We start from the raw sequence: 67,292 nt of genomic DNA on the forward strand, positions 1-67,292 counted from the left end.
CAAGGGCCTTCCCCACCTGTCTCCCTTCTGGGAAGGCAGGGGTGCCCAAATCCCACCGTTTCACCAAATGGCTTCTCTTCTTGCTGAAGTCAAACCACCCCACATGCCAGACTGGCATCCCCATAGGCCTCCAAAAAAAAAACCCCAAGCACCCCAAAACCCCTTCTCCATTGGATGAATTCCCCATTTTGCAGGAAGAGAGAACTAGAGACAGCCCCGGTCTCCTGCAGGGCCTCTTGATGCTTATTGGGTGCTCTCTCTTTTCACCCAACACCATGACACCCTCCCCAAGCCACCTGGCAGCTGTCAGGGGTTCAGCTGTGTGGGACCCAGGCCCCCGCAGCAGCATGGGCTGGTAAGACCATACAGGTTTACATCTTGTGTTTATTTCAGTGCTGCTGGTTTTGTAATTACCATTTGCCATGCTGTGTATGTAGGTGATGAAAATGTTAAAATATTGTGAATATCAAGAACCCAAGCCATTCAGACATTCTGCTACAGCAGACTTCATTGCACTGAAAACTGATAAGTGACATATCACGATCTCAAAGTCTCTTGTTAACTCAATAAGCAAATTGAGCTGAAACAAAACAAAACAAAACACCCAAGACAGATTAAGTTTTAGGAAGAAATAAGCATTCTGCACAGAGCTAATCACAATACAGACAGGCAATACTGTAGCACTGAGCAGACATGAGAGAAAATAACCTGTTTTCCAGCTGAACATCAGTGCTGGACCTGTTCAGATAACAGAAATGAGATGTTATACTATGGCTGAAACTGGAAGGGTAAGCAGTGGCTACACCTTTAGCTACAGACGAAGCCTGTGTCCATCCGACCCGCGGAGATAGTTTTGTTTTCAGTAGGCAGAAAGCCATGACAAAGGTTCCACCTCTAAGCGGAAAAGCTGGCTTTGTTCCAGGCACCTTTCCTAAACCAGCAGATAAGTTAGGATTGATTTATTTGCTAACAGGTCTAAGGAGCTGGAGGACATTGCCCTTTTTGCATACACCCTCAGTCTATAATTCATATCCCAAAGCAGAAGATTTTAATTTTAGGAAGAATCAAGGCCTTTAACTTAAAAGCAGTCCCCCATTAAAATCGTGCATGTCTGGCTCTTTGAATTGTGCAAGAAAGAGGATGGACAACCTAGCCTGTCCACATGTCTTGTATAGCCAATCAAGGGAGGTAGGTATTTCAGAGGACCTGCAGAGGGGCTTCTGGTCCCTTTGGCTTCGGTGCTGACCCCTTTCCAGCTGACCATACAGAAATACAGGCCCACCCACAGCAACAGCAAGGGCACTTTAGGTTTTATATCTATAGTGGTAGGTCAGATTTCACCCCCTTTCACTTCCACACACTCTACCCACAAGGCTGAAATCTACCTTCCTCTTCCCTGCCTGGCCCAGCACCTTGACTCCTGCATTCCTGCCACTACATCTCCAGTGAAAGGGCAGAAGAGGGCTCACCCTGAGAATCAACACATAACCTGGCAACTAAGCCTCAGCTACACCTTCAGTTAATTCCCTTTGGCCTGAATCCACGGCTTCCCACATCCTAGCACTGCTCTACTGCCAGACTTGGACCTAACACTTACCAGGTCAAATAAGATTAGATGCAGGAGGCTCCTACTAGTCCTAAACACACAGCCTGAACAGCCACAGGCTGTTACAGGCAGGGGGAAGCCCCATTATTAATAGGTGCCAAACACCTAGTTAAGGTCAAAGTCAGCAGTGACCAGAGAGTCTGGGATAAGGACACAGTGTTCATCCCAAATGCAGTAGTTTCCTTCTTGACCCTTCTATGAGAGACCTCCTGTGCTAAACTAACAGCTGCCCAAACAGTTAACATTTATTATTGGATACTGGTACTACAAAAGATAACATGTGGATTGACAATCACATCTTTCTGTCACATTCAGTGCAGTTTTTAAATATTAATGTCTGTTTTCTTTTTTTTTTTTTTTTAATATTTCACCTGTGGTGGACTTTGTTTGAGCCCTGAGCTTGCAGCCAGTTAACAAGGCTAAATCTAAGCATGATTTATCCTTTTCACAAAGAAACTATGCAGACTGTATCACTGGGTTCCACCTGCACCTAGAAGCCTATTGACCTGAAGTTTGAACTTAAATTGTTTGTGCATTTGCATTCAGAGGGATGGACACGACCTTGTTACAAAAATGCTGCTGCACTTATTCTGAAGTTATCCTGAAGTCATCTGGCAGTTCAAAACTGCCCGGTCACTGCGTTAGGGCATTTTTATTTCTAGCTCTACAAAACCGTGAGGGAAAGCATGTTAAAATCTGTTTGAAATAATAAATGCCTACATTGTATATAATGACATTTGATTTTACCAGTGAATAAACAATTGCAGCATGCATGGTATCAGATCTACAGCATTCTGTTTTAAATTTCAATCAAGATTGCCAATGGCACCGTGAAGTAACAGAGGCGAGTTTGCATTTTTGAATGTTTTCACAACACTAAGCTTTACCCCATCCATCTGGACATATAACAAGTAAAAGTATACGAGTATGGAGAACACATAACTGCTTTCACTTGCCCAAATAATGCACGCCTGCCAAATAGTAATGTAATAAAATGCATTACAGGCTCTCAGGCATTAAAGTCTGGAAATACAGAAATAATTTGAAATCTGGCTTTATCTGTGTTTCTGAACTGTTTGCATTATCAGAAGTGCCACACAGAGGAAGACAGACACCTGACATGCTTCAGATTTTTGTGTGAATTTTCCACACTGTGAAACAGGCATTGGTCAGACACAGGGCTGTCCAAAAACTGTACTTAGCATGTGTCAAAAGTCATCTGCATTTTGTTCAAGATGCACAGAAGCCAGGTCCAGTCTCATCCTTACACTTCTGGATAATCAGAAGCATCAGCAGCTGTAAGTTGGTGCTAGAAGACAGTTTTAGCACGTTTGGAATGATACTGGCCTGAGGCAAAGCTGTGTTACAAAAGCTGAACACTTCAGGAGGTGTCAGAGATTAAAAGTCTTACTAAAAGTTTCTTTAGAGATGTAAGAAAACAACTCAAAGGTCTATATTTGTTTTAGTTAATTGTCTTGAACAATTAACAGTATCAGCCAAATCTAACATGTATAAAATTTGTCTAGAAGAAAATAGGCACTGATTAAACCGGCATCAACTTTGGAACCAATAAAACCACTTCAGATAATTCAGCAAAAAAAGGAGGACAAAGTCTAGCAAAGCAGTTGCTCATTTTCAATTCAATACTTGGGTTGTTCTTGACAAGTGGAGTCCAACTGATCACCTGTCCTCTTCTGGTTCCCATTTTCAAAGCTGCAGAATTCTTAACATCTTTGCTAAATTCCAAGTTAAACATATTAAGTTCCACAACATTTAAAAGCAACTGTACCACTACCCATATAACTAAAGGGTTTAAGAAATACCTTATGGTAACAAAATGTGTGCTAGAGTAGGAAAATATTCTTGAAAGAAATTCAACCATTATATTTTTCTTGGAGGTCTCTCCTGGTACATTGTAATCTCCATATTCCGCTTTATATCCCATCTGTCTATATACATCTGTTGTCTCTTACTCTGTACCTAGACCACAAAGTTTCAGCCAGCAAAACATCTATTTTGTGTAATGTGCCTTCATAGGGCTATAGCAAGCTATATATTAAACAATAATAAATTTTTCTAATATTAAAAATTAAAAAAAGCTAGCTCACGAATTTGTATTGAAAACCATCCAGGGTGGCTTATTTCAAAATGAACAGAGATAAAAATACGACCGAACTGCTCCTCTGAATGCATCATATTGTATTTTATTTGGTCGGATTTTTTAAAATGAATGCACAAAAGGTCAATGAATTTAGACAAATAATTTATTTTTGTTTTATTTATTCAATATTTTATGTACATTTGGCATTTTGCAATACTGTAAAAGGGAAACAAATTAAGTGCAAAGCAAAATAACTATTATAGGTTGAATATATTTTAACACTTTTCTGTCATCTCTGAATTAGCAGACACTGACAACTCAGTGAGGACATTAATTTCAACTTCTTTATACAGGCAGTAACAGAATAAAACTGCACAATACCGTATTACGACAATTTAAATAATCCAACATATCAGAAGAAAAACAGACTTAATTTATTAAATTGAAATCAATGGTTAACTTTTTTAAGATAAAAAGAAAGTATCTTTGAGTTAGCAATATAAGGCATTAGATAATTTCTCCATAATAATTTAAATCCTTCATAAATATAGCGTTAACATCTCTGTTTTTTGTATGTGTGTGTTCAAGTAAACCCCTACCTTATACCACAAAAACATGAGTCAAAGGCATTCAAATGAGGAGGAGCCTGGTATCCATGCCTCGGCTATGCACAGACACCTTTGGGTTTACAAACCTGCTTGGTTTTGCTAACCACTGCCTTCACCATACTTTAAATATGCTCTTATTAGCTTTTCTAATCTAAACCTCTCAACACCTGTTTCTCAAAGGATTTTTGTTGGGGAATTTATTGAAGCCAGTTAGGACCTGCATGTTCTTATATATTCACAGTAGCATTTTATACTTTAGGGCTTGAACCACTATCATGAGGTGCAAATGAACAACCTCCCTTTGGACATTTTTGTGGCACGGTACTGAGGGGAACTATGTAAAAGTTAAGAAGCTTTGAATCATGACGAAGAGTGGCTATCCTCGTTTATGCTAATTTTAATTAAAATATTTGCATAACCAACATACTCCCACCTGCTGCTTGTTATTCTTTTAATTGAAGATAAATGCCCCTTTCCTTCGGCTGGCTTAATTACCCAAATTGGGGGGGGGGGGGGGGGAAACAACTACTAGAAAAAAAAGGCTTTCTAGTTTTAGCCAAGATATTTTGTAGGGAGCAATCAGATACAGTTCAACGACCAGAGCAAAGAAAGTTGTGGCCTTTGGTGGAAGCAAGTGAAACTAGGGGACTAATTGGGAGCACTGAAAGGTAAGCAACCTCTTACTCTGAATCCACTCAGACTAGCTTCCAACAGAAATTTTATATAGTCTATATAGACCTCTGCTTCTCCAGAGGTCAATTCAAGACCTCAGTTTAATATTAGTCTCCTAGGGTCTTGTCACTGGGTAGATAGGTTCTTCTACAGGGTAATTCAGATCAGGATATCAGTTTCCTAACTTTAGTACCTACTCTGGATATTTAAAAAAATATCCTCCAGCTACAGAAAATGTGCTTAGAGGCAATTATCCCTTTTGTCCTCCTCAATTTACTACAAAAAGGCATAATTTGCTTCTGGTGCTTACTGGCATAGCATGCACAGCACAGCTATTTACAAACAGTGTCCAGAACTATTCCCTCTATTGCTGCTCTTTCACCTTTTATAGAAATTAGTCTTTAAAAGGTAACCCAGTAGGAGTTTCTTGTTACATTACTCAAACTCCTATTGTTGCGACAGAAAATGGAGCATACTATTAAATCAAAAATACAATGCAAGTATTTTGTTGCTGGCTAATTGATGGGGAGCAGGGAGAGACCTACTATTTTTAAATTAATACAGGTGCTGGGTTTAGGTATTTAAATTTGAAGGTCTGGAGATGCCATTCCTTCTCATTCACACATAGAAATAAACATGAGCAGGAAATTTCCCCAGGCAATTCATGCACCTCACTTACAAACATCAGGCCAATCTCCACAACCCCCAACTCCATTATCTGCCTGATAAGGACATGAATGCAAAACACCACAAGATGCTAAAGAGCTGCAGTGGCTTTATGCTCACTAGGTAGATCCAGAATGCTCACCATCATACAGATTTCTCTAAGATGGCTCAGGGGCAACTGTAATTGTCTGTATGCAAAAGTTAAATCACAAGCTGTAAGGTCCCCCTGCGAATACATCAATTCCTGGTTGTTTTAATTCACTTTTAGTAACTATGCCAAAATAACTTTAAGCATAGACTAGCCATTAGTTTCCAAATCACAACTAAACCAGGTATTTTTAATTCATCTCTATTACTTTCAGAACAGTGTATATGTGGAGAAATCTGTGGCACTGCCATGAAGAAAATAAATCTAGAGCAACCAAGGTCTGACAAAAGGAAACCCATCTCCTGATGGTGAGTAAAGGGCTGTACCACCCAGCCATTCTTGCCAATGGTAAAATAATAAATAAATACAAAAAAGATGGGAATTCACCACAATTATATCCATTATCTCCCTAAAATGCTCAGACAGCTCAGTATTTCATAAACTTGGTCCTCTTTTTCACCTGAATTCAAACGTTCATGTTTAACACCATGAACAGTTAACTACTGTACTCAGTTCGCAATAGAGTAAGCAGGAATAACTGGTATCTAAACAATGTGTAAGATTTATGTAAACAAATACTAAAGATATTAAAACTAAACTGTTTCTAATGTATTACATAAACTCAGTTTCTAAACAGAAATTATTGTCAGTACCCAAGAATAGGGTTATTTATCTTAGTCCTTGGTGTAGCTTTCAGACTTTGGAGTGATCACACTCCTGTAAACTAATTGTGTGTTTTGTATGTTACAGAACTGTATGTTGAAAACAATATCAAAATTTTACTTCAATAAGTCACATTTAGCTTTTCCTTAAACCGTGAAAAATGTTACTTGTCTTAAAATGACAAAAAAGGAAATTAAGAAGATTCTTGTGGCTGTTCTCAACATCACAAGTTCCTATCTATTCTTCCTTTTCTCCCCTCCCTACCTTCTTCAGCAATCAGTACACTGAAGCAAACAAAACAACCACAGGGCATGTCTCGAATCACAGAATGATAGAATGTATGAGGTTGGAAAGGGACCTCTGGAGGTCAACTAGTCCAGACTCCAACTGCTCAAGCAGGGCCACCTACAGTCAGTTGTCCCCGACGATGAGTATCTCCAAGGATGGAGATTCCACAACTTCTGTGGGCAACCTGTGCCAAGGCCTGGTCACCCTTACCACACAATATGTCATCTTGCGTAAAGTTAGAGACTCCTGTATTTCAGTTTGTGCCCACTGCCTCTTGTCCTTTCCACAGGCATCACTGAGAAGAATCTGGCTGTCGCTTCTTCATTCCCCACCCTCCATCAGGTATTCCCACACATTGGTCAGATTTCCCCTGGGCCTTCTCTTCTTTAGAGCCTTCACTTTAACATTTTTTCCTCCAAACTGCAGTTTATTTGTCCTCAGAAAAGGACCAATTGCAAAGAACCTAAGCAATTAAGCACCTGAGTGTATATGCACAAAATCATTTCAGATTTTAACATAAAATGTGCCTGGGCAGTCGTAGGCAAAGTAAAATATTTTTATGTAGTTCATAAAAATGAAACAAAGAGACATCATTAATTACTGCACAAATACGTACATGAAAGCCTCTAAATGCTAGATCTTGACTTAAAAGTATGAACATGTGATATTATGTGGGAAGCTACGTTTCTGGGAAAGATAACAGCTGATCTGGAGCAAGGCACTTACTTTCCTGACATCTGTAAATAGCTCTGGCCACCCTTCCACTAGTTTCCAGATAAATCTGGCTGAGTCCCCTTTCTTTCTTTTCTCAACTTTCTTGACATTTGCATCACCTCAGTAACCGATGAAAATGAGTTTTCTAATAGTTGAGGGTATTTTTATTTGTTTATTTTTAGAAAAGGTGAACAAAACATGCAAGAGAAAAACTTCATTCCTCACAATGGACCCCTTTCAATTTAGGACATCTGTCCTAACCGTGCCATTTATCATTCTTAAATGAAAACAAGACAAGGAGAAACTATAGCTATATAACTCCATCAAAAGTAATACTGCTTAGTCCATCTAGCTAAAAAGGAAAATCTCACCACTGCCTGCTAGTACAGAGGCTGAAACTTCTTAAAAAGAGCCACCTCCTGCTGAGCCCTTCTTTGAAGCTCATGAGAATCTGTAACACACAAGACTCATTTCTCATCCCTTCCTAATGTCAGTTACCACAATTTGTCCCATGCCCGGTAATATTTAATAAAGAGCACCTTCTGGCATTTCATTTTCAAGTCAGAAATCTAAAAATCACAGAAATCATCATCTCAGTGAAGGACAAATGCCTTCATTTGGGAAAAAATGTTGACTGTGTCTAACACAGTAAATTCAGATGCACTAAACCAGGATTTTCTAAGTAATTTCAGAGCTACAACTTATGGAGTCATTGTGAACGATTAATAACGAACACATAAATCAATATATATAAAGTCACTCCCATAGTCCTCATAATAAAGTGCTACATTTTATCTAGTTTTTTAAAATGCAATAGTCCTGCAGATGTAAATGGGAAATATATCCCATAAAATGCAATCAGTACACACAGTAAGAAGCAGGACTCTACACACAAGTTTTGCAAATGCACAGTGGGTAACATTTCTGATGACAGCAGAGCAATTAAACTACTCAGTCTTAATTATAGCAATATGAAAGAATATCAAAATAGTGGCAATATATCAATTACATTTGCCTGTTACTTTCATGCATTTACAGAACTATACATATAGACAGTTAGGTACATGAGATTTCAGAAGTGGGAAAGGGGATGCATTTCTAAAAAAAAAAAAAAAAACCACCCCAAAACCCGACAAAAAAACCCCGAAAGACATACCACAGGCATTGGCAAGGGGCAGAAGAAGATTATAGCTTTTAAGTTGTCAGAATTTCTTTAATTTGCTTCTTTCTGGATGGAATTTGAAAGATTTTAAGGTTTGGGGATGGATGTTGTTTCAGGCTTGTTTTTCAAGACAGCTAGTACAGCACTGGATAGAATTAATCTCAGTTTAGTATCTGTCCTGAGCTAAATTACAGATTCCACAGTCTCCAGAGAGGCTCTCCAGAACATGATTAATTCTACTTTCCTTAAATATCTATCTTAGGGGGTGATTAATATCTCTCTAGAGGTGCCCAGATTCCTCCCGTAAAGGAGATGCCTAACTTTAAGAGAGCTAACATTCAGTGAGGTGAATTCTACTCACCGTGTACCATGATTACTGGACATCTTGTATTTAGAAAAGTTAGCATAGGAGCTCTAAGGAAAGAATCAGACAGAAAATACTAGTTTTTTAGTGGTTTCTGTCGGTTGGTTTTGGGGTTTTTTTGGTCTGCAATTTGGACCTCCAAGTACATGGAGATTATAAGGTCCAAACTCCTATGCAAAACTGTTCTATATAAGTCGTGCTCACTAATGTACTTAATCAGGTGTATAATTTAAAGAACAGAATTCCTATCCATTTCAATAGAGCTATCTAGCCAGACAGTTCAGAATTATGAATACAAGTAAGTTCACTATTGAATTGAAGCCTTGAAGAGAAGAGGCTTTAAACGATAAAGGTATCATACTAGTTTTTAAAATTACCAAAGGAATTACATATTTACCTACATGCCATCCTGCATCAATTTCATAGATGGTATGGAAGCCCCCTTCTAGTGGGAGAGCAGTAGCAGTTCAGAGCAAACCTCTTTTTTTGGACACGTGAGCCATGGTTTTTTAACACTGGTTGCCAAAGCACATCTTTTACAAAGCTTCAGAAAGACAGACGAGATCAAAGGACAAGATTAAACAAAAAGAATATCCTTTAAAGCAAAATTTAGATAATGTGACTGAGGGATGGTCTAGTGATGGAGATGACAATACAATTCAAGAATAATTAAATTCCTCCAATGGAGGAATTGCCATCATTCATTTTGGATTAAATGAAACTAGAATATAAATTTCCTGCTATATGACTGCTTCACAATGAGACAGTCCACAGTAGTTACCGGACTTTGCATTCACACTCTTCATACCCTGTAACACCTTTCATGTGTAGACAAACCAAAAGGCACTTTGGCAAAGCAACATAGGAAATCCAGCACATCTCTTGTCCAGGCTTTTTCTGCTGCATGGGTGGAGAGGAATTCAGTCTCCAGGTACAGTAAAACAACAGTTGAAAGTAGAATTGCTATGAAACATTTTTTGCTATTACACTTCACAAAAGTAATTCCTAAATGACAAACTTTGAGATTTATACATATATGTTTAAGTATGTACACACATCCAAAAAATTCATATATACACATGAACATACATGTGTACACATATAATTTATGTATACATGTGTATAAATAGGTAGATCCACTTAAGTACAAAATAGCAGAACTAAAAAGACAGTGATCTGTTCTTGCTTCTTTGTGACATATAAGGAAGGTCTAAAAGCATGTTGTTTTCCTTATTCCTACAAGTACTACAAATGTAGTCTGGTCTATCTTCTCTTTGCTGGAAGACTTCTTGGGACTTATAAGGCCATAGCTAAAAGAGTTTCTTACTCTCTGATTGAAGGCTGAAGTCTAGAACTACAGATGGAAGTCACTCCCAATCACTTCTCTGCTGTTTGAATTAATTATTTGTTGGCAAAAGCTAAGTTTTAAACAGTCCAAATAAAAAGTTGACTTCAATTTATCTTTCAAGTGACAAGAGAATTCCTCAAAAAAACAACATGACATAAACAATAGAAAATACTTCAGTATGAACAAAATATCAATTTAAACCTCCTTCATGCTACCTAAGAAGCAACAGAGAATGAAATTCTTTACACATACGTGACTACAAAACCACTTATTTGATTCACTGATGCCATAGAATTTAAACTGTATTATCCACCAAGTTGACCAGTTTGAAGGCACAATGGCTATCATTTCACCCACACCCCATTCTATTTACAGTGAAAAACAAACAAAAAGGATCTCTTCAGAAAAAAAGGAGATAAACATAGATGCACCCCTGAGAAGTGAAATTTTACAACAAAAAACATTTGTTTGGAAACACTGTTCTTTGTAAACTCCCATTATCTGAACTTGTGTTCTCCTATAACTAGAATAATAACATTTAATATTCAATTACAATCAAATATATTACTTACAGATAAAAAAAGTTTAAAAGTTCCAAGAACAATAAATGAACCCAAACATAATTGAAAGAAATGAGATCTCACACAGAATCATACCAAAGTTGACATCTTTCAGTGTGGAAGAAAAGTAAATCAATCTAAAGTTCTCTGACAACTCCTAGATTTCTAAAGGAAAAAAAATGGAATGGTATAATCCAGTTGGAAATCCCATAGTGCCATCTGTGGGGAGGAAAAAAATCAAAAAGCCAACTGTGCATGTCCTTCTTTGGATCTGGAATTCCCCAAAGAGTCAGCAAAATTTAAAAATTTGAAGAAACAGGTCTTTCAATAAAAATCAGATAAATGTTCTGTAGCTGTTTCATGACATGGTTTATAAAGTATTGGCACCAGCACAAAGAGATCAAAGCAGTCATTCAGGAGTCATAGAGATTGTCAGATTTTTAATGATTCATAGCAGTCCTCTAGTAGCAGTTTGGTTATTTACTGCATGAATGAAGTGTTCTTTGCAACTGATCTTCAGTACAATAATGTACTTCTGCCAGACAAAGTATTTTTCTTCTTAGTCCAGTAGGCAATAAATGCCATCAATACAAGGATAATAGAGCTAATATCAAATGACAGGCTATATTTCACGGTCCATATTCATCAACAATGGCCAAAAAGGCAAAATTCTAAACTCAAGCTGTACATACTGACATATTCTAGTGGTGCTATTCAAAGAAAAAAAAAAAGTGAAAAGCTTCATCCAAGAAAGTGCAAAAGGAAGAAACCTTTAGAAATTGTCCACCAGCAGAGTTTTCCTTCTCCAGAGGCTAAGCAGTGCTAAAGAGAGAGTGCAATAGTACTTTGAGCTACCATCTCTTCAAAAAACAAAACAAAAATAAAAAAAAAACCCCAAACAAAACAAATCCAACACTGAGGTTTGGTGATTAAAAAATCACCAGATCAACATTGCCCGTTTCAAACCCATTATATTTTCATTGCTGTTTTACTGAACAGCGATGCTTGTTTTCACTCCTGATAGTAAATTTGATGCCAGTGTAAGGGACAGTGCTAACGCATTACCCTAAATTCTACTTTTCATGGTACTCTGCACAATAAGCAGATGTATCACAAATCAAGTCTTGACCACGTCAGAAATTTGAAAAAGAAAACTACGCTGGAGTTTTCTACACATTACCAGCTACAACATTAAGTACCTGGCTCAAACTTTTTATCTCAATACCAAGAAGCAGATGGCAATTTTCTCTTTTGCTTCTGCTCTAAGTTCAGGTGGTTCAGGTTCTTGCATTTATCTGTTGTGTCGCTTAGGGTGGACTGTAAAACATCACTACATCTACTTCAGGTGGAGGAAGGGAGAAAAATGTATCAGATACAGATCACTGCCAAACAACTGAAGAGGACAAAGTGCCTTTTTGATCTGTTCCTATACAAGCTTAAACAGCTTGAAAAACAAATAACTAATTATAGGCCAGATCACAGCATCTTATGCTGCAGGCCAAACTAGAATGCTACAATATCTGTGTATGTATATACAAATACATCTGTATACATTTATATATACACACACAAACACATAAGAAGGAAGCACCCATATTTTCCTTACTGCTCAATATTGAACGTTTGCTTTCACCTGGATATTAACATAGTTTACTGTGTGTAACACCCTTTGAAGGGACATTTAAGAAGACATTCATTTGCTTTTCATTAAAGCCAAACATATGGCTGGTATTTAAAAACATGCAGTGTTACCAATCAACACAGAGTAAAATAATTCTTAGGTACAATATCAACTCTTTAAGAAACATAATACATTTTAATGTATTTTACCCATTTGTATAGATAATTAATAGTTTCCACTATTTCACAGCAGATTTATATTCTTCTTTAAAAAAGCACAAATTTACAGGAAACAACTCTGTCAAATGAGTTCCACAGCAGCATATGTAGGGAGTCACTGGGTGAAACTCTTTTTTATGAACACATTAGGAAAGCTGGCATTCAGTTCTAGCACAACTCTATTATCGATCTGCGAACAGAAGGACACATCGAGTAAAGAAAGATCTTTACAAGACTCCAGCAATTTTCTTAAAGATGCGGGGCTCACCATCCTCGTCCCTGTTCAAAAACAAAACAGAATTGTAAAGTTACTAAGAATAGTGTTTTAAAGCTGTTAGTACTGTGACATGAAAAAAATGCTACTATATCACAACTTTTATCTAGATTATTTCAATTAGTTATCAAATTAAGAGCTTCTCAGAGACTGTGCAGAACTTTTACCTTTAAAAAGCCGATGGTATTTTCTTAACTCCTTAAGGAACCATCATTTTCTATTGGGGGCAACTTTACAATTTCAAGGGGAATCTTTAACTACAGAAGACAGGTACCTAAAGTCACAAAACCTCCCAGTGACCAGATGCTGGGCTTTAGCAGCAAGCAACAGGGAACGCTACACTCATGACTCTCCTGTGACTGCACTGACCAGCACAGCAGATGAGCTACTGGGGGCTACTCCGACTCCAAACACATCAGCAAGGCTCCCAGGGCTCTGGAGTGAGTGTGGGTGTTACACACATGCAGAGGCAATTGTTCAAGAGATTATTGATCATACCTATATGTACACTAAATAAAACCACTATTTAATCATGCTAAAGACAAGACCATAGTGAATGAACTTGTAAGTGTCACACAGGGTCAGATCAAGCATGGGATTCAGTCAGAATAAATGGACATTTATAAGCACGTATCCACACACTCATTATAGCTGATGGAAATCCAGTCAGTAGTCCACAGTGCTTAGCACAGGATGCAGCTGACTGGGCATTGGGGTATCAGTCAGCATCCAGTGCTCCTTGGGGTTCCTTACACAATACAGGACTCCATACAGAGCTGGCAGACAGTACACTGGACCCAGAAGAGGAGATTCGTGCCTTACAGGAATGGCTGGAAGCCAGGCACATTATTCTAGGCAAGTGAAGTGAGTCTGGATGTCTATAGTGGGCTAAATCACCCATCAAGCTCTCCTGCTAAAAAGAGTTTATATATCCAACACTACTGCTGAAACCTGCTGGTAGACACTTCAACTTACACAGCTCCATCTTGAGCTAACTGCACCTCAAAAAGCCACCTAGTCGAGGATCTTGTCTAGGGCCAGGGCCAATAATGTTCCCCACCTGCCCCCATCCCAAAAAAAAATGGAAAAAAGAAAAGCAAAAGCAGATTTTTAAAGTAGCTTTTCATTGGTTAATCTTCTCAATTGCCAAAAATTATCATTTTAGGGTTTTCTAAAGCTATCTTTCATGAATTCTACTACTTTTCTGAATTTCTTCATCCTTACAGCCCCTTCACAACTTTCACAGTTTAACTAGATAATGTTAAACAAACAAGCAAAAACCTCAGTCTATTAATTGCAATAATTAAGGGGCAATGAAAGAAGCAGTGAGAGATCATTCTCAGTTCGCTATTTCTATATGACTCATAATCCCATGGACATCTGTTCCCTCAAGGCTGTCTGTTTTCCAGACTCTCTTGCATCTCAAAATGACTCCTGTTGTGTTGTTTCTGCCCTAATTTAGTGCTTTCAAACTGGTTGACCAGAACTATACAGTGCACTGAGCGCAAAGTTAGCAAATTTATAATAAGGTCTTAGTGTGTTTTCTCTGTTTCTTGCCTAAGAAACCCTAATCTTTTCTATGCCCATTAGAATCATGTTGGGCAATGAGCTGATGTTATCCATAGGATGTGTTTCTGACAAAACAGTAGCTAATATAAGCCCAGTCCCCCATATACTTAGTTTAATACTATTTTGCCTCACGCAACCACTTTGCACTTGATTGAATGGTTTTTCTCCTGTTTTATCACCTGTTTAATAAGAATCAAAAGATCATTCTGCCATTTTTCAGCGTTAAGTTCTTCAGTTTAAGTTTTTTCCACCCTGAATACCTGTGTGTTGCCCTCTGGCATTATTCACCCCTTTGCCTGGTTTACTTATAAGCAGATCAGTGCAGACCCTTGGTGACCACAGTAGTGATATAACTTCACTGTGAAAAGAGACGATACCTTCTTGTCCTCTGCTGTCTCTGAAACACTCATAATCCAGAAGAAGACAGCTAAGTTACAAAAGCAGCACAACCTTGGCTAAAGCTTCTGAAAATTCAATCCTCTATGGATTGGAGCAGTGCTCAGGTTCACCAAAAACTCCAAGGAATTCTGAGAGACTGGAGAGGCAGAACTATACTATCCTTGCAGGGATGCAGCTCTGCTTCAAAATATGGTAATGGCCTTCTCATGTCCACTGACTGACTTTCTTATGGTTGCAACTGCTTTACACAGAGCAAAAGACAATACCACTGTTTTGCAGCTCCTAAACTGCACCCTTTACAGAAAGTTGGGCCATATTTGTAACCCTGAATTACTCTAGTGCTGAGGCTGATTTAAGTGACAGATCACACACCAGAAATAAGCTTTCCGCAGCCTTGTATTTGAGCTCATTTAGAACTCCTGCATAAATACCATTTAGTCCTAACAATTTATTATTGTTCAATGTATTGATTTGTTCAAAAGCTTTCTATATTGGCATTCCAATTTAAGGCAGCTTTCCAGGCTAATCTCTTGGAAAGAATGGTACTGATGTAGCAGCTTTCTTGATCCCCCCCTGCCATGAACACTAACGGACAGACAACAGTACTCCTGCAGTAGCCTTGTATCTGAGCAATCCTTGACATTCAGACTATCTACCAACCTCAGTAATTCACCTGTAAACTTCTACCATAGCTGAAATACAGTTTTAACATTCAGCTTTAGCCAATGATTCCATAATATTTTATACCGCCTTAACTCAGATTTTGTTTTGCTTTCTAGAGTTCATCTTCCTATTTCCTCTGAACAGGATTCTTTTCCAGAAAGACATCAAATGGTTTCAGTAGTCTCCAGTACTCTTCTGCATAAGCAAGGAAGTATCTAAATGTGCTCTTCAGTTATTCTGTGTCAGGCTCAGATTGGTTGCTTTGAGACATTATTGAACATCACCCAAAGACAGTCTTTGCTATCGTGCCCCAAATTTTACCTCATCTACACAGATAAAGGTTGTCATTATCATTGTGATTTTTAACTCCCTTATCATATGATCCCTGTCATCACAACTGTCTGGTGGTTGATGAAACAGCCCCTATAGCTTTAGGGGCTGTTTCTGTAATATGTTTTATTTATTCACTTCACTTGATCATAAACTTTACCACAGTATCACTGTTCTACCATAAGGACCTGCTCTCCCATTCCAAATGTGACTCTAGGAACAACACATTATGCTACTTATCTTTTTTCTACCAAGCCTTAAAATTGCTACTACATCAGCACCTCCATCTAAAACCAGTCTCATTTATGCATCACAGCTTTTATGCTTCAAGATCCAAACGTGTGTTTCTACAAAATGCTAGATCTAGATGCCTAGCCATAGATTTTTTTGTGTAGGATGTTCTTCATTCCTTCCTACCTGAACTTCGACAGTTCTCCTACCATTTCATCTAAGACTAAGATTTCTGATAGATTTGCAACTAAGTAGGTCATCCTAAATTGCATGCTTTACCGTACCTGTTCGGGTTTTTTTTCCTTCTCAAAATTTTATGTTAGGAAATACCTTTATCTAAAAGCAATCCATGGGGCTTGGTTATTCACACCTCAGGATAAGCAATTATCTGTAATCTTACTTTTATTTATACAACGTACAGTTAGTCATGCATATATCTTAAAAGCCCATTCAAAAGCATTTCAGAATTTTAATATAGCACATTTTCCCTTGCTTTTGAAAGACTAACAATGTATCCTGCTAGTTGTCTATGTAGTGCATGTCTTCTAGAGTTTGGAGGCTTTTGGACCTTTGTTATTTACTACAACTTCTCCTGTATGGACTAATCAGCCAATTCTCAGAATACAAACATAACCAATATATTAAAATCTGCTATTTACTTCTGCTGTTCAGTTAACGCTCAGAAAAAAATTTTCTGGCATCACCTTCGTAAAAGGTACTTCTAAATGATTTAATTTATATGTATCATATATCCAAGTCTTCAAATTCTAGAGCTGTTCAGGAGAGCTGTGCACTATAAAAACTGCCAGAGCCCCAGTTTCTAGGGCAAGGGATACTACTACACACCAAATAATATTTAAGAGTAGAGACCTTGAAAATAACTATCACTCTTCCCTCAAACGTTCTTACTTTTCTTCCTTCCTCCCCCAGACCAACCAGACTAACGTTTTAGTCTTTACATTTTTTCCAATCTATTCCACACAACTCAAATTCAAAATTTTAACATGCTACACATTTTCATGTTTGAATTGACTAACTATGTGTTGATGTTCTCAAGATAAAGCTGAAAACTTTGACAGCTGGCAAGGGGGCAGTTGGGTTTTCTGTTGCTCAGGAAGGTGTGGGAGGTGTCGGCATGTAGATAGGAATACATGAATTTTTGCGGTAACAAGGGTGTCTGTTTTTCATTACCTTTTTGGTGCAGGACAGAAGCAGTTGGAACTTTTGGGGAGCGAGATTAATATGACTTACTCTTCACCCTTGACAGCAGCTGGGAACCCCACAGAAACAGAAATTAAGCAGCTGATACTATGTGTAAGAAAAGCTTTAAGCACTGTCCGTTCAGGTTGATTCGTCACATTCTCAACACTATATCACAGTTTGAAGACTAGTTTTTAACTACAGGTCTGGATGTGTCCACTTAACTTTTGACAGCACCAGCTGATGTACTGCATCACTACAAGACTGCCAGATGATCGCAGCTGGATCATCCTACCACAAGGTGGAAATATGCCATGTCAGTCAGCGGAAAAGATGTGGGCCAACAGGGAAATGATACTTGTAAGCAGGCAGCTCAGTATGTAACAGGTGAAAGAAAGCTCAGAACTAAAACTTCAAGAGAAGAACATCCTCATGTACTCAGTGACACACTTACATCACGCTTCCTCTTCCAAACTTGTAATATAGCAGATACAGACCCAATCCATGACGTGCTTTTTTAAACAGTTTACTTTACGAAGTATGTTTTACACAGCACAAACACAGCCAGACATCCATGTTGTGAAATGAGTGTTTTAAGGTGTCTCAAATCATAATGCAGCCTTGGGGGAGGGCAGGGGATACACCACCACAATCCAACAATGCTTTACAAGAGCCATAAGTTTATGGAGCTCTTGAAAAACAGCAGTTTTCATCTTCTACAGAGTCCTCTGACTCTGTAACAAGGAAATTGCTAAACAATTATGCTAAAGGACAGATGGGTAGTAAGCTGCAGGACCTATCACCTTAAAACAGCAGCCAGGCTATAATAACATGCATTTTGCATCACTTACAGCTCAACAAGATTTCTTTCAGAGGCTTAGACTCCTCCAGCTCTTAAGCTATTGTGATGATAAATAATCTATAACTGAAACAAGAAGTTTTCCCTAGCCAGTTTATAAGTTCTAGCAACTGCAGAGAGACACCAGTATAGTATATTCAACACTGGTGAGTACAGCGCAGAGTAAGACATTCTGACCTCTACTTAGGTAAGTGCCTATATATACAGCAAAAAAAAATCTTGCTTTTATGCAGCTTTGTTGAAGCAAAAGAAGTTGCCTTACAGCACACAGTGCTAACCTAGACACAATACTTCTACATCCTCCACAATGCATGTACAAGCCAGACATTTCTGTACTTGGAAGATGACAAAGGATATAATGAGAACATCTTTCATTCGTTCACATCACAGGGAAGACCCACTGTTCAAGGTTACTCTTGCAAAGCTGAGTGTTGACCTCCGGCCTCTAACAGCTTCAGACCTGTTGTCACACTTCTTCTAAAGGACAAAAACATATTACACGTTTATGCAGCTTAAAGTAACGGTATGGCCCTACATCAGATGCCAAAAGTTAGAGCACATACAGAGATTTATGACTTTCTTGGTACTCCTGCACAGTAAGAGACTAGCTCTTTAGTTCAGACAACAGAGACTTCTGCACTTACATGAGTTACCTGGCAACTCTACCTCCAGACGACCCAACATTGTTCCACTTGACAGCTCTTTCTTTTAACCACAGACTGTAGTGCTTACTATATTCAGACAAAGAAACTAACACTGTTTTCTTGCTGTTGCCAAAAAAGCGGGGTAAGTCCTTCACATATATCGTATCACCCTGTACTGACCTGTTTACAGCAGAAGACAACCTTCTTTTCACTCTACTAAATATTTCTCTGTAGGAACGAAGTGAGGTCTGGTAGGTGAATACTACAGTTTTTGGTAACATCTTGCAGATAATTCAACTGCATATCCCCTACAGAGCATTTATCTGAACCCAACATGCAACCTCACCGAGAAAATTTGGTTACAAATCCACTTGATTCAAGAACATTGGTAAGCACCTGGGGAACAGAACAAGCTCCTTTTCCCCATTCACAAACTATTTTTCAGCACCCCCCCCAAACATCAATAAGATGTTAAACAATTAAAACGTGAATTCAAATGCTAAAGAAGTGTGGCAACAAGCCTTCGCTGCTGGCAGAGAGACAACAGAACTGGCAGACTATCCACAGGCTTAACACAGCCAAACTCTTCATTGGGGAGCCCCAGATGCAGTGAAGAGGTCTGACCACTTCATGGGCAGACACAATGCCATTGCAACAGAAATATATGGAAGCTGGTGGTCAGGAGCACACACATGTTTATGAAAGACTTAATTCACTATGCCATTTGGAAATTTTTCATGTCTGAATAGGGAAACGTGCCCTTGATAACCTAGCTACAAAACAGATTCTCTTAAAGATACACAAAACACAGCACCTCCTGTGGACATATACATCAAGTCTCCACAATTTGTACTACGTCAAGTTAAGGTTTTAATCTGTTCATCCTCCTTTCCCATACTGGTCAGAAGACCATTTTCTCAGTCAAAGATGAATAACCTCTATTTCACAATAGAAGAGTGTACTACCTGTACTGGAGTGACAATCTGAAGACATATGTTAAATATTCTGTAATGATAAATGCTGATAGCCTTCAACTTGCTTGGAACATTATTTGAGTTGAGGGCTCTCAGCTTTTTGCAGTGTCTCTCTCAACCTAAATGTAATATTTTCATTAAAATTATTAAATATTAAAAATATACAATGCAGTTAGTTTTTTTCCCTTTCATTTAAGTCTTCTTTTTACAACTAACCCAGTGAAAATAGGCTGTCAAAGCATAAAGAAATTACTCTCACACTGATGCCACAAACTACCCTGCTGTCCTACATTATTACAAAGACAAAATCTTATATTCCACCATATAAAGAATAGATTCAGTATCCTGCAAAACTACACTTCTCAAAGTCCTTACTGAAGAATCCAACGTATATTTACTTTAGATTTCTAAAAATAGTTTTAACTATGGAAGCTGCAAAGGATTAAAAATTTCAGATTTGCTATGCTTTTTGCCCCTCACCACTTCCTTCCCACCTTTCTAGAAAGTCCATGTAAAGTTTTGCTGGTAAGTACCTTTTCATCTTTAATAACTCAAATTCCCTTCCTGCTAAAAGTGACAAAGAAAGTCAGTATTGCATAGTGTATATGTACTGCACAAAAGCAAAATCTGTTTATTGATCACAGACTCATACTATAAATATACTTTGTCACAGAAAGAAAATTATAAATAAAAGCAGAAAAAGGATAAGAAATTGGTTCTTCTTACAGTCAAAGAGAACCATTTCAGTTAAACAAAGCTATGGTCATCAAACTAAAAGTTATTGGAAAAAATCTTGCACTTAAATCTCAGTTTAAGCAATTCATACTAAGCAGTCAAAGTTTCATGTTTCACGGCCAGTCTTCGCGAACGGAGATTTGGGAAAGGTCTTTACCCTTCGAGCCTGCGCAGTGGATTTTTTAGGTGAGACACAGTGTGTGCTGAGCTGAGCCCACCCTTTAATCCTAAGGTTCATCTGCCGGGGCCGAGTGAGCTTGGACAGTGGCAGTGAGGTCCTCAGGACGTAGGTTTGTTTAGAGTGACCTTCTCTTAGATGGATGGCCTTACAGGGCTGACGAGCTCCATCTGCCTGGAGGAGTTCCCTGACTGAGAATCGAACCTGGGCCGCGGTGGTGAGAGCGTCGCATCCTAACCACTACATAGTTGGTATAAACCCACTGGATTCTGAGTCAGAAACATACTGCAGTGAGGAAAACTTCCTCTTTTTTTTTCATATGCCAAACCATAATTTTAAGAAACAATTATTTTAAAAATATGTCTAGAAGAGAGTTTTGTCTTAAGGTCTCCTTTTTAACCACAAGGTTTTTGAGACACAGTCAAATAAATACCAATATTCCCGTATTTTCTTACCCAATATATCCAGCTGCCGTAAATGTGTACAGTTAGCAGCAAGCTCCTCGATGTCTGTGTCGCACACAGACCTGTTGGCCGTAAGGAAGAGCTTTTGCAAGTTTGGGAGTTTACGTGCAAGGTTCGTGAAGCAGCCTGTGCTGCTCTGTAACGTAGGGCACCAACCAAGATCAAGTTCTTCCAAAAGCTGGCAGCCCGAAGCCAATTCTGCGATTCCACTTTCAGTTATGTTTTTACATCTCCACAAATCCAGACTGCGAAGCTTTTTGCATTTTGCCCCCATCATGCTTGCTATAAGGTCATAATCTTCAATCTGCAAGGAAAGCAAACACTTTGTCATGTGTACCATCTTTCCAGACATATATGCATGTTTCAAGATTTGCTTCCTAACACCTACAGATTTGTCTTAAGCATGTAATTTCTAAAGAGCTCTGAAAATTGTTCATTGTAGAGTACAATGAGGTCTACTTTTACAAAAGACAAAAATAAAATTAATTTCCTATAAATTCCAGACACAAGTGTTTTTAAATTCACTTAGTATCAGACGTAAGTGTTTTTAAATTCACTTAAAACTAAGGATCAAAATGCAGCAAAAAGTTTATTTTCTTTGAAAAGCACTTTTTTCACAGTTGTTTTTCCTGTAAAAGATTATTACAGCTATTTTTTTGACCACAGGTACTGCAACCATAAGCACTTGCAGACTGAAGAACATGCTTATTTTCCAATTTAGGTTGATCAGTTGCTGCATCTCTGTCTTATTAATTACTTTGGGCAAGCCAAAGGGACTTTTACAAGGGCATGCATTCAGGACAAGGGGTAATGGTTTGATATGGTTTGAAGCTGGCTCCCTGCCAAGTCTCCAAACCTTACCACAAGAAGTCATCCCCCCCCCCCACCCCCAAACCTCAGAGAGAAGAGGGAGAAAAAAAATAACCAAGAAAACCGAAACGAGAGAGAGACAGCTAAAGCAATATATATAAATACATTTACACTTATGTTAATGTATACACTTATGTTCAGTTATATACAACTGAAATATATATATATATTCACAAGGGAAAGGGAAGGGGGAAGGGAAAAGGAACAAAACCAAAATAAAATATATATGTATCCTGATTAGTAGCCCAATATCTAGCAACTAAAAGAATTGGCAAAAAAAACTATCTTACTACTCTCCTTGGGACAACGGAGAGTCGCTCTGGAACGATCGCCGGCAGCCTCCGTCTCCCAAGGTTGACAAGGCCTTACCAGGCCTCGCTCCCCAACACGGCAGACTCAACAGCAGGGAAACCCACACTTCCAAGCCGCCGGAAGGAAAGAGAGCTAAGGCCTTCCCTCCTTTCTTCTTATAGCCCGGCTTACGTAAAAATCATAGGGAATACTGGGTAAATCTGGGCACTTCCTTGGCTACAAACTGGTCACCAAGGAAGGCCTAGACCAAACTACCACATGGTTTTAAACTGAAAGAGGGTAGATTCAGGTAACAAAGAAATCCTTTATTGTGAGAGTGGTGAGGCACTGGAACAGGTTGCCCAGAGAAGTAGTGGATACTCCATCCTTGGAAGTGTCCAAGGCCAGGTTGGATGGGACTTTGAGCAACCAAGTCTAGTGGAAGGTGTCCCTGCCCATGGCAGGGGGGTTGGAAACAGCTGAACTTTAAGATCCCTTCCAACCCAAACTATTCTGTGATTCCTGAACTATGAGGAAGCTCAACTAAGTTGCCCCGATCAGCAATTTGCTACCACCAGGGATAGCAGCAAGCCTGAATCCCTCTACACACAGCTCAGGCGTGCACATGCAATACAGTTCAAATAAGTGCCCCGCAGGAATTGCTGCTGTCCCTGTATTCACTTTCTTCAAACCAATGAATGTGCCCAGCAAGTCTACAACTCAAATGGCTTTTGCCAAAAGATATTGCTCTTGTGGTTGTTACTGTAGGGTCAGACACAAGAATTAAGCTGCTAGGAATGATGATCTGAGCTGCATAAAAGTAAGTAATTATTTTTAACTTTGGATTATTAGCCTTGGAAAGAAAAAGCAATTATGCATATAAAGAATGTCCAAAAACTGTCAAAAAACACATGAAGAACTATGAAAAAGCCTACAAGCTATGCTTTAGGCCCACTAAACTGGTATGTAACCCCTATGTATATGACCAAGCTGCATTTATGTTGCACTTTCCAAGCGAGTAGAGCCTAATATCAGCCTAGCATTTAACACACTGCTGTGAAACAACCCCAGACTGAGTTCCAAAGCGAGCGAGTGCTTGTACACATACACCCCAAGCGGCTCCAGTACTCACCATGACACAGCTGCCCAGGCTGAGGTGTTGCAGCTCCGAGCAGAAGTTCAAAATACTGAGCAGGGCTGTTTGCTGCCATGGGGGAACACATCCGAAGGAAATATGGAAAGTGAAACAAAGAGGTCAATTAGACATTAAAGGCTGCCACCGCATTTCCTGAAATACAGCTCAAAATTCTGTTACAGGGGGAACAAATGCCACTTAATGAGTCCCTGGGTACTTTACCCGTTGGTTGGCTTAAAGCAAAGGTAATCATTACAAACCTTTATGCAAATCACTTTGGATGGGGGTTTGCATTGCCCTGAAGATACCCACGTACCACTGACCTATCCGCTCATTTCCCATAGGAAAGCTGCAGAAGTGTAGCAAGATCAAATAACAGGCAAGGCCAGCCTGAAAACACAAGAGAGCTGGTGACACACCAGAAGAAGAGCGAAGGCTCTGACATTCGCTGATCAGCTGCAGCCTGATGGAACTGCCAATAGAGCTGCACAGCATCAGTTGGTGACTTTAAGGTCAAAGAGTCTCCGTGCTGACAAGGATGCTGACAACCACGGAGCACCTGTCACTATTAGCATGCAGATTGAAACATGTAACATGTATTTTACAGCCCTGTTCCTGCCATTTAATGTGGTCATTCTTTTCAGAAAGCACTGCATGCTGCTCAGCCTGAAACTGGACATCAGAGTCATCTTATAAAATGTACTGTACGTGGCCTGTCTCCTCCACAGCAAGTGAAACTTCATGGATTTTTATTTCTGTTTCTAAGATACAGAAAAGACCCTCCTGCATTGTCTGTAGTCATATTTTGTTTTCTTGTTGGAAACATGCACAGTGCAAAAAAAGAACACAGTCTGGGATTCACATCACAAATAGTTGTGCATCATACTTAAAACATCACTTTGTTAGGACTTTGTAATCTATATGAGCTGAAAACAGGATTAAGCTTCACAACACAGTAACAATAAAAGTATGTGGATTTCTACAGGATATACAACAGTTTCTAGTAGATAAAAAGCCCAAGCAATACACAAGTGACAAATAATCTACTGCTATTAAGTGTAATTCCAAAAAGAACACTTGTCAACAATATTCATACGCATGGGTAGTATAATTTATAGGGTTTTAAAATATAAATTTACTTATTTGCAGAAAGTTTACAGTTAAATGCTTTATGTAGTTTCCTCAGTTTGTTGCTTTCTAATGAAACTTGGCACAAACTCATCCTTTGTCCTATCACTGAGAAATAACATGTGATTCCTTGCACAGAAAGACTGGCAGACACAGAACAGTGACACGGCACAGGGTATTCACAGATACCATTTCAGACATCTAATTTAGGTGTCTCTGGGGAGCAATTATAAACACCCAACACTTGACAGGTATGGAATCTCGATTCCAACTTGGCCTTCCAAGACTTGATTTTCCAAAGGCAGCCTAAAAGTAGATGCTAAGAGTAAGCCTTCCTCACATATATCTTGGTAGAAGTCTTACAAAGTCACTATTCACTTGCTTGCTTGCTTAACTTTCATTCATGTTTTTAAAGGAAAAGGTAGCTAGGGAATGGAACACAAGAGCATTGAAAAGTCACTATTAAAGATATTATTAAGAACATCTTAAAGCTCGTAAATGTGTAAATATCCAATTCATTTTAAATTACACACTAACTAAGCAAATGCTTCATCTGGACCACTAAACATGAATAAACGACTAACTCAAAGAGAATGAGACACAGTCTTTACTATTTAACTCAGTGAAAGTTATGAGCTTTAGAACCTACTCAGGTGCACAAATTAAAAGCAAAATCCCCAAACCCCTCTCTCCAAACCCTAAATATTGGAGATAAAAAAAGCAGTCTCTGACTGCACACACAGTTCTAAACAGAGTTTCTGCAGGTATTCAGATGACTCCACAGGAAAGCTCAGTACCTTGCTGCATTTCACCGAGCTTTTTAGTAATGGTTTCCAGACTGGAATTTACACACTGGCCTGAAAGGACAGAAACCAGCGATCTCTTTCTTTAATTGACACAAACAGTACAAAAGTGAACAGTCACTCTGAACAGCTTGTAGGGTGTGAGATCAATTCCATACTTCTTCAGAAAGGCGTAAAATAGATAGGAAGACTAGTATTCATAGTTATCTTGATAGATAACTGAGATCCTTATGTTAACTTCAACAGGAATGTGATGCACCTCTCAGAGTACCTTTTTCGTCCCTCTCTATTTAAGACAGTCCTTCCTGTACTGACATGCACTGAGTCCACATTTTCAAAGGTCTTTTCACAACCTGTAACACCTAAAGTATTATTTTAAACCATTATTTAAAAAACCCAAAAAAACTTCAAAAAACGCACTAGAAATCTGGGTAATAGAAAGGAGCTTGGTAGAATACCATGTCATACCATCACAAATCATGCCAAGTCAAGCCCAAGAGTAAACAACTACATACTCAACATTAATTATACTGGCTATATTAATTCCTCTTCTGGGGTGCATACATGCCCACACACAGCAAACCAGATTTCTTTCATATGCAGTGTCTGTTCTTCTGTAACTGAGGTGGGCTTTGCATATGTCATGTAAGAAGAAAAAAACCTTTGTGCATGCCTAGCTGTGCCTCAGTCAACTGAGAATCCAGGTGGCAAAAGACAAGAAAATAGCAGGAGAGAATGGCAGCTCACAGAATCCATATGCACTACATATAGAAGGACTATCATTGTAATAACCTGTCTGTTTCAGGCCATCTGTCTGTACAATTCATCTTGCAATACAACATGAGCCATAACACTCCTATTCAAGCAAAAGAAAAGAGCAAGGCAATCATCCCAACCTGAACCTGTAGCACAGGCCAAACTTCAAATGTTAGAGTGCTTCACAAGAGGAGCTGAGGCCACCTAAATTCTGTATCAGCAAGCTTTAAGCTGGAGTCTAATTTCACTTTCTCAGCCAAGCAGAGACAGTCAAATCAAAGACTATCCTCTAACAACATTCTTGAGCCTATCAACCAAGACATGTATAGTTTGGAGATTTTTGTGAGTTTTCTCTGAACCAAAAGTAAAGTTTAGTTTCATACCTGCTCCCTTTTATAGAGATTGAGAAAAGAGTAGACGAATAACAATACACCAAAACAAAACAAAAACCCACTCCGTAAACAAACTTAAGATTTACTTTTTCTTTGTGGAGTCATGGCTTCAGTGGTCTACATTTCTTTTGCCACCCAAGCCAAAACAAAACCTACTAATATACTTAATTTTTGTAAGATGGCACAGACAATAGGAAGAGTTCAAAGGGGGCAAATAAAATCGTCTGTCCTATCCTCCATTCCCAGGAAAGATGTTTTTAGATGAGGAAAACATACAGTGTAGAAGTTGTTTTCAGAGAGAAGACTGATGTTGAATTGATCAGAAGGATATGAATAGTGTTGCTAAACCCAACATTACAGAGCAGATTTCAGAAATATTTTAGGGCATCGTAGTTAGTCCTAAACCTCAGAAAAAGGGAAGACTGACTGCGGGTTCTCTGCAATCTTTATGAACAGGTCAGAAAAATGTCTGTCACAAAGGACAGAGTTGATCCTGTCTTGGACAAGAGATGAGATTACTGTTTGAAATCCTAATTTACTCCACACAAGACAGGTGACAGGACTGCCCAAACATCAAAACCCTCCACTCTGTAATACATGCCAGCCTGGAAGACAGTTACGTGTTGTGTATAGTTCAACTAAATAGCTGATACTGGACTAAACTGTATCTTACCTGTCTTTGTAAAGGCCTTGGCCATCACACGTATGTTTTGGTTTAGATGATGCAAAAGCATTGTTGGTTTGAACAGACAACCCATCAGCAGAGAAACCAAATACTGGTGCCAGAGAAATACAATTGGCGAGACGGAAGCTTACTTGGCTTTTTTCAGGATTTTTTACATTCACGATACAGCAAGAAGTGTAAATCATTTCTAATGTTAGTATGAAAGGAAAGCATCCAACAGATAGCCTGAGTTCAGTATCTGTTGAAACAGAAAACCCTTCTGTCTGGCAGATGTGACTCACCTGTGAAAGATGCACTTTGAATATTTGACTATTTACTCATTGCAGTTTCATTGTCGAGTACTCAGAGATTAAAAAAAAATAAAAAGGGTTTGAAAAATACAAATGATGCACTATAATATGGCTGTCACATAATGGCTGCACTATCATACAAGGCATGAAAACAAGTGCACCACAGTGTGACTGAAAGATTAAAGGAAAAGCTTAAGAAAAACAACAAAGTTTTACTTTGGGGTTGGGTTAGGGAAGAAATAGGCTGCACCTTTTAATAAACTTTCTTTCTATAGACAAATCTGAAAAGCTACTTTTAAATTTCTTACTTTTTTTCTGGAGACAAACAACAGGCTGTTTTTTCCCTTTCTCAGAAGAACTATGTATGACATAAGTTGGGAATTCTTCCAGCCCTTCAGTGAAACAAGAGCCTAAATCTTTTACAAGACTCTTATTCTTCTGTAATTTTTTCTTCAAATTTTTCATTGAAGTGAATGCTTAGATAAAAGAATCTTAGATCTCATTAAAGACGGCTTCCTCCCTTCTTTAAGTACGGTTTCCTTACACACATCCCAATATAGAGTATCCTACACAGTACCATACATGTCAGAGAATCTCAGCCTTCTGTGTATCTATCCTCATACCACAGTTACAAAAATCACCAGTTTACTACACAAATTTTATTGATGGAAAAAGTGTGGCAGTTGTCCTGGTCGCACACTAGGAAAACAAAGCTCATGAGTTAAGGCCACAATTAGTGCCATCAGCACGAAGTCACAGAATCACAGAAGAGCCAAGTGTGGAAAGGAACTTCTGGAGACTGTTTATCCCAGATCACCTGGTTCCAGGTCAGCTGGTGTCTCCAACCTGACTGAAAAAAGCTGTTGACAGATGTAGGAGCCAATCCCTTTCATGACTTCTCAGCTGATGTTTGCAGAAGGGGATAATGCTCTAGCCTGCCCTTTATTACCACAATCAAAGCATATTTGAGTGATGCCCTCTGACACTAATGCAGACCATTTTAATTTATAGATTCAAAATAAATATGGCAGCAAAACCATTTTCCTACACAGTAAAAGTTGGCATTAGAACAGGAAGTCTACTGTCCCTCAAGCATCCATCAGCTATCACCCCAGAAGATATTATAAGAAAAGGGAGAGAACTGGAATGTATTCGCTAAAAATCAGCTCCCCATCTCCCCCTAATGCACTTGGATTATTGAACTATTTTTGAGACGAAGAACTGAACAGTGATAAAACTTTTGCCTCCAAAACTTCATGACGCAGGTTTAAAAACAGATCCAATATGAACACTACATGAGCATCAGGTAAGAGAACAATGAGAGTATATGGAAATGAAGGTCGAATGAACTTTATTACTGAGTGCAGGTGTAGTCTTTCAAAAGTCAGAACACATGCTTCCTCACAAACAGGTGCAGTGTAATTTGCAAGCTGGGATTCAGGATGTACAGGGGCACCTTTTTGTTCTCTACAGCTACTTGGCAGCGCCAGGGATACAGCAGGGACTGGGACACAGCAACATGACAATTACTGAATTAATTAAATGAAAGTAATAGTCTCTGTAGTTAATTCAATTACTGTATTTTGGTTTTGCTTCATTCGGTCAAATTATGTCCTCCCTTATGTCTGTAAATTTGTTTTACACCTTCGTTCTTTCCCCTCACTCTTCACACTACAAGCTCAAATGACAGAATTCCATCCTATGAGCCCAACATGAAATCAGAAAGCACCATCAAGGCCCTTTATTGCATGATTATTTGTCACCAGCTCAACTTATGTCCAAAAATCCACATTCCAGCTAGAGGCTTTCACCCTTTTTTCCCCACTATTTGCTCGCAACTCTTAATCCTAAAGATTTATACCCAAGCCAAAGGAATTTTGTCCAAACTGAAAATCCTCAGACAACAGCTCTCAAAAGTATAACATGACCCATAACAGGTTATTTCTGAAAACTCTGTAGAACAATTTTATGGCAGCATTAACTCTGTTACTGCTCATGGCATAAGAAAATAAGAGCTATTACATTTACTGCTAAGATTCTTATGTTTCTTTTTGGTATCCAAGATTTCCAGTGTCCCTTCTCACAGCTGCCCAAGTTCCAAATTTGCTTTTGGTCAAAGGTATCAGAGATAAAATTTATAAATACAACATCTGCTTAAAAATATGTGAAAAAAACCCGAAGTCCTTTGCCCACTGCAATTAGATTTAAATTTAGTTTGTTTTGTATTTTAAATATAATTGCAATACAAACTGTAAAAACTTTTTCTTTATATATTTCATGTTGCATGATATTCTGATTCTTTATACTATGTAATCTTATGTTACAATTTACACCCAGTAATAAGGAGACTGACAAGTTCTCCTACTGTAATTGTGGCTTCCATTTCTTTAAAATACAATTTTGGATGAATTATTTATATGGATTGAATACTTCATGATAAGCATTAAATCATGATACTATTCATGCTTAAAGCAAAAAGATGTGCATTGCCAGTTACTGTATATACAATAATACTTCCACTGTTCATTGTATTCTTCAAATGTATCAATGCCAATAAGCACTTAAATTATGCTGTGAATACACTCTCAGTGAATAAACACTATGTATCAGTAGATACCAAACCCACCAGCACAAAAACCCCACAAGTATAATAGTGGTCTTGAGTGCACAGAAATTACATTTATAAAATGTTGAGATTAGTTTCTCAGAGCAAGTTACAAATTATTTCAAACATACACATTATCAAACTATCTTTAAGAATTAAACCTTTTAAAAATGAACTTACAGTACTGGAAAAGTGAGCTGCATTTTGTGGGGAGGACTATAGCAATGCAGGCCATTTTTTTTTAGTTACTGGAAAGCTACTGAAGGTCACTGGGCTTTCCCTCTTCTAACAGAGAGGTTGGAATAATTCAAAGGCATTAGAATTTTCAACTCAGGGGTTTGAAAACAATTTTACACACACAAATGCGCTCTCAATAAGTCAAGGAAATAACATTATACATTAAGAATCAGCAGGGTTAGGACCAAAGAACATAACCTTCTCCAGATCACACAGCCATCTTCCAAAGTGGCAGTGCAATAAGTAGCAGAACAACCGCATTGCCCATTACATTAAAAACAGACACTTAAAAATTGAAGCTTTGATTACAGAGACAATGGCAACACTTTTAAAAACAAAACCTATTCAAAGGAAACAGCTAAAATAACAAGAAACTGTAATAACAATTGCTCAGATGACAAACATGTTATCAATTTTATTACGTTTCCACTGTCCTCAAAATCTACCTACCTAACACAAAAATCATTACAGTAGTCAATTTTCTGAGAGCGTTTTCTTAGAATTTATTTATTAGTGTCACAGTAATCATATAAACGGAAAAAGTACAACAAATACTTTAAATTTAGATGTTGAAAGAACTTTTTTCCTCTTCTTTTTTAGCATTGAAAGCCAAGAAAAAAAAAAGGAAAGACTACCACATGACTTAGACTGAGCAAGGAAATCCTGTATCTGGGCAGGTACTTCGGAGTGTAAATGGAAGAAATACGATTTCTTTTATTAAAATGTTCATTCTGTACTTTTTATAAAGCATAATGCAAAACCAGGAACAGTTTTATCACATACTGACAAAAAGGGTGAAGAATCTTCATCTTATCCTATGTTATTTAAACACATGTCCAAATTCACAATCAAAAGAAAAAGTTGTACTATTTAGCCAGATGTGTTCTAAGACACGAAAATTTGGTGGTTATTATTTGGTTTAAGTAAAAAAGCAAGCCACTGAATTATTTAGGAAAACAGGCTAAATGAAATGAACAGATTTTTCTTTTGGTTTCTTCTTCTTGGATTTTGAGATAGAACTTTAACAGAGGACTGTATCAGCATTGTTCTTCTCACCTTCTTACTTACTTTCTCTCAATAAACACATACTTGTTTATCAGTTAAGAGTTTTCCTTTGTGGATTCACAGCTTTAGATTCTTTTCACTGATCAGATCCAGTTGGCAAAAATACAATTGAGCCAAGCTCTTGACTAATTATTAGCACTGTTCCTTTGTTTGCTCTTTAGAAGCTCCAGCAATGAAGATAGTAGTAGAAATTTCACAAAAATCAGGAACACAACGATATTACAGTGCTTTGACAAGTTTTATAGAAGTCTTACTCACTTCACAGCATGCTTGATCAGTCTATCCTGTTTTGTATAGAGCCACCACTTACTACCAAGCATCTCTGTACCACCTGAAGAGCACAGAAGGAATGGCAGCCTATTTTGTGTAGAAATCCAAAGACTTGCATTAAGAGAAGCTAATGCTGAGAAAGGTGATGTTATTTCTACAAACCTGTGGGTTTTGTAACTCTAATGCTCTAATTCAAATCCTATTCCACATCTTCATTCTCTCCATTTTACTTTTCTATCTGGGATGCACAATGTATATTGTTAAGTGGCTTTACATTAGCAAGTAACACAAAAGCATGCTCTCCAATTTACCTATTTAAATTTCTCGACATTTCTCTTCCACGGTTTGTTAGGAACCGTGCCTTTTGTTTACACTTATGTATAAAATGGAAGCACAATCTTAAGAAAACTTGATTATGAATGAATGTTCTTGGCAGCTACAAGCAGATGCATGTCCATACACATGAAAGGCAGAAATGAATCTTCACAATTTAAGGGCTTCAAAGTGAGGAAATCTTTACCACCTACATTCAATCTAATTTCAAGCTCTGTTCAGCAAAGCGTTAGAGAAGAAATGAGTTACCAATAACTTCAGAGTATATCTCAGCTACTGCGCTATTACAAGCATGAAGTCTCAAACTTTAGAAGCTCCCTGAGTAGAATCAAGAAGATTCTGATCGATCAACAGTAGAAAATAATAAAATTATACAATCATTACCTTTGATACAATCATCTTCCCTGGATCTGAGAAAGCCTTGTAAATTAGAGCCAATGGTCAAAATGAAATAAAGGAGATTTATCCAAGATTTACAGAAAAATTAATGATGTAGAAACAGAACAGATACACCCAAGGTACTAATTCAGCTCTATATAAAATGCACTTAAAAGCATGGCTCACCAATTTGTTTTTTAGTTTGAAGAAAATAACTGCTTCAGAGCAACTACCACAAAGTAAGAAGTTACTGAGGGGCACTGGCTTCATGTTGACTGTGGCATAGCCACAGCAAATGCCAATCATTCAAGACAGCCTATCCTTTAATCTAACTACCTTGTGTTACCAAATCATCATCAGATACCCTGCTAGACCTAATTGAATTCTTCATTATTGAAAAAAATACACAACTTTATCTTACCAGGATTGAAAATATTTATTGCAAAGGTTAAAAATACTTGTTCCTACCTCCACTTTCGTTCTGTAGAGAATGAGACGCTTTAGGCTGCCCACTTTGGCTATATGGTTGAAAGCCTGAGGTGGTATTTTATCACATGATGAGAGATTTAATTCCTGAAGATTTGGACACATTTCAGTGATGACCTCCAAGCACGCTTCATTGAGGAAATGGCCACAAGACAATTCAAGACGTACTAATTCAGAGCCACAAACTTTCAAGAACCTGTAAAATAACAAATTTTAAGTGAAAAATAAACATACTTTCAGGTGAGAGTCTGAATACTGTCAAAATCTGAAACATGTAAATCAGGAAATAATTCCTTTCAACAAAGAAAAGCCATTAGTCTTAACAATTCTGTTTTGTTTAGAAAGTTGGAACATGCTTTGTTCTTAGCATTTACTCTGAGACAATGGACCAAAGTATAACACTGATAATGTCTGAAATGCTTCTAGACAGTCCAAGGCCAATTTTGACAACGGCCTCCAAGTTTCCCCCAATAATTTCATATTTATCTGAGACCAATCTTCAAGTGTAAAAATGTGGTTAAAACAAGCAGTTTCAAGACTTTCAGGAAAAAAACCCTCATTCCTTTCATTAACGAGTAAGTCAAAATGAACATTTGGTAGCTGTTGTAGAACACAGAAATTCCTGAGGACTATTTCACTTTACTTGCATTAGAATTATAAAAAAATCAGGATATCAGATGACTAAAGATCCAAAATTTAGAAATTTTGATGTTCTCTACATGAATTACACTTCCTGTCAGAGATCTTGTGTCAGAAATCAAGGTCTATTACGTCTAATCCCAGCTTCAACTAAAAATACACAAGCTTATGTCACAAGCTTAAGTCCCTTTTTATTGCAAAGATAACCTTCAAACTGTAAATCAATCACTGGGCTTGTAAGTTTGATATTTAATAGGATAAAACCCCCTAAACATTCGCCATGCCTTTGTTGTATTTTTATGGTTTCTCCAGTAGAAAAAAATCTAAGTTCTTAAAATAAAGGTTGCAACAAGTTTCGCATGTGACTTCGTAGAATAATGGATCTACTTGTGAAAGAGCATGAATTAGTTTCTCATAGTAAATATTCTGACCTGCTCTATTACCAGTTCTATCCTACAAAAACCGTCATGCAGACAAAGCAGATTCAGGTCCTGATACTTCCGCCACAAAGTTACTTCTTGGGTTTAACTGATACAGCAGAAACAAGGCTTCTGTTTGGACAAAAACTCCTATTGCTACAACTAAAGAGTTATTAGCCTTCCCAAGCATCTGCTCCTGCTGAAACTGCTGGTCTTAGAAGCAGACACATTCAGGGAGGCATTCCTCAACGACACTAACAGTAGTGTAGGACTTGAAATTGATCTTTCAAGATCCAAGTTTTCAAACCTTCTCCTTGTTTTTTCATTACTCACTCAAGTCATACTTCTCATTCATCATCATCCTTCTTTATTCCTTTCATCTTGCATATTACATGGCCTTAGTTTGACTATGCAGATCCTATGCAACACAGAGGGAGAGATTCCAGGGTGGCAACTCCAGCCCTGGGTGTTTCCAAGAGTCACCTGAAACCCTGACTGACCTGATCTAGCATTGGGGACACTGGTACCTCAAGTGGGGGCCTGGACTAGACAACCCTCAGAGGTCCCTAACATCCAACATTTCTATGAGCCTATGTGAAGAGAAACAAGGAGAGGATCTGAGACATGAAAGGGGAGACATAAGCTCCAGAGCCACAGGAGTTCTGCCATGTATCCAAATTTACTCCTCCGCTATTTTTGCCTAACTTTGAAGCCCCTCTGCAGAATCTGTTTTAGCCTGTAAAATCAGTTTAATCAAACACCAAGCACTTATTTGCTGTTTCCATACTGGATACAGTGAATTGGCCTAGACTGATAAGCCTTCCTATGGGAATATCAGAGCTGAAGTGACATGACAATTCACAACCATTAACATCGGGTATTTAAACATTAAGCTGCTATTTTCTGACTAGCAATAGAGTTCACCATTGTCATGGAGAAATGCAGGACGGAAATCAGAGTAGAGATATACGGATACATTGCTGATTACCAATTAGCCAATTCCTCTATTTAATGAGTGCTTTAACAATACATTCACACAGCTTCTTTCATCAACAAATTATCACGTTTGTTTGAATGGCAATATTTTCCATATTTTCCATCAGTTGCCACTTATTATACATCTAGCTTTTAATCTGGTAATGAATAAATATTTTATGAATTACACCATTACAATAATGGATGTTAGTTTAACTGCCACATAATTTAACAGGGTTTGGCTGCTATAAATATTAGTACAGATCAATGCTTTTCTCTTTCTAGGACTATTAAAAGTTAATATTACCAAGTCAGGGAAATGCTCAGTTAACCCCCTAGACTTGGAGAAGAACTCCAGGTTCACCAGCTTGAGGAGTTATTATCCTCATAATGTTTTATTTAAACTCATTACACTTGAAACACACAGGCAGATAGCAAACACAGTGACAGCAACAAGCACTGCCCTTCATGGAGAAGGTTATTTAGGAGACGTTAAAGAGAAACACAAGGGGGATAAGGGACATACAGCAGGGTACAAGAATGAGCAGAGAGGCATGTAGAAAAGAGATGAACAGAAACAGAGGAGGAATCTGAGGAAGTCACCAGACAGCACAGGACAGAGAACACTAGGCAGAACTGCAGAGTTCTATAAACAATGGAGACACCCTCATTTTTGTTTGCACTTAACAGACTGCTCAGAACTGAGGTTTTTGCTTATGTCTTTCTACATGGATCTCCATGTAGAGCCATATGGCAAGGTAGAATACAAGTTCCCATGCTTTCAAAACAAATGTGGCATGGTCTTCGTACTTCTTAGACTTAACAGACTCTGGATGACCGGATCCGACTTAGCTAATTTGAAAACAAACAACATCCAAAAAAGTACCTTCTACTCAAATCAAAATTTCTTCACATACCTCTCCTTTAATCACTGAAGACTGACCAGTGCCTGATTTCAGTCTCTCCTCTGTTCTGCAGTTGTCCATCCCTTTAAGTTTTGCTTTCATTATCAATACTTTATACACACAATTTCTCAAGTGATTTCTCTTCATGCCTTCATATTTGTTCTAAAATATAACTAAACAACCTAAAATAATGTGAACATGTACATTTCTTTTACTGGATTAGGTCTTTCTCAAAGTTTATCCTCACTCTTGACTGCAGTGTTTCAAGTTTTTTGGTTGTTCAGTTTTGGGGGTTTTGGGGTTTTTTCCAAGATATTTTTGGGTTTGGGTTTTGGTTTGTTTTTTTGTTTTTGCAGGTTTTTTTGGGGGGAGGGTGTGGTTTTTTCTGTTCAGAGTTTTTTGTGCTGTTTCTAATTAAAAAAAAAAAAAAAAAAGCAATCTCACTTTCCATCACCTTCTTCCTGGTCTCAACAACTGCTTCTCATTTTCAACTCCTTCAGCTTTTGGGAAGAGACTTAGTCTTAGTGAAGTTCTGCTGAAACATCAAATATATCTATTAGCAGTTAGGACGATATTTGCTCATGGTGATGCTAAACCCATCAGGATAGCTTAGTCAGCTAAAAACTTCTAATCTTGTAATTCATGTCTGTATCATAAACGTCTCTCATGATCCAAAATTAAAATCTAAGGTATGTTCATGTCAGAACATAAGACTTCTCAAACAAAATTCTCAAAATACCTTTAGACATATGCTTACAAGGGTACTGAAGACACCATGTTTGCTCCAATGGTTTCTGATGGAACTGCACTGGATCCAAAACCTACAGTTGAGTGTTAGCTTAATGATCCCCACTTTATGTCCTCTAGTTCAAAATTACTGAAAACTCTACAGCAAGCAGGGATCACAGTCCAGTTCTCTTTCATCTACTCATCCTTCCTAAACACAATTATCACAACAGTTGTCAATCATGCTGATTTTACCAAATCTATTTTCAACTAAAATTTTCAGTACTAATTTTATACTCACTGACATACATTTGAATCTGTTATCCGAGGGGGAGGGTGGAGAGGGGAAGCAACTTCCATTTGTGAACAACACAGGGTTGGATAGATTGTTTTTTTTCTTTAGCACTTTCCTTTGTAGTGTTACCTTATACTAGCATCCACATCAGGGATGTTACCTCCGTTACTTAACGGATATAACATTGCCCCATTCACCTGGCCTTCCTTGGTATCGGCCTGCTAGAATCAGTATTTCCTGAAAAGATCTGGTTTGCTTCAAGCCAATTGCATGCTCCCTCCAGCCACTCAGGTCTCCTGTTTCCAGAGCCTGCCACCAGACAAGAAAAATGTCAAGAACCCACTTGGATTTTATTCTTTCTCATTTCACTTCTAAGATCCTGAGGTCTTCTCCTTATTACTGTAATTCTATCTATATGATTACTTGCACAAAACTCAGCAGAGGACTTCCTGTCTTGCAGTTACAGTCTTGCATTTAATACAATAGTTTGTAGAATTACATTTTAATATGCTTCTTAAAAACATGTTCAGATACTTTTATATTCACAGTGATGCTTTTCCTTTCAAGGCTGCTGTGTTACACGACAGCAGCAGTATTTAGTACAGATAATTGTAACAAAAGTGTTAAGATTGGTATGAGTGGAAAACAGCTGGGTACATAGAGGTGCAGAAGCATGAGAAAGAACAAATGGCATTACAAGGGCTGGTGCAGTGGTGTGCGTTGGTGGAAGTCAGATTAGCAGGTCATGAAGATCCTGGAATGTATGTATGAGCAGTTTCTCAGGACACACAAATTAGGAGATGAAGGACAGAAGCAGCATAGGATGGTGAGACCACAGGCTACATAAATTGATTTGGACACATGTCTCGGTTGTCTTGGTGCATGCAAGTATGCATGCTTGAGAGTGAGACTTAGTAAGATCATTAAAATTAAGTCACCTTCCCTTTCTCTAAGCTATTCTAATTGTTACAATGATATTTTCCATTCTAGCACATATTACACATTCTTTTTGGTAACCAAATTCTAAAACATCGCATGCAAGTAGGAAGAATATTGAGTACCTGATCTTGTGCTTTTCTCAACACAGATTAAATTATTTCAAGAAAAAAAATGCAAAACAAACATTATTACTTAATGTCAGTTACAGTAACCCTAGTTTTACTAAAAACCCGTGGAAACTAAAGCAAGAGATAAGACATGATTTTTAAACTGAGAATCCCTGTAAAGCCACATTACTCCTATTTTCTGTGACTATTTGCTGCATATTTCAGTAATTTCTCTGACCTTCGTGCTTGTCTGATTTGTAGCAAAGTCTCGCCAAGCTAAACACTGTTGAACTACACTTCTACTAAAAGCAACTAAAGCCTTCAAATATGAACAACAACAAAATTGTTAAAGAAATATTCCTGGATGTGCTTGACATGCAAACACTGCACCACTAACCTGAAAATAAAACACTATTAATTCATTTTCACAGTATAAAATGTCAGATGTAAATAAAAATCTTAATACCTCAGATATTTAAAGCAGAAGAATTTAAACAAGTTAACGGCATTATCAGTGATCCAAAGAAATCTGCATACAGAACTCTTGTTTTTAAACTGTCACTGTCCTTCAGCTGTTTAAACCTCAGAGTATTTATTCAACATCTCGATATTTAGTACACCTCCAGTTTGACTTGTCTCACTCTTCTTACATAGGTCTTACCCTCCCACACTGATATTCCCACTTGGCACGAAGAGATCCACCACACCTTTAAAGCCAAGAGAAGTGCAGAGCTGCTTATGTAATGATTGCTGTGAAATCTTTCCTTAATCCCAGTCATTTTGCATTCCAGACTCTTGAGACTGCTCAGATACTCATTTCATTTGTCTTTCACTTTTTGGTACACTTTCATTTCAATCTAATATAAAGTTTAGTTAATTTATATTATATGCCAAAGTGAAAAATTTATGATAGTAATTTTTAGCCCTAAGGAGTAGATGTTATCAATAAGTTAAAATACCTTCAGCTTTGCCTCAGGATGTTCATATGCCTGAAGCATTCTGTCTTCTCATGATAATACAGTATTTGCTTCAGTTACATTTTTTAAAATTACTCTTTAAAAAACTTTCCACTTCAATACATTTTATAAGAAAATATATATTTTCAATAATTTCATGCATATATGAACATTTTAAAGCAACACACAAATTTATACAAGCTACTACTTTTAAGACTGTCATAAGAAATTACAGATAAAAACGTTTTTGAAAGATATTTTCCAAAATAAGATTTGAGCAAGAGTAGCACTTAAACATGTCCTGACTTGTAGAAATCATAACAAACTGTAAAGTTTTGAATTCAACAGTGCCAACCGTAACACCAAATGCTGACAGAAACACAGAAATACAGATGTCCTGGTTTTGGACAAAAGGAAAAATTGTGGGAATTCATGGTTATGTGTTCTGGATGCTGTAATATACCCAAGGTGGTTGTACCTTAATGACAGCCAGGGCAATAGAACTGTCATTTATTGACAGACTTATCTGCCAAGGAACAGTATCTCTTACCAGGAAGCTACTTTTTTGACAAAAGTTACCTTAACACTTTTGAAAAGCAAGTCTTATTCTAGTAAGACTCCTCTATTACTAGATATTTTCATAGCAAATGAGTAGCAAATTTTCCTCTCCTGAAGGCCAGAAAATTTGTCAAATATGCTGATGAAGAATGTCAAAAGAAAAACCTGTGCTGGGAAATTTTACTAGAAAAGACACTTTTACAGAACAAAGAGTTGTAAAATTATTTCTGCAACAGAAAAAAGAAAATATATAAAACCAGACCTAGTTACAGTAGATAAGTTTTGTTTCAGAAGGGGAAATTATAAGCAGAACTTAGACATGAAAATTATGTGGTTTATAACTTTTCTTCAGAAATTTACGATTGAACTGCATCTCCCATTCCCAGACTGCATGCACCTCTTCCAAGAAATACTTTTTCCTAAAACTGCAGATAACTTCAGAATTGCATCAATGTCCAAAAACATTTCCCCCCTTGTTACAAATAAATATAATCCCTTATAACAAATATAAACTAAACATGTTTATTCACAGATTATTAAGAGTCAAATAATGAATATGTATTATTTTAGAAATGCTGAATACACATAAGTGCTACTATTAGTTAAGCATTGAAGTAAAAAAAAAAGTAATTAGCAATAAAGCTATTTTCAACTAACTGGAAGCCAGAAATACCAGAACTATACAGTTTATAATGCTTTAAATTTGGCAATAATTTCTTTCGAGACTACAAAAATTCTTAGCAGTACTCTGTTAAAAAAACCAAATTCATGAAAAAGAAAAAAGGCTGCCACGAAGATGCACATACGTTTTCAGAAGACAGACTTAATAGCTAAGCATCAGAAAGCAAGCACTTCATGATTTCAGAGTTGAATTCTCAATTAAAGCTTGCATATTTATCCTCTGCATAATGTATCTAATATGAAATCCAAATTTAGAAGAAATGTTTGTACCCCATTCAACAATTAGCTGATGTTTATTTGCGTTTTCTACCAACAGGCACAAAAGAGCATAGGTTTCTTGGATTATACTGGAAGGTCAGGAAAAACAGAAGCAACATTCTCATGTTGACAAAGTATTTCTTAAAAATATTTTACTTCCTCAGGTAAGGCACTCAGGCACAAAAGGAAAGAAAATGTCTGCATACTTGATTTAATATTTTTATTCAGACAAGTTAAGATAACTTTTTCAGATATATTAAACATGTCTGTTTCTTATCAGTCCATTTCTGCTTTCACCTGACATTGCTGATTACCCCTTAGTTGAAGGGGCCATTTTTGCTTAAATGAAATGCATTGATAGAAGCTGTTTAACTAATGCTAATGAGCAAAGAAGCAAGAAATGATATCTTAAAGAAAGCAGAGAACATGGTTGTTATACAGAGAAGAATCCCTGCAAATTTGCTATTTTAATGACCTACAGCAGTCATATTTTCAACTCAATAGAATATGCACATGCAACCCCCCTGTTTTCCAAGAGGACTAATGTTTTAAATCATTTTTATGAAAATATTTGCATTTACATTGGACTCTAGTGATCACTTGGCTCATACCATGCAAGCATGCAATCAGTTTACTACTACAGCTGTTCTAATACAGTCCTACTGATGACTCATCTGTACAAAGAACAATCACAAACGTTTGCCTCTTGAGATGGATTTTTGACAGCTCAGTTTCAGTAGAGTGTTTTAGAAGCCCAGAAGAAAGCAAAACACTGCGCCCCCTGGAAGAAGCCTTTCAGTCACAACCAGCTTGGAACACGCAGACTCTACGTACTGAAACGGACTTCTGCTGCTGCGTTCAGTATCTATTACTGTTTTAAATGATGTCTTTTTCTACATCATAACAATCCCCCCCCTTTATAGTAAATAATTTGTCTTCTAATAAGGTTTCAAATACTCAGTGAAACTACTGTACAGCAGCTCTGCAAACGGAGTTTGTCAAAACACTTCTGTACATTTAACACTGACCTGCTAAATCCAGAAACAGAGATGGCTCCCCTGTTTCCAGTCCAAGATAAATTCAGCCATTGGATGAGAGTGCAGCGAGACTGTAGGTATTCCAGAGATGTGTCATTAATCCTTGCCCAGTAAGGTTGTAAACTGAGATGAATGTACTGTAGAGGATCACAGCAATGTTGATAGAGTAGCTTACAAGTTTGTGCTAGTCTACACAGGTCTGGTACTGTAAGGTGACTCAAAATCAACTGGATGAGCTATATTAAAAACAGAAAAAAAAGTCACTGGTGGTCATATAGCACTTGAGGTGTTAAGGGAAAACTGTAAAGGAATAAGAAAACATGTTCTAACTTCAAGGAAAAGTAAAACCTTTTAGTTAAAAGTAACTTTTCAAAAAAATCATTGATTAACTATTAAATCGGACTGCACTGCCTTTTCAATTTGACAACATACTAAACAAGAAAGGAAAAAGCAAATCAGCATATGAAAGTGACAGGAAGCTTTCAAATTAAAAATTTTTTTACCCTTGCTAATTTAAACAGTGATATATATGTAAACACTATATTTACATATTTCCTTTCACAATATCTGCCCTGCCCTTGATCAGAACACAGAACTGGCATCCTCTTTCTTCTCTGGATTTGGTTTTTCAGATGGGAGCATATTTGCAAAGTACACGGAAAACCATACCATGTCCCAGTTTCCCCACACCTTGAACTGATTTCAGATTTATTCCTCTTCTCCCTGATTTAAAAAATCAGTGTTTTGTCTTCTATTTTATATCCTCTCCTCTGAATTATGCAACCAGGTAAAAAATTTAACATATTCCTATCTTCTTTTACAACATAATCTCTTCCTTGCTGTAATACTTGAGAGCATTTTTGTTCTACGCTAGAGTAAAATCTGAAAGGCAAAACCCCCTTTTTATCTGTATCAGTTGAATCATCTGAGTTTCAGAATAACCACCAGCCCTTCTGACTAGCATCACTATAAATGTTTTTGTAATGACTTATCTCACACTCAGAAACTAAGAAATATCCCTCCTCTCTTATCACACTCTGTTTTCCTTTCTAAAGAAAAATCAACACACAGAGAGACATAAATACTCACTTTAGGAAATAACACCCCCCCACACAAAAAAAAAAATCTCCTTTAACTTAGGAACTGAGAGAAAATGGACTTGAAAAATGAAATCTAAAAATTAATGGCTACTTTATCAGGGTTGTCTCTAACAGATATAAGTACCTGCACTCAAGTTATATAAGTAAAATTGACTGTTTTCAAGCAGAGTGGGAAACAATAACTTGTTGAAATGAATCAGTGTAAATTAAAAAACCAAAACCACCCGCAAATCAACTTAAACTGAAGAAAATCCTTTAGTCCTTTCAAAATACCAACATGTTTCATTTTAATGTTTTAGAAGGATTCATAAAACAAATCCGCCAAAAATCAGAATAAAATGCTTGACATAAAACAAAAATGGAGCTTTTCGTGAGATCCAAACAGATTGTACTTCCAGTGTACTAGTTTATGATGCAGCTACCTTCCACCTCCCCTCCTCCTCGCTTCATTTTTGGAAGAGAAGAAATAAGAAAACAATTCAACTTCCTGCAAAATGGAAAATGTTACTTCCTACTCAGCTCCAGATTTAGCATTTGGATTTCAAACATGATCTACGACTCTTAAAAAATTTAACTTCAACTCCAATGCCAAAATAAAGTGTTTGATATACTTCAGCTTCTCTCATGCTTGATTTCCAGCCTCCCCTCTTCCCTTCTCCTTGTTCTTCCTTTCCCCTAAAAACAGCCCAGTTTTTTTGTTTCTGCAGGTGTCTGGAACTAAGACTCAAATTGATGCAGAGGACCTGCAGAGCCATTTCAATGTAACAGTAATATATATATGCACTGCAGTTAATATATGATAATCAACAAAGTTTGCACCCAACTGACATTTAGGTTGTTGACATTTTGGAATCTGAGAAAGACCAAAATAACTAGCAGCTAACATAGATATAATCCCAAGTTAGTATCTTGATTTTTCCTTGGCTCAGTCCCATACTTAAGCTTTAAAGTTGCTTAACACAGTTTTGTTCATCATTCTAAACAGTAGATACTTAAACGTATACCTATTTTTTCTAAGATCATCAATTCACTTCAAATAATTTTCGATATTCTGAAAGACAGCTTCAAACTATTTTGCAACCTTTCAGCCATTCCACACTCTGCAAGCCACCGAAATACCTATTTTATTACTGCCTTTTCCCTCAGACTTTTCTCCTGTGTTACATACTAAGAATTCTAGAGCTGAAAGCTCAGCAAAGGCTGCACAGTTAGCTGAATTTATGTCTACAATTAATGTGACATAATAATGTCTGATAAAAGCAAAGTAACACAAATTTTTTTCAATGAGAAAAAAGTCTTTTTGTAACTCCCAAGCAGTACAGATAATGGTGAATGAAACTATAAATGCCTCAACAATGTCCCTTTACACTAACTGACGACTTCAATGAGTATTTCATAACATACAGGATTGTTGCAATCTTTCCACATGTGAGATGAGAACTCTCACCACACAAAAAGGTCTCAATCAGAAAAAAAAAAAAAACCCTGTCTTTATTTTTTACTGAAATTATGCTACTTCATAACATCTAGAATGAAAACATACAATGAAATGTCACTACTATGACACTACGTTATAAAGAGTTCTTTTTCTGGCTCTTGATTAAAAAAGGGTAACAAGTTCCAAACGTGCGGGCTCATAACCATTAATTGCCATTACCCTGGAGTCTGGTGTCTGTCAGAAATCTGATTTTTATGTATGTGTATCCTAGCATAACATACAATTTGATACCATGAGTATGTGACACGATAGGCTGTACTGTGCTAGGCTGTGTTTATGGCAATTCCAAGAATGCTACAGAACTGACTGTCTGCTTTGAAAATTCATTTCATAATGCAGTTTCTTACAAACAGTTTTTACTCTGCCTTTATGAAAAAATATGACAATCTTATCATTTCACAATTTCTTATAAAATCGATCCATAAAAACAAAGTTTATTGGAAAAACAACAAAAGGAAGTATAAAAAGGAACACAAAACATAATTTATACAACACTGATTGCCTTTTCAGGTTATGACGGACTTAAAGTACAAAAGTACTTTCTCTCCCATTTCCAGGGCAAACATGGCACACGCCAGCTTTAAACATGTGGTGACATCAATGGCCACTACCGTGAGAAACTCCAGAAACTGGAGGTTTCCAAATCATAATTATCCACAACAATTCAACAAACAGCAGTAAACAAAATCATTGTGTGCTAAGCACAGAAAGGATCCTGATTCATACCCAACCCATGTGTGTTTTATCATCGCCATAGTGCTTGATTGCAGCATCTCACATATATGCACATTTTTTGAATATCAGTTACAAATATAACACGAGAAAAAAAAATGACATCTTACCCATTCCAAAGCTGCTTAAAAGCTCAGAGAGGATCTCCACTCTTCAGTACACACAGTAAAATTTTACTGATGGTGTAGTTCCTTATAACACTTACTGAACCAAAAGCTTCTCTAGCATTTTAAAGCTTTTTTGCTGAATAACAGCAAGCAACAACCATTTGTACCTAATAAAATACTTTCCGTGGCTAGAGCACAATAATGCAGAACTTGACTTGGTCAGAAAAGAATCCCTGGATGACGATCAAATCTACAATATCTGCACTTTCTACGAATTTCCTTTTTCAGTTCTCCAATGTGAAGATGAAATGATTTTACAATACAAAAATAGACAGACTTATGCACACCACTCATTCAGAAGCACACAAATGAATGACTTGCAATTTTTTCATTCTGCAGCCGGAGCTGCTACAACAGCTTGGACACTAATTAGAATTGATACTAAAACATGCTCAGATAAAGGACAAAGGATATGTGCACAAAGAGGAAAAGGCAGGAAGGAGAAGATGGTATTCTAGACCTTTTGACCTTTCTCAACATAGTTTAAGAAAACACAGAACCCTGGTTCCACAATCGTATGGCTTGCACCAGCAAATGCATGCACATTCAATGCTGCACGTGAACACCTGAAAAGTGGATCTTGCAACTGCTTCACAAAACACAACCATTTAAGTCTCTTTTTTCTTTATTCTACTCACATAATGTGCTTTAGTGGAGTTGATTTTACATCACCAGGCCACAGGCTCTGATCCTTTCAGCAGTGGAAGGCTGTAAAAGTTTTAAGACCCTTCTTGATCCAAAGAACAGAGATGGACTTTACTGGCAGATTGCACAATCAAACAACTGAGACTCCAGGAAGACTAAAGTTGGAGCGATCTTCTCCACGTGCCACTACTCAGTCTAATCTGCTACAGCAACTGGCAGTATATTGGCTATCAGCTGAAAGGAATCTTGTGACATATGGTCATCAGCTGTTAGGACAACTTTTAAGAACCTCATGAATTTCCCTTTGCAAAGAAAGGCATAAAATCTTGGAAGTCTACAACAGTTTGTTCTGAAAAGATGCAAGAAGTTTATTGTTGAGGGAAAAAAGTGTATTGCACTTAAAAATGCTCTTGCTTATTGCTGATTCTTTTATCTAAGTACCATTTACGGGATGCAGATCTTACTTTTGGGACCCATTTCGGAGAACAGAGGTGCCAAATCCTCATTTAACAGTGAAATTCACTTCCCCAGCAGACACAAACAGCTCATAATTCTTATAGGCAGCTGTTGGAAAAATTAGCTTCAAGGAATGACTAAGATGTCATTTGTATCTTTTTATATCAACATTTATATAAAAAAATATTTTGGACTTCAGCATGCAGGATTTCTCCTGACTCTCTTCCGGAGAACAAAAGTTGGGTTTTTGGTACTTGGCACATCTTGGTGAGTCCCAAACTGCACAAGATGTATGCTGTGGCAGGTATTCTTCACCTTTCCCAAAGGCTTTGAATTTGTTCAGGCCTTCAGGTCTCAAGCATTTCTGCAAAGCCAACTAAGACTAAGGCCGTACTCCCACTTTACATGCTGCACAAATTAGTCAAACAACTGAGAAGAAAGACAAGTGTCTTTTATGAAGTGTCTCCTATAAAATTCTTTCTCAATTTTAACGTAGTTCTGGAGAGGAGATGATAGATAGTACAAGTACTTCACAGCTATTTAGGGCTGGTTAACACCATCCATGACCAGGGAAGAAAAATTCTCTCACCTAGGTCATCCAAGAATTCACACTTTTTTCTACAGAAGTCAGTGCCTGTGAGTCAAGCATTTTTCTCAGCTTTTTGGCAGGAACAGTCCATAATGTTTCTCTAGAATTCTTACAGTGATTTTTGAGCTCACAGTGCATCAAGCCATTCCTAATGCCATTTTGAGGAACACCACAGTCTATGAAAGGATAGTCTATGGAATTTCAGAAAGACAAAAAAGGCAAAACAAAGACTGGAGGAACTGCTGCCTACTTAGCACAACCCACTCAGCCTGTGCATTTTGTGAATTACAGAGAGTAGTATGAAAAAGCCTCAAAACGACTCAAATAAAGAACAGGCATATGTATGAAGACTTAGGACAGCTACACATTGACAATCAATATGCCCTTACAAAGAGATACAATTTTTCATATACTGTATAAATGAAAACGGGAAGGAGTCAGCAGTTGCCTTACTTCATTCTTACACAGTTCAAACAGTACCCAGCAAACTCTGACACTTGTCAGTCTTGAAGACAGCATGCAGAGCATTGTTCCCATATCCAATATGATAAAAAACTGTCACACTCCAAAGTACAACTTTTTTGGTTTTCTGATGCCCAAACCTTCCAGCTGGACTAGAAAGAAGTAGACAGGGATTACTGCTGTCACAAAACCAGTCCAGAAACAGTCTTTTCTAGTTTTCTGACAAATATTCCACCCATATTTTCAGTTTCTTTAAATCAAGGCAGAAGAAAAAAGAATGTTCTTGATATTGATAGACCATATAAACTTATTCATGAACCAAACATGTTAAAAAACGGATTAAAAAAGGAAGCTGGTAGACAAACAGGAAAGTACAAAAATACAAAAAAGTACATGAAGACAGAAGTTCATAAGAGTAACAAGACCACACAAACATTTCCTAAATTAAAATTTTAATATGTATAATCAACCATTTATGGTTGGATTTGACGATCTTAGAAGTCTTTTTCAACCTTAATGATTCTGTGATCACATGAAACAGTAAAGAGATTGATGAATCTCTCTGGTATTCTACTGTACTACAAATCAATTTATCCAGCCTTTTCAAACAAGAAAAATTCCTATATTTAAATGAAGTTTTATCTACAATTAATTTCTTTGAATTACTAAAACCAACATATTTGCAAATAGTTACGCAAAGTACTGATATTCAAGCACCAACAGTAAAATACGTTAAACAATACACTGGCTCTAGGGAAAAAAATCAAAACCAAACCACCACTAGAGCTAACTCAGGATGAAGTTAGTATCCTCATTTATTATTCCACTGCAGCAACAACAAAAAAGACCCAAACCAAACTCAAGAAGTGTCATTTCAAGAGAAGAAAGACAAGAGTTGTTACATTCTCTTCCCTTCTCTTTCCTCTTTACAAGCACAGAAAACTTCTGTAGGTTACTAGGACACGTGGTCACTCAACCATGGCCTTCACGTCTCAAACTGGGGTACTTAGAGACAAAAGATGTCATAAAACCAAAACAGTATTTGATTTGAACAGATATTTCTGCAAGTGCCCTTCAATCATCGGCAGCATCTCACCACACTCCCTTCACCTACAAAAGCAAGTCTAGTTCAAGTGAGGAGCACGCTGAGCATTGGATGAGCTACCACAGTAAATAAACACTTGCTGCTTTTGGCACACTGCAGCACACTGAAGAGCAGGAACAAACTTGTCTCTGCCCAAGCCCAGAGGTCTGACCGGCAAGTAGAGGTTCCTTTCTACCATGTGCAAACAGTTTATTTCAGGAGAGGTGAAGATAATTGTTTTGTCTCTCAATTCTTACACTAACCAGGATACCAGCCTCCATAAACAGCTACATCCCACTGAGAATGGCCTGGCCTGCACACAGTATTCAGTAATCATACTCCAGAATCTCATTACACTGGAAATTACAGGAAAGAAAATATTTATCTACTGACTCTGAGCACAATCACAACTGCCATGCTTCCAGGGGATCTGAAAGGAGTTTACTCATAACTGTTTTCTGTGCTAATGATAGAACAAAAAGTAGCAAGCATTGAAACAAGACAGTGTACAGAAGTCCATCTATAAGACATTTTACCTGCACCTCGATTCAAAACTTAGCTGGCTGGAAGAAGCTTATTTCATAATAATACGAAAACATAATGGCAGTCCCTAGAACAAAGTTCTGTAAGTTTTGTACGAGAAAGAACAAGAAAACAAACTTTTAGCCTCTTAAAAACTATTTCCACTTTCAGATGTTGATTCAACCTTTTCGTATCTCTTTCGTATATTTTGTTTGTCAAGCATGAGGACTAAAAACTATTGGAAAACTGCTAGAAACGTCCAAGTTCAAGAGTTGGAAATTCAAGGCAAGAATAAATGGTGTAAAAACTGTGTGTGAATGCACAGATTCTTGAACAATAACAGTGCAGTAACTATGCAAATACCTATCATCCATCCATGGAAGTAGATAGACTTACGTAATTCAGGCATACCTATACAATAACCGCAGGAAATTCACAAGGAATTCACAGGGATTCGCAAGGAACTGTAACCAGTCTCAACCGATACCCTGTAAAGCACCTTTGCACCCTTAATGATCAAGACAATGATTGAGTATAAACATTCTTTTCTTACCTCATAAGGCAGTTTATCAAAATATCCGTTAGTTGGCCATTCCCTGAGGGTAACGATGCTGAACTGTTTATTAAGGGTGTCCATTCCACAGCCATACTTTTCTTCATCCTCATCTTCATCTATATCATTCATATCAATCATTGAAGTCTTTAGTGAAAGCACAGGTCTCTCTTTCACACCATGTAGCACTACTGCATCCAGTTCAGTGTAATAGTCCAGAAGAGAGCTGTTCACTTCCAGTCGGATTAAGTTTGTAGGAAAGTTTATCTGTTTGATACAAGGTGTGAACTGCCGAGCCTGAGGACCATTCACCTTTGTAGGTGCCTCAGACCAAAGTATTTCCCATCTGTGAAAAAAAATTACACACACACATACAGTATAGGGATTAAAATCAAAGTTACTAAAGCAATTCCTTAACACAGTAAGAGGGCAGTTTCTTCTGTCAGAAGTATTTAACAAGTGAGAAACATGGTTAAAAAGAGAACAAAATTTATGTTTTCCCTAGATTTTATAAATATCCTAAGGATGAATTTAACAGAGCACACTAACTCATGACCTTAGCATGTTTTTTCTGCATTGTTAAATAACAAAACAAGTTGTAGACTCATAGTCACACACTTGTTACTATTACTGGTGCACAAGTTTTTCTAACATCTCACAGGTAAGATAATCATAACAAATGGATTACAGATGTCTTCACAATGATGACATGGTAATCTAAGTATACAAGGAACAGTCTTGCCATGTAACCCCAACATACAGTCATCTGATCTCTCTTATTTTCCACAAAACAAAACAAAAAAAACCCAAACCCCACAGCTCACTCTTTAACATCAAGCCTGTCTAAATTACAGTATTGCAAGTTACTAAAAAAATAATCTAAACTTTACTTTGTTTACCTGTCTAGACAAGCAAAATATTCCTTTTAAAAGTAGTTCACTGTCAAATTAGCAAAGAAAGTAGAATCTTCAAGTCCTTTTTTAAAGGGTCCTTTACAAAAAACGCTAGAATTTCAAAACTGCAAAATTGAGAAGTTTTTCTCCTTCTTGGTCCAGTGACAGGAGGTTCAGGGCATGCATAAAATTACTGTACATACATCTTTACTTGCACACACAGTCCTCAAATTTCCTCCAGTAAGTGACAGGGAAACCTGTCTCCAGCTCAGTAATCTGGAAGAATCAAGTCTTACATTCCTTAGGTCTTCAGCTCTTCCAAACTTGCCAAAAGGCCTGAAAACAGAAACGTGCTCTTTATATCCGCATGAGTCCTCATCCAGTGAATGGAAATCCTTCAGTCACTGACACCCATGTTTTTCCTCCCTTGAGTCTAGTTAAATCCTAAAGAAGGAAGCCTCTAGCAGTCATTGTTGCTACTCTCTCTGACAGTATGCTTACCTCGATACCAATCTACAGACTTCCACATCTTATTCCATATTGCATCTCTTTTTGATCACCCTAGTCCCAGCTTCAAAAATTTCTCTCAGACTACTTGTCCTGGCACATGCATCTCAGAAGCACTCTATCTGCTTCCCCAGTATCTCAGCATCTTGGCTTTTCCTACCAGTTTCCATGCAGAGGCGAGGTGAGGGAGTGGAGAGGAATATCATATAAAAAATAAAATAAAATCAAACATGCTTTATTTGCAGAACAAATTGCTTAAACTTTTTCCATCATGACAGAAAGTAAGGTGGACTTTCATTAAAACACTGCACATGGTATAAGGTGCAGAAGTTTGATATTTGTTACTAGGAAAATTAGGAAAATTAATTAGGAAAAAAATAGGGAAATTAATCCATATTGGCTTAAACTTCCATTTCACAACTGACATTTTCAGGTATACACAGATAAATTTTCCTAACCTACATCAAGCTGCTCTCTAAGTACCTTATAGTAGAATGAGAGGTTTCCAGAAGTCTTATGTCAAAAAAATAGTCATGAACTAAAAACAAACATGCAAGACGTGAACACGTGGCACCTCAGAAAGTACTTATGCAGGAGAGTGGACAATTCTACCCTAAAATTAACAGTTTTCATAAGACAGACTTAGTCATGAGAAAAGTTTTCATTAATTTATGAAATTAATGCCAACTCATGGCAAAATAACAGACGTAGTCCCACTGTCACACCCTCTCACATAAGTCAATTCTCTAAGCAAATACTTAATGTCGGCAACGCATGTGTGACGCTTCTTGGACACATCCAGATCACCATCCGAAATTTTGCTTAGACACTTCCAGGTACCCACTCAAGCCATCCTTAGGGAAACTCAAGGCTATTTTTTCACTAATTTAGCACATGCTGGACCATCAGCTTCTAACAGAATGGGTCTCAGTTACTGACTTTCTCTTTGGTACCCTGAAGAGAGGACTATCTAGCAGTAGTAAAGCTCTGGAAAAAAAATAATGCATCTGGAGATCTAGGTTCACCAAACTGGAGTTCAATAATCAACTTCAGCAAGCAGTATCTGTTTTCCAGTCTTTGTAATAAACTAGAGAAAATGAAAGACACATAGGATGACTTTACAGTCTTGTGAAATTCCACATTACATACCAAATGCTGATGAACAACAAAACCAGTGACAATTTTCCACTGTCCTTGTCATATTCTTCTTCTCATCAACAGCCCACCAATCTAACTTTAAAGGAGTTAGCTCTTGGTTTATCTGGAAAACCTCAAGTCAATCAGGTTGATGTTCTTCTCTGCCTTGGTGGCACTGCACACAAGAACAAGCAACAGCAATCACTCTGAGTCAGGGCTGGTAGATTCTTCCCAAGTGTAGGTATACTCAACACACCCATTACTGCAACTGGAAGTGACCTCTTCATCTAGAATCACCAGCGTGATACTTAATGGGTTGCACATAATCTGAATGGGATTGAAGAACTCACAGAGGGATCAAAAAAATCTAAATTTCCAAGAGGCTCAGTAAGAACTGCATGTCTTCTTTTCTGGAGTATTGTTTTTTTATGGTTACCCATTTAAAAATCTTTCATAAGAAAGGCATTTTTACAGTCAATCCCGGTTTTGAGGGTACATACCAAAATCAGCTTCCCTAATAAGGTTGCCTGCATTTGTTCCAAACTTAAGGTGTTCAATGAACTATTTAACTCAAAACAAAGAGAAACTGAACCTCAATAAATAACGTTAAAGAAGACAAAGGAATCTAGCCTTTCCCTGTACCAAATTAATTAGGTAGCTCTCAAAAAATCAAGCAGCATCAAATGACTGCAGGTAGCACATCGTCTGTCGTCACCTCTTGCAGATATACAGTAACAACTGATCAAAGATGCTGCAATGAGTGTGCTTTGATAAGAAGGTTTCACCAGCACTGTGCTAGAAAGCCTCAGTCTTTGCAGTGCCATGCAAAGCCTGAGTAAAAGCCAGCAACATCTGTATTATTTTCTCTAGTGATTAAAGAAAAGGAGGACTTTACGTGGGTTTCTCCATTCAGCTTTAATGGACTCGGTTTTCCTATTAAATTTGTCTCTGCCTCATGAAGATAGACAGGAACCCATTCTGCACTGATACTAAAGACTCCATACACTTATGAGGGAAAAAAAAAAAAAAAAAGGATTCCCATTCCCCTTCCCTTGCCAGGAAGGAAAATACAGTCTAGTGATTTCTAGGCTGAGAATCATATTTTCAAGGTTTGTGTCAAATGAGAATACATTTTTAATTCTTGCTTAACTTTTGTTGTCCTAATGCTGTTAGAAAGTTTTTTAATGGCTAGGATGATGCCTGAGCAGACCTGGTTACTTCTGAAGAAATGCATGTAATAAGAGAGAGTCTTTGGAAAAGACTCTAGGAAAAGTAATCAGATTTCTCCCTAGCAAGACAAGATTAAACTTTGCTTGCAATCTAATGAAATTTCTTGCATTGTCAAATTGAGATTGGTGTAGAAAGAAATTTTTTCTTTCCTGTTTCTTTTTCCTCCTTATTTACCCAGAAGGTTTACTCTTGGTGATTCCCTAATGGCTTCTTCAATGTAAGCCCTTTTAAAACATTTTGATATTCCTAATAGGTAGCTGTTGTTAGACATTGTTTAAATGGGAGCTATCAAGTAAAAATTTTTTCAGAAGTTTTTCAACTTTTTCCTTTTATAAAAATAACTTTACCATTTAAATTTGGAATATGAAAGAAAAAGTTCATCTTGTTTTTCTGTTGCGGTCTTTTTTTAACTTAATTTGACAGTTTCTTTTATATCATATATTTTACAGCGACACTGTATACTCACGTGCTTCTATAAAAGCTCAAAACCAGAGATTCCTAACTAGTCTGGAATGTGTGGCCATGCTTGGGGTGATGTTTCATAGCGTATATCCTTATTGCTACGTGATGATTACCTCTTCAGTAGGTTAGAGACGGTCTTGTGACTAATTTTTTCTTGTTTTCTACAGATAAAATGTAACACTGATTAGGTTGTTTCTCACAGGTGAGAAACATTTGTCATTTGTCTGGAAGCAGTTTCATTCTGCCTTGTGTGTTCCTGCCATTTATTTCCATTTAATTTATTTTATTTCATGTAATTTAGAATTTTGCTAGAAAATTGAGCGTGGCTCAGTGTTTCCTAGCTTAATTGTGTTTGCTGTACACAAAGTTTCTCTTTCTGAAGGTCTTGAAGTCTGTAGAGGCAGAAACTGCTGCAAAACAGAGGAGTAGGCTAATGAAGATGGACAAAGTAAAAGGCTCCCTCTCCTTCAGTTAGGAAGTTCATTGTATTTATGCAGTACAATGCTAATTCAGATGGGAATGTTGCAGATTTGTTTGCTGGCAGCCAGGACAGGGATCAAAATGTCTGACCAAAAAAAACTATTCCCCCTTCTAAAAAAAGGGTGTGAAACCAGAAAGGCAGTGCACTGAATGTAAAATATGATCAGTTTTTACTCGTAGACAGTGGCATTCAGATGGTTCAGATGGTTCGTTCACTCTACCTTTTATTCCCTGTGAATCTCAGATCAAAACATTCAAAACACTGCTGATACCATCAACACATTAGAGTGTGATAAGGAACCTTCAAGGCTGTATCTCACCTATGTGTAACATACAACTTAACTTCTAGGCATTTGCATCCTTACTTAAAACTTGTTTTGACATCTTCAGGGAAACAGCTTTTTCTTGTCCAGATGCCTGTCATAGAAGAATGAATTCTGGGTTCATGGAACAGTCATTCTTGAGAAATCTCTGAAAAGCTCATGTGAACAGGGCAGTTATTTGAAATATCTGGAAAGAAAAAATTTTTCTCATCACTGAAGCTAGCTTTATCTTACCTATCAATCTAATCCACTATGAGAAATAAAGTCAAGGCTCTCGGTTGGGGCCAGCTCACGCCAGTATCAGGTGCTGTTGTTACCACCACACCTTTGTAGAGCTCTGCCTCTTCCACTAGTTGAAGTCTGGTGACAACTCATCGTTGTCACCAAACCCTAAGCATACAGAATGTGCACCACAGTATAAAATCAAGGCCACATTAGTGGTAATCATAACACAACACAATCAAAATTAGGGATCGATTTCTTCCCCACATAAAAACCGAGATTTTATATTACAATATTCCCTCAATCTCACACTACTATTTTTTTCTTGGGCTTTCTGCACTCTGATAATTCATGTAACAAATTTGTACATGGAATGTTAGTATAGTTTAAGGAATTACCAAACACTTCTCACGAATCAAGGTGTGAGTGGTACAAAAGAAAAGCGCAAAAGGTCTCCATGTGTTAAAACAGCAGTTTCTCTGACATTTATGAATTTTAAAAATTGTTTTATGTGAAGGAGAGTGATGTAGTGCCTTCTGTCTTTAAAGAAGTCAAAAATATGAGAGGACAGAAAATTCTCAGCTGGATGCTGGTTAAACCATAATGAAAAAACTTCAAATTACCTGTCATGTTTTAAGCATTAGCATCATTTAGAAACAATTACATGCCCTCTGAAAAATACATGCTTATTCCCATCCATGAAGGTCTGACTCCATCTCTACAAACACTCTGAATAAAGTTCACCTGAGCCAGCATCATACAGAGCTGTGATAGCCGTATTCAGTGCACCAGCAACAAAGAAACACGACCAAAGACCTCTTTCTGAACACCTGCATGAGTCATTCTTCCATGCAACTGGAGCATAAAGTGAACACATGGGCCAACCATATGGGTGTTAGCCATTTTTCAACAAGAATATATAAAATCCTCTTGAGCAAGTATTCCGGTACACCAGCTCCTTACAGAGCCTCTTGTAGGCTGCAAGCTTTTGCACATAGAAAAGTCTTGGATGAGCTGATGTTTTAAATATTAAACAAAGAGAAAAAAGATTACTTAGTTGGACTAGTATAATCCACTAAACATTTAAGCAAATCTCAAATGTTTTCCTCTCAACATCGAGTCCACCATTAATTTGGCCTTCTTTTTTTATCAAAGCAGGAACTGGTAAAAAAGAACCTTCCTAATGACCTGCTGTAGTGGGTTTCTGTGGCTGGGTTTTGGTAGCAAGGGCGCTACAGGAGTGGCTTCTGTTAGAAGCTGCTAGAAGCTTCCCCTGTCCCATGGAGCCAATGCCAGCTGGCACCAGGATGGACTTCCTGCCTCGCCAGTCAGGAGTAACAGTAATGCCTCTGTGATAACATATTTAAGAACTGAAGGAGAATTCCAGCCAGGGAAGAGCAGAGTGAGAATATGGGAACAACAATGCAGATACCAAGGTCAGTGCAGAAGGAGGGGGAGAAGGTGCACCAGATGCCAGAGCTGAGGCTGCTGCAGCCTGTGGTGCAGACCATGGTGGAGTGTAACCCCCATTTTCCCCATCCTCCGGCACCACTGGGGGGGAGGAGGGAAGACGTGGAAGGAAGGAGGGGTGGGGGGAAGGTGTTTTTCAGATTATTTTACTTCTCACTCTTTTGCTCTGATCCTGTTAGTAATAAATTTAAGTAATATCCCCACTTTTAATCTGTTTTGCCCGTGAAGATTATCAGTAAGTGACCTCTCCCAGCTCTTATCTCAACTCATGAATCCTTTGCTGGTTTTTTTTCTCTCCACTGTCCAGTTGCAGAGGGGAGTGACAGAGTGGCTTTAGTGGGTACCTGGCATCTGGCCAGGGTCAACTCACTACACCTGCCCTTTCTACACCAGTGTTCAGAAACACACCTGTAGTCAGCTGATAAAACAAAGCAGCACTGGGAGGTTTTTTGGTAATAAGGTGATTTAAAAACGAGTATCAAAAGAGTCAGAAGAGGAAAACAAGGTTCTAAGTGCCTTTTGAGTAAGTAGGACATGGCCTTTTTTAACAGAAGAAAATAGTATGCCAGTTCTTCAAGACCAAAACATCAGCTAAACAAGGAATCATCTGAGATTACAGCAGCATTCCATCTTCAAAAAAAATAATTCTTAGCTGACATCTCAGAGAACTTTTGGAAGTGAGAACAAGGGACCAAGAACTGAAGAAGAAAACAGACCGCGCCCTTGCAACTTTTCAGATTCCCCTCATAAAGGTGAGCAAGTGAACAGAGAAAAAATATTGCATACCTCATGTGGAGAAAAGGTCCCTTCATCTTCCCTTCAAGACAATATGTATAAGACATGTTTGTCTCCTTTAGAAGAAAGGAGACAAACCGAATGTGCAGCCCTGAACAGACAAGTCCTGCTGAGGGAAGGTAAGCGAAAAGAAAAAAAAGAAGTCCCTCTAACACTTCTCTAGCATCAAGGCTAACAAGAACTGAAGAGGCAGCACAGAGTTCCAAGGATAACTGAGACAACCTTTTTCTAACCAGAAATGTTGTTAAACTATGCAGGCAGGACAGAAGGTATTCTTGCCTACAAATTAAAAAGCAGGGTCCTACAGAAGCTTCATCTTTTATCATGAAGAAGGGAGTCTGAGTTCTCACTGATCACACCTCAAGAGGAGTCATAAAGCGCATACCCAGAAGTTTTATATTAGTATTTTCACTTCCATCTCCTTTTACCTCTCTGAACAATTTTCTCTCTCTCTTTTTTTTTTTTTTTTTTAGTGCACCTTACTAAGTAGCTCCTTCAGTTAACATTTCTTGAGCTTTCCTCCAACACCTCTCGGTCTTTATTGAGGTGTACTATTTTAAGAACCTAAACCCAAACAGACATAAAATAGCATTAGCTTATCAATCAGAACTATATCCTTGTGATGCCCTGAAGCACCCTATGTTACAATTACCCTAATGCAATATGATCAAATTACAGAAATAATCTCTACATAAGTTCTGTGCTACATCATAAAGAAGTAAAAATCTACATCATAAAATAAAAAAGTGAAAAGAAAGTTCACAGAGTAATTGCCCAAAAGTTATTTCACACTAGGTTCTAAACTTGAAAGTCTTAAAAGCTGCCTTCACCACATATTCTATAAATAAGTTCTGTGTTACAGTGCCAAACATACTCATTCTTCTGAAGTTAGGTGGCCTATTATTACTAGTTTGACTCATCACTGTTCTTTGAATTCATGTTTTTGAGCTATACAGAATATTCTCACTAGAAACTTGTAAAACAAACAACTGCTCTTAAGAACAGTATATGACAGAATCATACAAAAGATACTAATTGGGAATTTTGAATACATAACACTCAATTTTCCAAGAATTTTCGAATGAACACCAATGGCCTAGTATTAGGAAGCAAGGGATACTAAGTTAAACCTACAGGTATGCTTTTTAGCTGCATCTGTAAAAGGCAAGGCAGGAAAAAACACCCAACATCCAAGCTAATACTGGTTATACCACCAAAGTGTGCATTTCAAAATAATAGAGTATTTGTTGGCATACTATTTTCTACAGGATACATTTTCTTCTATCAGCTCTCCCTTTCTTTATAGCTTTGGTATCATTTAATCTCTTCTGATATGGAGTACTTTGATTGCATATACTGATAGCTTTTCCCAATGCTTTTGCCCACTATGTACTTTGACCTGTTCTCTTTCTCCTTCCATTTCTATTTCCTCACCTCCTCACTAAGAGCTTCACACCTCATACAAAGTGTTTTATTTTACTATATTACCACTCCCCAGGTCACCATCTTCCTGACCCCCCAACTAAAATTTCATCAGGACTCTACTATGAGGAAAACCAACAGGATCAAATCAGCTTCTTTTAGCCTATGCAGTGAGTGTAAAAACAAAGTGCAGCTCACACCCTTTGATCAGAACAAAAATAAAGATCTGACAAATGGCATCACCTTTTGTCTGACTGTTCTGTGCTTCTGGTTTTAGTCTCATTTCCATATGAATAGTTACAGTGCCTGATTATACTATACACGCAACCTAAAGCATGCAGAGAAGAAAGTTTATGGCTACTTGAAGCAGGGTGATACAGCAACCGTGAATCCTCAGCTTCTTTCACACAATTTGCTTTTCTTATTGGAGGAAGAACTCAGACCTGCCATTTCAAAAGTGGTTTCTGTACAGACATAATAATTATTGCTCATAAAAATTCCAACACAAAAACTATCATTACACAAATTAAATTTGATATTAGGAGCTGCAATAATTCCTACAAAACATCCACATCTCTGAAGTTGTTATCAAAACATGTCACCACAGTTTTAAAAACATGTAGAAATAAAGTAAATGTTAGTGGGTCAGATGCAAAACAGATAAATACTAGGAAGTAAACTTCATTAAACAGCACTATGTGTAGCATTTAACATCTTACAGGAAAGCATAAGGAAGAAAAGAAAAAAATTACCTTACTTCAGCTGGTGGATTTTGAGAGTAAGGATTTGCAGAGCATGCTAAAATCCTGACTACAGCTCCAGGATGATAGGTTTCCAGAATGTGCACTGCAGTGGGATAAACTGGTTCTTCAAAAGCAAGTTCCACATAGTCTTGGCTACAGAAGGTGGATGGTGTCCTCTTGAACGGCAGCCGAGCGCTGGGGCAACGATCCCACCAGGTCCCGTAAGTTCGAAAGACAGCAGTCTGAGTAAAGTCACCAGAACTAGGGTACACGTTTGGAATACCTGCTAAATTCCACATGGTATATGACATGCTGTTTTCACTGCCATAGTGAGAGCTGAAATCCAGCACTTCTTTGGCATACTGAACTATTTCAACATTGATAGGTAAGGCTCGGGTGTTTGATTCAATCGCCCTCCGACTGTTCATTTCTCCTCTCGTCGCTGTCCTAGCTCGGCGCCGAAGGCACATATAGTAAAACATGCTCAGAACTGTTAACATGGGAAACACTGGTGACATCTAGATTTGACTTAGGAAGAATCAAAAAGTCAGGAGTCCTTTATAAGGTGCGTTAACTGCTTGTGGTGTTTTGGAAAAGAGCTGATAAAACAGAATGAATAAACATAGTGAGCAGATACAACATTCTTGGAAAGCAAATTATGCTCTTTCTAATATCCTCTTAAACAAAGTACTATACTAAAATACTAACAAACTATTAGATTTTATTTTAAGATAATTGTTTAGTTGGAGGTTACTAAGTGTGGCTTCCCATTTACTGTGTTTAAAAGAAGAGAATACTGTGAAGAAACATTAGCCAAGCAAGAAAAAAACTAATGGTTAAATTAAGCATTATTTCCAGGGATTTATAAGAGAAAAAAAACTTGCACTGACTTAGGGAAATGAAATCAAGTATGAAATTAAATGTGGCTCTTGCCATAAACAACTGTAAAAGAGTATCTCAAGACAGAACTTCACATTGTGAAGATACAGCTTCTTAAAACGATTGTGAAAAGCATTTTCTTAAGAGCACTGTGAATGGTTTTAAGAGTCAAAAAAACAAGCTTTGGGCTGTTAATCTAAAACAAAAACTTAACGCACTGCTTCCTCTGTCAAAGTACTAATCTGAGAAAGACTCACAAAAATATCATCTTTACCATTTGAAGTTGTCCATGACAGCATATATCAATGATAGAAGGGTCACCAGTCTCCTGAAGGATGCTCAGAATTCATTAACAACATCATCTGCCTTTAAGCCATGCAACAAAGTAAGTCTTCAAAAGAGTCTTGGCATCAGAAGTTCTCATAGAAAGCATTTTACTTCTGAAGAGAGAAAATTTTTTTCACTTAAGTAATAATTCCATTAAACACAAAATGTACTAGATCTGCATACTGTTAAGCTAGTTAAAAAAATCAACACAAAACATACTATTAATTAAGGATACTAGTGTGTTTTACACAGCCTACACCAACACAAGTAAAACTATCAAATAAATATGTTTAACAATTAAAAAAAGTTAAATTCAAGGTAAGTCCCTAAAGTTTTCTATTTACAACAGTGAAGAAACATTTATAGCTGAATGTTGGCTACAGGACACAGAAGGGTTGTATCATATTCCCTACTAATAAAGGTCCTCTTACATGTGCTGGTCTCATATTTAGCAGCCGCTCCATACCTGCATGATGTAAACTGTGAGGTTTACCAACACACAACAAAATGTGGAGCTTATTCTCCGGTTTCCACTGACAGTACACAACACACTTGGGCTATGAATTCACATCCTCCAGTAACACAAACCATTTCTCACAAACTGGTCTTCTGATTACGATTAACTTGTTCATCAGCTTTAATAGGAGAGAATAAGGAGTAATGCCTGCAACCTGTTAAGAGGCCAAAACAGGGATGACTAAGCATGTCTCAAAATAGAATAAATGTTTCTTCCACAGCCTGTACTGGAGTTGCCAGTTAGTTTATCACAGGATTACATGCTGTGGTAATCTCTGAACCAACAGATGTGACTCTTCTATTGCAGAAGACAGCTCAAACAACAACTAACACGATGCCTCACACTGCCAGGCAGACAAACCACATATTCAGTGTTTGCCATGGGTACAAGCAAGACCACGCTTCAGAGTTTTTGGAAGCATAAGCTTAAAGTAGGGTAAATAATTAAACAAATGGAGACTTTTGTATGCCTCTATACAAATCCACCATATGTGTTTCTCGGGTCAGTTGCTTGTTTCCCATACTTAAACACACACACGTACAAACAGCTCTCTTTGAACGTTTCCAACAAGGTGGCACTTTTAACAGATAAGGACAGGCTGCACTATTTGCCCCTCTTACCTATCACAGAAAGAAAATTTACTAAAGAAGTGTTCACTTCTCACTTTCTTGACTCTTCTATTACTTGCCTTTTGTTTAGTTCCTGTCCTTCCTTTTCACATGTTGACATAGCTGTCAACAACATGAATTACCCCTGAAATTCAGTGAAGAAGGCAATGCATAAGACAATATGCTGGTCTACTTCAAGCTCCCCTGGAATGCCAACAACCAATAACGTCTATTTCCCCCGGACAACCTGAACCACCTTTTAGAAAACGCACTGGGAAAAAAGAAGCACAATCCCGAATCTCTCCTCCTTAAAAACAAAACAAAACAAAACAAAAAAACCCCAAAGTAAACAACTTGAAACTGAAAACTGCTATTTTATTTTTTCAAAGCAGAGATGCTTTGATGTAAGCAAAGATTACACATACATTCTCCTTCTAGATTTTTCCTTCTTAAAAAATCTATTTACAAAATATGCCAAAAGACATTAAACTTCAACAAACGTACTGCTACCAAGCCCTGGAATCATGGGTAAATCAGCATATACACCACATTCTAACTCAAAATTTCACCGATTAACATGATTTGAAGGCTGCTCCATGGAATTTATGGCTTTCCAGATCTCAATTTCAAGAATCATTCAGCTAGGGTACTTCAGGATCAGGTGGGAATCACTTTATCTCACATACACAACCTACACAACTTTGTGCCTGCACTGCAAACTCAGGATGCCTCTAGCCACAGCCCTGAGCTCCCACAGTGCTGCTGTAAAACCCAGCTGTGCTCCTTATCAGCTCATCCAAGAGCAGCATAATGGTGGAGTGGTTCAGAGCTGTACATCAACCAGCTGGCCACTTTAAGCCACATCTAACAGAGCAGGTAAGTTGAAATCATGCTGCAGATCTTCCATTAGCAGAAACAGTGTGGGTCATTCCCACTCTGGTAACTTGATGATTTCATAAAACCTGCAAAAATTTCATATCCTTGATGCTGACACAACTTTATCAATTTTGGCTGGCACTGGTCAACAGGCTTAAAAGTAAGTAAGTAAGTAAGTAGGAACAGAGAGCTTTCATAAAAATGTATTAGTTTAAATAATAGAAGTGGAAGTAAATTAGTTCTAAAGAGTTAAGAACAATATAGGATTTAGTTGTTTACGACAAGTAAGAGGAAAGAGAAAACTATTCTAAAAGAGGGATTAAGTAAGCATTAGGACTACAATACAAATAGGAAGTCTTCTGGCATATTAAAACAAGCATTAATGATTGTGTGGAGTTAAAAGACCAATGAAAAATTGCTCCAGAGGTTAAAGGATAATAAGCTAGTGAAAGAATTACATTAAATACAGATCAGTAGGGTCAGATGATACAAAAGAGATCTTTTCAGGAACTAACACAGGTCAAGCCGATTTCTAATTAAAAGGATTTAACTTTGCAAAAAAAGATAAAAATGCAGACTCAGATCTATGCAAAGCATCAAGACAAACAGCTCTGGAGCAGAGCAGTTCATGTACATGCAAATTTTATGTGGAAAACTCCTCCCTCCCACAAACTGCTTGATTATTTTAAAGAGATCCGTTTAGCCCATGTAACTATGCCTTCCAATCTCTGGCAGCGTCCTTAGCCTGTTGCATATTATTGATTTTCTTTTTACAGGTATAATTATGCCAAAGTAAAGATTAAGAAAGGTTTCTTTTAAATGCATCTTTTTATCCTCCTCCTAAGCAGCAGCCTTCTACTTCTTTTATTTAGTTTCTTTCATATCATAATTTTTTCCTGTCAGTTCCATTAAATTGACTGAAATGTTGCTATTAAACACCAGAACCTTCAGCAGCCACCAGAGACTAGCACAGAAGACAGTAACAGTTTTATCAGAAACAAAAAGCAATATGTTATGAACATACAATAACACTGTGAGGTGCTTTCCTATGTCTACGTGTCCATTTTGCACTTCCAGGCTGGATCCGATTCCCAGCCTCCCTCCAGGGCTGCATGAGCTCTGCCCTCCCATCTCATGCTGCACACAGACCTATCCCTCTCTGCTTCACAGTCACCTCTCCAGCCAGCACTGCTGGGGAGTCAGATGAGTCCTGGGGCTTGCCCAGGTAGATACTAAACACTCCTGCAAGCAAGTCTGTTCTTCTCCCTGAACCAAAACATGAAGTCAGTGCTGGCTCGAGGGGGCAATAAGACTGCAAGGGCCCCAAGTCAGACCAGCTCAAAGGGCCACTGAAATGTTACTTCTAGTTTTACAAGACAGACAGGACTCCAGAAAACCACACTGGACTAGACCTGGAATAAAACTTTAAGAGAGAGAGAAGCTACCTTCTTTCAAAATACATTACAGTGCATCGCATTATTTACAATATCTCCTACCCGGAATATTACTTAATTGACAACTATTTCAATTATATGGGCAAACTCCCTTTTTCTATCATGAATACCCTTTCTTCCCTTCATGCTCTCCATACAGAAAGTTTTCTAAGAATGTAATGCAGGATTTGTGCAAAAATGTAACAAGTAACAGATACTAGATTTATATAAAAAAAAAAAGAATTATGGCATATTTCATCCCTGAGCCATCCCCAGAAAAGCACGTGATAGACAAGAGTTCATACTATTTCAAGAGAAGCAAATATTGTATATACAACGTGTATACACCAGGTTTGATTCTTAAAACCAGAGAGGCAATAATTCCTGTTTACACCAGTGTGGGAAGATGGTTGCAGGTAAAAATTAGAGGAAACTGAGAAGTTATAATCAAATCTTAACAGAAATTCTAATGGTACAGAAATTACGGGGTAAAATGCAGCTGCTGCTCTCTGGATGGAAAGCAGTTGGCAGCTCCACAATGATTCCCCATACAACAGTAAGCACCTGCTATGGGGGATAAAACGGAGGGTGGAGTGAAGACACCACAACCAGGCTCTGTGGAAATCCTTCCAGAGAAGGGAACTACATGGTACTTTGCACCTGACAAATGGTACAGCACCTGTCAACCAAGGGAGGTGGGAGATGTCCTGCTGCTGAGCCAACAACTGTGGCAAAATCTCTCTCCTCAGATGAACTTGGTTCATTAAAGCCTAATTGTAATATTAGTGCATACCTCCATCCCAAAGTTACCTGCCTCCAAGTATGACCACCGCCCACTGGGCATGCACTCTGTATTTTTTTTTTTACTTATCTTTAAAAATGAAGTAAGACAATTTTATACCGATCAGTAATAAAGGTATTTATGACAACAAGCTCCACCTAAAAAAAAAGAAATAGTATAAAAGTAAGTTGAGAATGGGGGAAAAGTTACAGAAGACTCCACTGTAACTGCTGGAATCAGCCAATAGGCTGAACCTGTCTTCTCTCCTCGTAGGGAACCCTGTTGTGTAAGAACAACTGTGCATGCTGAATACTTTTACTGGGACTAGAACTTGTCTGTGTATTGCTTTGAATATGTTTTTTGCAGTCAGATGCTATCACTAGCAATCTCTGAACCTTAACCTGTCACGATTTTCTATTTGTAAGACCGTTTTCCCATAAACTGTTACTGTGAGTCCTTCATGGGTGTTGGCAGCCGCTGGCAGCGGGTAACACACTCTAATAAAGTGTGAAGACCCACTGTGGGGTCTCCCTTACCCTGTTGGCTTAGCCCCCTGAAAAGGGCAGTCAAATTACCCTCCAATTCAGGCAGACTGTTCGGTGAACAGTCCCCATAACAGGACACTGACACACTGGTTGGGCATGAGGGTCTCAGCTTCTCTGGGCATTGACAGACTAATAAATCACTGATGAACTCTCCCCACACTAAGAGTAGAGGAAATTTCCCCTTTTCACATGACACACGAGTTTTGCCAATCTCACACTTGGGAGTACTGAACAGTTTTCTCTCATTTGACTATAAAAGAAACAGCAATATTGACAAATTACAAAGAACATATAAATGACAAAAGCAATAGATTGTACTATCTGTAAAAAGATTAATGCACTTCAATATATGCATCTTACATAAAAGTAAATGGGAAATCTCTTAATTATCTTTGTACACTAATGCACAGAGGGAATACTGGATCCTTACATTACAGTCTAAAACAGAGTACTTTTACCACAGGTTGGCATCTCTTGCTGTTAATTACCTAGATTATACCAACATCCACACTCAATTTGTTGAAACTAGAAGCAATTATTAATTAAAAATTAATAAGCTCTTACAGCATACTTTAGACTCGGGCCCTACTTGCTATGTTTCTTCACGTAATGTATTCTGGCACTAAAACCAGCCATTTTACACATTTTTAACTCATAAATTTACAGTTTGAAGAAACTTGGAATATATGGCAAATTCCACCTATCTAGAATCTTCCTTGTGTTGCCATCACGAGCACCAAAACACGCAAAATCGAATAATTTCACACTACTTCACTGACTGCCTTCCTGCTAGGAGCGGACTCATTGCGTGGTTTAGAATCGCAACATAATGGAGACAAAAGTTCCTTCAGCACCTATAACATGCTCAAGGTGGCCATCCTGCCTTCTGAAGGCTGTCTTCATGGATAAAAGAAATTCTTTCTCAGTAGGTAGCCATTTCTATCCAAAGCCTAATGTCACCAGCATTATACCACTTCATTTTGACCAACTACACTTCCAGCTATGGTGAAACTCTCCTCTTCATGCCAAAAAACTAAAAGAAAAAGTCCCCATTGAATACTACTTTTAAAAAGGAATTTGAGTGCATTTGTCTTATATGTCTTCTCAATCTTCTCTTGACATTTCCTCTAGACCCTGTATAGCATTTACTTGCTGGTCAGCTGCTTCCTCACCGCATTGATGACAGCTATTAGGCCACACAGTTGTTATCTCCCACTGTCACAGAATCAATTAGGCTGGAAAAGCCCTCTGATTGAGTCCAACCTTTGACCTAAAACCACCATGCCAACTAGACCATGGCACTAAGTGCCACGTCCACTCTTTCCTTAAACACCTCCAGAGACAGTGACTCCAGCACCATCTCCGGTAGCCTACTCCAATATCTCATCACTCTTTCTTTGAAGAAATTCTTCCTAATGTCCAACCTAAACTTCCCTCCGTGCAGTTTAAAACCGTGTCACCTTGTCCTAATCATATTCATTCAAGTCCAAATGATACCCATTCATCAGCCTGCACTGGTAACAAATAACAATCCACAAGAAGTGAAGCACCCCAAAGTAGGTAGGCGGGGAAAAAAAAAAAAAAAAAAAAGAAGAAGGAACAAAATATCTCTAATTCAGCTCCTACCCTGCCTTCTGTGGTGGTGTGATCGTGCAACTGGGTAGAGGTGTGTGTAACACGCAGGCGGGACATCCGCAGGGGAGAGGAGCACAACCCGTGCCCAGCCGTGCCCGCTTTGTCTGCTCCCAGCACTGTTCCTCCTTCCCTGCTCCAGCCCATCCCCACCACTTCCCACCCCTTAGGCGCTCGCGCTCTCTGACGACAGGGCTAGTTCCCCTTCCCTGGGGGAGCTCCCGCCGAGGCCCAGGGACAGCGGCGGGGCAGCTGCAGGCGGGACCGCCCGGTGCCGCCGCTGCCTCCGCGCCGGCACCAGCGCGGCCGGGCCCCGCCAGACCCCGCCGGGCGGGTGCGAACACGCACGCACACACGCACATACATACACACATATATACATACACACATACATACATACATACATACATACATACATACACCCGCAGCCGCCCGCCCCCGCCGCGCAGGGCCGGCCCCACACGGGAGCTCTGCCAGACCCGGCGCCGCGGCCCCCCCGCCGCGCCGCTTCCCCCGGTTCCCGCCCCCGCCGCCTTCCGTGCGGGGCTTCCGGCGGCGCCCGGCGCGGCGGCGGCACCGGCGGCCTGGGCGGCTCCGCCCTCCGGACGGGGTAGGGTGGCGGCGGCGGCGCCGCCGGGCGGGTGCGGGGGGGCCGCGGCGCCGGGTCTGGCAGAGCTCCCGTGTGGGGCCGGCCCTGCGCGGCGGGGGCGGGCGGCTGCGGGTG

The 67,292-nt window shown here is 38.2% G+C and overlaps 1 protein-coding gene across 1 annotated transcript; it reads right to left on the reverse strand.

Annotated features, from left to right (window-relative positions):
- Window positions 1-11,700: 11,700 nt before the first annotated feature.
- Window positions 11,701-60,325, reverse strand: FBXL4 (F-box and leucine rich repeat protein 4). Its single transcript, XM_027632208.1, has 8 exons — window positions 60,124-60,325; window positions 58,980-59,569; window positions 49,287-49,632; window positions 41,470-41,714; window positions 32,966-33,179; window positions 23,553-23,624; window positions 21,251-21,563; window positions 11,701-13,018 (listed from the first exon to the last, which is right to left on the reverse strand). Exons 2-8 carry the CDS (start codon window positions 59,486-59,488, stop codon window positions 12,855-12,857), a joined length of 1,863 nt encoding a protein of 620 aa, XP_027488009.1. The 5' UTR covers window positions 59,489-59,569; window positions 60,124-60,325; the 3' UTR covers window positions 11,701-12,854.
- Window positions 60,326-67,292: the final 6,967 nt, after the last annotated feature.

The sequence above is a fragment of the Corapipo altera genome, unplaced genomic scaffold (assembly GCF_003945725.1).
Source record: "Corapipo altera isolate COAL_440 unplaced genomic scaffold, ASM394572v1 2b, whole genome shotgun sequence".
NCBI lineage: Eukaryota > Metazoa > Chordata > Aves > Passeriformes > Pipridae > Corapipo > Corapipo altera.

Coding starts and splice junctions, on each gene's coding strand:
- FBXL4 (XM_027632208.1), bottom strand. CDS start 59,488: ATGTCACCAGTGTTTCCCATGTTAACAGTTCTGAGCATGTTTTACTAT. Junction 41,715..49,286: donor TTGATAAACTGCCTTATGAG/GTAAGAAAAGAA, acceptor TTTTTAATATAG/CTCATCCAGTTGATTTTGAG. Junction 33,180..41,469: donor TCTGTTTCTGGATTTAGCAG/GTCAGTGTTAAA, acceptor GTTATTTTACAG/GTTCTTGAAAGTTTGTGGCT.